The sequence below is a fragment of the Anolis sagrei genome, chromosome 3, assembly GCF_037176765.1.
Source record: "Anolis sagrei isolate rAnoSag1 chromosome 3, rAnoSag1.mat, whole genome shotgun sequence".
Lineage (NCBI taxonomy): Eukaryota > Metazoa > Chordata > Lepidosauria > Squamata > Dactyloidae > Anolis > Anolis sagrei.
Window position 1 is genome coordinate 23282458 of NC_090023.1, and position 72089 is coordinate 23354546.

At 40.1% G+C, this 72089-nt stretch overlaps 2 protein-coding genes across 2 annotated transcripts in view; both read right to left on the reverse strand.

Moving 5' to 3' along the window:
* Positions 1-11410: 11410 nt before the first annotated feature.
* LOC132772201 (collagenase 3-like) lies at positions 11411-15821 on the reverse strand. The gene is made up of 6 exons (XM_060771051.2): positions 15660-15821; positions 14900-15117; positions 14654-14799; positions 14068-14193; positions 13261-13422; positions 11411-11650 (listed from the first exon to the last, which is right to left on the reverse strand). The coding sequence occupies exons 1-6, from the start codon at positions 15765-15767 to the stop codon at positions 11637-11639; spliced, it is 774 nt and encodes a 257-aa protein (XP_060627034.2). The 5' UTR covers positions 15768-15821; the 3' UTR covers positions 11411-11636.
* Positions 15822-48961: 33140 nt separating this feature from the next.
* MMP20 (matrix metallopeptidase 20) overlaps positions 48962-72089 on the reverse strand; it is a 25813-nt gene continuing 2685 nt past the window's right edge. The window contains exons 3-10 of the mRNA XM_060771050.2: positions 65621-65769; positions 62479-62604; positions 60514-60675; positions 57330-57480; positions 54188-54324; positions 52386-52542; positions 51793-51896; positions 48962-49487 (exon numbers count right to left, since the gene is read on the reverse strand). Of these exons, the coding sequence (XP_060627033.2) occupies positions 49387-49487; positions 51793-51896; positions 52386-52542; positions 54188-54324; positions 57330-57480; positions 60514-60675; positions 62479-62604; positions 65621-65769 (1087 nt within the window). The 3' untranslated portion in view covers positions 48962-49386. The remainder of the gene's footprint in view (positions 49488-51792; positions 51897-52385; positions 52543-54187; positions 54325-57329; positions 57481-60513; positions 60676-62478; positions 62605-65620; positions 65770-72089) is intronic.

Below are 72089 nucleotides of genomic sequence, written 5' to 3' on the forward strand. Positions count from 1 at the left end.
ATGCCTCTTCAAATTCTACGGCACAGCTGGTCACAGCTGACCTCCAACTGGAGCGGTCAAGGGCCAGGGCTTCCCAGTTCTCAGTGTCTATGCCAGAGTTTTTAAGGTTGATTTTAGCCTATCTTTAAATCTCTTTTCCTGCCCACCAACATTCCGTTTTCCATTCTTGAGTTCAGAATAGAGCAACTGCTTTGGGAGACGGTGGTCGGGCATCCAGACAATGTGGCCGGTCCAGTGGAGTTGATGGCGGAGGACCATTGCATCAATGCTGGTTTTCTTTGCTTCTTCCAACACGCTGACATTTGTCTGCTTGTCTTTATTTATTTATTTAGTATATTTCTATCCCGCCCTTCTCCCCACAAGGGGGACTCAGGGTGGCCTCACATGAGCATCAGAAGATGCTACCAACATTAATATCATAAAAATTACAATTCACAATAAAATTATTTTAAAACATTGTACAACATCATCAGTAAATTTAACAATAAATTAACGTGCCAGAAAAACCAAACCAAGTTGAGAGAATCCATGTTGCAAATCCCAAATTTCCTTTTCCTATTGCCGCTGGTCTCTAATCAAAAGCTTGGCCACAGAGCCAGGTCTTCAGTTGTCTTCTAAAGGACACGAGGAAGGTGGCCAACCTGATGTCCTTAGAGAGAGAGTTCCACAGACGGGGGGCCACTGCTGAGAAGGCCCTGTCTCTCGTTCCCACCAACCGTGTTTGCGATAGTGGTGGGATCGAGAGCAGGGCCTCTCCTGATGATCTTAAGCTTCATGATGGTTCATAGCAGGAGATATGTTTGGACAGGTAATCTGGGCCAGAACCATTCAGGAATTTGAAGGTTAAAACCAGCACTTTGAATTGTGCCTGGAAGCTGATCAGCAGCCAGTGGAGCTGGTGCAACAGAGGAGAGGTACGCTTCCTGTATGCCACTCCGATTAACAACCTGCTTTGTTGTTAACAACCTCCAATTAACAACCGCCGACGGTAGGACTAATTGGAGCTTCCGAGAAATTTTCAAAGGCAGCCCCACGTAGGGAGTGTTGCAGTAGTCTATTTGGGATGTAACCAGAGCGTGGACCACCGTGGCCAAATCAGACTTCCCAAGGAACGGGCGCAGCTAGCACATAAGTTTTAATTGTGTAAAAGCTCTCCCGGCCACCACTGAGACCTGGGGTTCCAGGCTCAGCTATGAGTCCAGGATCACTCCCAAACTGCAAACCTGTGTCTTCAGGGGGAGTGTAACCCTGTCTAACACAGGCTGTAACCCTATCCCCTGTTCGACCTTTTGACTGACCAGGAGTACCTCTGTCTTGTCTGGATTAAGTTTCAATCTATTTGGCTTCATCCAGGCCGACACAGCAGCCAATCACTGGTTCAGGACCTGCACAGCCTCCTTAGTCACAGGTGGGAAGGAGTGATAGACCTGAACATCATCAGCGTACAGATGACATCTGACCCCAAAACTCCGGATGATCTCTCCCAGCGGCTTCATGTATGGGTTATGGAGCCCTTTGAGCCCTGCTGAAAAATTTGGAATCCTTTCTCAGAAAAATTGCATTTACAAGGAAATAAAATACTTTTAAACAGAGGCTGGATAGCCATCTGTCAGGGGTACGTTGATTTTGGTTTTCCTGTATGGCAGGGACTTGGACTGTTTGGCCCATGTGGTCTCTTCCAACTTTATTATTCTATGAATCTATGAAGTGAATAAATTGAGGAAAACCAAAGGGAGAAAAAGTCTCTTCCCCTTGGTATTAGGTCTCCACCAGAAGCTCATCTACAAATTAAAAACCTATGCTCTAGTGTCTGGATATCAGAGTTTGAGTTCTCACTAAGCCATGAAAACACACTAGGTGATCTTGGACAGGTCACATTCCTCAATCAAACCCAAGAACACCACATGATAGGTTCAAGTTAGGTTCATCACAAGTTGGAAATGACGCAACGGTAAAAGTGTTGATGAAATTAACAGTAATTAACTCTTCCTGTTGATTACAAGGATTTCTTTATGGCCAACTATATTTGAAAAGTGAAACACAACATATTGATCCAATGGTGCAGGTTCTTGCTATAAATTATGATGGTTCTCTAGTCCTAAACACCAGAAGACTGGGGATAAGGATGATTTAGGTGTGGTGTTCATTCTGTCAGCTTTATCCCTCCCCTGACTCAGGTTAATCTTCAGATTTAGATAAATCAAAATGGCAACTGTCTCCTTCTGATGTTTAAATGATCTATGAACCACCTTGTGGGAACCAGACTATGTTATCTACTCACAACCTCCTACAATGCTTGGAAAATCCCTCAATAATGAGGAAGTTCTGGTGACTAAGTGACTTCAAAAAGTAAAACAATGTACCCTTTAGCACCTATTTTTGGAAACCTTAACACTTAAATTGTTCATGACTGTGCTCTTTTATTTATTGATTTGTATGCGGTTGAATCTCTTTAACAATAGCTTGGGTCAATAGTTAGTCATGTTTAGAATAAACCAATTGAAATCAATAGGACTGCTTAGGGATGGATAATATAATTTCCTTTTTATTCATGTGTAGAGATTTTAGCTAGGACAGCAAATAAGAGGGTCTATGCCTGGTGAGCTTCCACTAAACCAGATCAGCCAGGACAGAGAACAAGTGCCCCAGGTTGAAGGCAAGGCTACAGAGGTTTAGTACAATTTGGCCAAATAGGATGCAAGTAAAAGCAATATGCTTCTTCAAAGAGTACATGCACACATTCAAAGAGAAAATCCGTGACATTTTATGCCATTCTGACAGCTGTTTAGACTTTCCACTCCCTCTCTTGACTGGCCAAAAACAGATGTTAGCTAGGTTCCCCTGAATGTCCTCCAGCCTGCAGGAGGACATTCCTATGCCAGGAAGAAAGATAGTTGCTAGTTGGATAGTTTGAAGGTCCAATCTGTTGCAGAGATGCCCCCTGAGGAACTGGAGGAAGTGGTGATGTGGATATGCAGATGAATATTTCATTAACTCAAGTGTCCAGTTCCAAAGGGTGCAAGCCTCATGAGACAAAGGTAATAGTTCCAGGTAATCAGGGGCTTGGCTGCCCATTCAGAAAATTAATGAATTGATGTTTGCTGAGTCCCCTCTTCTGTGGGAGCGGCATACTCTTAGCTTCAAGTTAAATGGACAAACATCCTGAGATCATCTTGGTGACAAAGGGGAACATCTCTTTTGCATGTGTGCGCACACACACAAACGTCCTGATATTATCTGACTTGGGAAATAGCTGGAGGGACCCTGGCTGTGGTCTCTGTTCCCAAGAGATTATGCAAACAGAGGGCACAGGACAGTAGCTGTTTTCAAGATGCATTACAAATTGATACATTATACAAATGATACAAGGTATACACAAAAAATCAAGTTGATACATGTATTAAAGGGTTCGATTTGATAGAGTTTTAGTGGCTTCGACATTCCGAAAATTTGGAGGAATATATATATATATATATATATTATATCATATGTCTTACCTGGAGTCTTTTTAATGACCATAAGGCTTAACACCCTTAGAATCATAGAATCATAGAGTTGGAAGAGACCTCGTGGGCCATCCAGTCCAACCCCTGCCAAGAAGTGCTTTGCATTCATGCATCCCCGACAGATGGCTACCTGCCTCTGCTTAAAAGCTTCCAAAGAAGGAGCCTCCACCAACAGCAGAGAGTTCCACTGCTGAACAACTTTCAGTCAGGAAGTTCTTCCTAATGTGCAGGTGGAATCTCCTTTCCTGTAGTTTGAAGCCATTGATATCCTGAGATACAGGACTGTGTGGAAGGGCCCCGAATCAACAAATTGTGTAACGGGAATCTTACTTACGAAGAGAGACAAAACACACACTGAAATTATCCAACATCTCTTGGGCAGAGTTATATTTTCAAACCAACTCAAAACATGTAAAGTAGATAAGGAGATAAGGAGAGATTTGGCTGAGGAACTCACTTCTGAGGAGGGAATAGACTAGAACAGCTTTATTGTCATTGTACTGTTGCAAAACACAGTGGTCATTGCAGAGCAACAACTGCTAAACAGTGGAAAAACTTCCCTTGGTATAGGGGAGTCATAGTGCACCAACTTGAGCCCCCCCCCCCTCAAAATGACATTAGTGTACTAATTTGTGTGGTATGCATACATTCAGAGGGGGACCCTGGAAAACCAACAAGTCACACTGTGTTTAGATTGCAACAGGGTCATTGCCTCGGGAACAAAGCTCCAATCAAAACCAAATTTCCAGAAAAGAAACTAAACAAACAACAAGAAACAGTGCAAGGAAGTCATTTGAGGTAGGAGCTTTAATTATGTTTAACTTTCCTTCAAATGATAACTCTACTGGCAATATAACAACAACAGGAATATTTATGTTTCATCGATCCAGAAGAGAAGATGATAATGCATTTTAAAAATGGGCTTGTTGTGGAAACAAGGATTGGTGAGACAGCTTCAGTGGAGACACCTTTCCCCATGATTACGCTTTAAGGAGTGAATTTCCCTTCCAAGGGGTAGATTTCTCTCATTTCCTGTTGTCTCATCCCCGTTTGTAACTATGAGGGTTTTTTGTTATTTGGATATTTGTAATTTGGGGACTGCCTTTATATTTTATACGCACCCTCAGGCCCATAGCCAGGATTTCATTTCGGGGGGGGGGGGGCTGAATTTTTTTTCAGGGGGGTTTCGGGGGGGCTGGGTTTTGGGGGGGGCTGAATCTGAGTGAAAGAGGGTCTAGCCTAGCAAACCTTTTGTATCATTTTACCCCAATACCCCCATGCATATGGGATATATTGAGTATGGTGATCAGATCATGATATGAATAAACATAACAGTTTAAATAATGCACCATTAAGGCCTTTTCGCGAACCACCATGAAAATTTCGGGGGGGGGGGGCTGAAGCCCCCCGAGCCCCCCCCCCCCCCCCGGCTACATGCCTGCGCACCCTACACGCATAGCCTGAAGAAACATGTATACATAATACGTATTTTAAATAATTTTGTGCATAAAACAGCAAACCATCAGAAAACAAAAGTGTCGCTATCTCAATCGGGTGAGATATGTGGACAATTTCTGATGTAGGACATTTCAGGATTCTGGGTAAAGTATGCTCAACCTGTGCTGCATCAATGAAATTCCTTGGGATTCAGGTCTGTGACACAGGCAAGGAGAACTGGCATAGAAATATTCCCATTTCGGGTTTATACTTGTAATTTCTTTGGTTAAAAAGTGTGTGCAGAGAACCAGGTTTTATACAGCATTTTCAGTGCCTTTGAACAACAGAGGTGCCTATGATTATGTAACTCATATAACCAATGTTGAAGGAAGCTGGCAATTGAATCTGAATAAGGTCTAGAAGGCCACGTGATTCCCACCTCGTCTATTTTGTTATCTTGGCTTAAAGTCAAACCGATGCTAAGATTACACCAAAGTGTTCCCACGACCCGGGTGCTGTCTGTCTGCTTGACTCAGAGCTGTTAAAAACAGATTTGAAGTGGTTCCCAGCCCAGAGGTATTTCTTGATGTGTCTGTGTCTACAGTGAAAAGTGGAGATTGCCCCTTCCCATTTCCTCTGGGTTGCACTGTGCTATCTTCAGAAGTTCAGCTCTGGATCTTGACCATTAGGAGTTCTATTCTCCAGATTAAGAAGGAAAAAAACAATATTTTTTTTGTCGTATCAGGAGTGACATGAGAAACTGCAAGTCGCTTCTGGTGTGAGAGAATTGGCTATCTGCAAGGACGTTGCCCAGGGGTCGCCCGGATGATTTGATGTTTTTATCATCCTTGTGGGAGGCTTCTCTCATGTCCCCGTATGAGGAGCTGGAGCTGATAGAAGGAGCTCATCCACCTCTCCCCGGATTCGGACATGCGACCTGTCGGTCTTCAGTCCTGCTGGCACAGGGGTGTAACCCAATATCATATTGGTGCTTCAATTTTACAACAGTTTAGCTTTATGCAAAGATATTGGAGAATGGCGGGGAGATTTCTTGAGAAGTCTGTGTTAAAATGTGTACAGTTCTCCCTCCTCAAAGAGCTGCGGTTCCCTGGGTGAAGGGGAATTACTGTATATACCAGCCATGGGCAACTTGGGGGCTGAATGGTGGGCTGGAGCAGGGTGGGTGAGCCAGGAGGGAGGGGTTTGTCCCCAAGTCCCCTCCCTTCCCTTCCCTCCTCTTCCTCTTCTCTTTTGGAGGCAGAAAGTGAAGGAAAGATGGGAAACAATTGGATCCCAAAAGAGTTAGCCTTGATAAGGATGAGATGGTGGACTGGAGAGAAAAAGTGTATCCACTAGACCCCGTATTGCCTACTTCTGATATATAATCCTAGAATCCTAGAGCTGGAAGAGACCCCCAAGGGCAATCTAGTCCAACCCCCTGCCAGGCAAGAAGGCACAATCAAAGCACTCCCAATAGACAGCCTCTGTGGAAAAGCCTCCAGAGAAGGAGAGTCAGTCTATCACACACCAAGGCAGCCTATGCCACTCTCCAACAGCTCTTACTGTTGACGTTCTTCCTAATCTTTTCAGTCAAATCTCTTTCCCTGCCATTTGAAACCATTGCTCTCTTGTGACCTGGTCTCTGGAGAAGTAGAAAGTCAGTTTTCCTCCTCCTCCTCAATGGGACCCCCTTTTAAATCTTGAAACATGGTTCTTATGTTCCTTCTCTACCTTTTCTTCTTTCCACTAAACATCCCCCAGGAGGAAAGGAGGAAAGAAAAAGTGAAAGAAGGAAGGGAGGAAGAGAAGGATGGAAGAAAGGAAAGGTAGAAGGGAAGGAGGGAGGGAGAAAGAGAGAGGGAAGGGAAGGAAGGGGGAAGGAAAGGGAGAAGGAAGGAAGGATAGGATGGTGTGAGAGAGGGCCTGAGAATAGAGCCCAAGGGGCTGCAGCTGGTCCCCAGGCTTGGGTTTGCCCATACCTGGTATATACTCATAAATGTCTAGAAATGTTATTAAAAACAATTGACCCAAAATTCAGGGGTGACTTACCCACAGATTCAGGTAAGCATTGTACCTTAACTCTGGTCAAAAAGGGGAACCATCTCTTTCTCTGAGTAGAGCAGGGGTCCTCAAACTTTTTAAACAGAGGGCCAGGTCACAGTCCCTCAAACTGTTGGAGGGCCGGATTATAGTTTGAAAAAAATATGAATGAATTCCTGTGCATACTGCACATATTTTATTTGTAGTGCAAAAAACACTTTAAACAATACAATAAGTAAAACGAAGACCAATTTTAACAAATATAAAGTTATTAGTGTTTCAGTGGGAAGTGTGGATCTGCTTTTGGCTGATGAGATAGGGTTGTTGTTGTGTGCTTTCAAGTCGTTTCAGACTTAGGTTGACCCTGAGTGAGGGCCAGGTAAATGACCTTGGAGGGCCGCATCTGGCCCCCGGGCCTTAGTTTGAGGACCCCTGGAGTAGAGTGTCAAAAGGCAAGGGCTTAGTCTGTCCTAGGGGAACCTAAAAGATGGACTGATCCCTTCTTCTCTATCTATCATAGTGTTGCTTCTGACCTTTCTGAATGCCTGGGATGATAAATGGTGGCATTGATGGCCAGGGCAGGTGGCCATCCAAGTCAATGCTAGCACTTCCCCATCTACATGGAATGACTCTCGACTTACTTAGAGTCATATCAAAATCCATAATTCTTACCCCAAAAGCTTCCCTGAACTTGTTCATGAGGTCAACATGTACATATGACCTTAAGACCTTTGTTGATAGTCAGCAAGACTAAGGAAACTATAAGCACCAAAGGACTGAAAGAAATAAAACCGGTTTTTGTCTTGATGGCGACTAGCACAGATGCTATCCGTATTTGTTTTATATTACCTATTAATATGTCAATATCACTTTACTGCCTTAATCTCTGATGAAGTTTAAATTGAACTCTTAATTTGTACTCAAAACGTGACAAGGAGTCTTGGTGGATGTCCATTGTTTTGCTTCAAAGTTTATCCAGGAAGTTGAGGTGCAAGAACATAGTGCTTCTCTCTTGCCTGAAGCACTGCAGGCATGAAAGAGACCATTTGTCATCAACCCAGTTTGTGGGATTATAACCTTTTTCTGAATGTTTACTCACATTGCATAATGTGTAGTGATAGTGATGAACCAGTAAAATGAAGAATTGTTGTTGATGTTTTCTTGGAGAGGAAAAGACATCTACAACTAAACTGTTTCAGTAGTTGAGGTAACTTTCTGTTAGATAGCTCTAGTGTTGTCGTTCAAGAGAATACAGATACCGTGCACCCAGTGTAGTATAGATACAGCAATGGAAAATTTTGGAATGAGAATTCTTAGTCTTAGGCCCCATCAAAACTGCTGTAAAATCCAGTTTCTGATCCCAAATTCTGTGCTTCAAACTGGATTATATGACAGTGTAGATTTATATAACCCAGTTCAAAGTAGATAATCTGAAGTCAGATATTAAATTATATGGCAATGTAGATACAGTCTTAATGGGTGTTAGAACACTGCTAAAATAGAATAAATTCAGCCAATCAATGACTTGGGATAAAAAAATCCTTGAGCATACATTTGCTTAATGGCTTGAAAATTCCCTTCCACCCTTTATAATATTTTCAGGGAAAGAGCAAAGGGAATTATATACTTAAGGCATTTCTATATTCAAAGTGCATGGACCTTTAAGTCTTTATATCAGGCATGGGCAATCCATGGTTCTAAATGGTTCTAAAGTACTTACAAAACTAGGGGGCGCTGGTGCTTTGCTTCTAAAGTATTGCTAAAGTTCTGATAGTGAAAATTTCAGAATGCTAACAAAACTTCCAAAATTTCATTATTATTTCATTATTGGTGAATTTTATGACAGAACCAATTAGGAACTGCCATTTATAACAAAATTTTGAAAGTTTTGTTAGAGTTCTGAAATTTTCACCACCAGAACTTTAGCAACACTGTAGAAGCAAAGCACCAGCGTCCCCTAGTTTTGTAAGTACTTTAGAACCATTTAGAACCATGGATTGCTCATGCCTACTTTCTATACAGGGATGTGTTTAATAAATTTGGCAAAAAAAAAAAAAAGACTCATGGGATATTCATGTTTTACAATTGTAACCCCTTGATATCTGAAACTAAAAATCTTAGATTTATGATGAATGGAGCCATTGGAATGTGGTATCAGAATGTGATAATTCTGCAGTGTGGACATTTACTAGGAGATTGACTAGCTATTTACGGTGTATTCTTGTGCCTCCAAGTCACTTGATGATTTATGGTGAGTCCATGAATTTCGTTGGGTTTTATTAAGCAAAGAATACTTAGAGGGGATTTTGAAAATTCCTTCTTCTGAAATAGCCTACAGCACCTGGGATTTATTGATGATCTACCATCAAAGTACTAACCACAGGGTTGATCCTTGGTTAATCAATATCAAAAAGGATATTGACATGCTGGAAGGTGTCCAAAATGGTAAAAAGTTTGGAAACCATGCCCTCTGAGGAGCAGCTTAGAGAGAAGTAGAGTTGGGAAGGCCTTGAGAAAAAAAAGGAAAAATTGGGAAAAAAACTGAAAAATATTGTGCCCCCCTTTTTTTCTGAGGTTTTTTCCCCCGGGCCTTCTTATCTCTAGGGAGAAGAGAAGGTTAAGAGGCGACATATGTTGAAATGTATGAAAGGATGTCATATTGAAGGGGACACTTTGTTTTGTTTATTGTTCCAGGAACTAAAACACAGAGTAATGGACTCAAACTACAGGAAAAGAGATTCTACCTAAATATTAGGAAGAACTTTCTGATGGTAAGAGCTTTTTGAGAGTGCAGTACACTGCCTGGATTGTTATGGAGTTTCTTTCTTTGGGGATTTGGAAAGAGAAATTGGATGGCCATCAGTTGGAAGTGCTTTGATTGTGTTTTCCTGCATGGACTAGATGCCCCTTGTCATCTCTTCCAACTCTATGATTCTTTGACTCCGCTGAGCTTCCAAAATCAGTGATTATTGTATGAGGGGGCAGGTTTTTCTTCCTTTATTTCCATGTTCTCCGCAGCTTTTCTGTAGAATGCTCTTTGATTGCAGGTGAACTATAAATCCCAGCAACTATAACACCCAAATGTTCAGGTCTATTTTCCCCAAACACCACCAATGTTTACATTTATGCGTATTGAGTATTCGTGCCAAGTTTTGTCCAGATCCATCATTGTTTGAGTCCACAGTGCTCTCTGAATGTAGGTGAACTACAACTCCAAAACTCAAGGTCAGTGTGCACTAAGCTCTTCCAGTATTTTCTGTTGGTCATAGGAGTTCTGTGTACCAAGTTTGGTTCAATTTCATCATTGGTAGAGTTGAGAATGCTCTTTGATTGGAGGTTAACTATAAATCCCAGCAACTACAACACCCAAGTGACAAAATAAATCCCCACAACCCCACCAGTATTCAACACATCTGGAACACATCTCACCAGACTAAAACAGTGGATTTGGCTCTTAATGAGACATGCCGCATTATCACGGGGTGTCTGCGCCCTACACCACTGGAGAAATTACACTGTCTAGCCAGTATTGCCAATAGTGAAAGGACCAAGGCAGTGACATCTCCAGCCCATCCTCTGTGTGTTATCAGCCAGCATGTCAATGACTTAAATCAAGAAATAGTTTTCTAAGATCTACAGAGACACTTGCTGGAACATCCCAGCAAGCGAGAGTCCAAAAGTGGCAGGCTCAAACCCAAAACCTTAATCAATGGCTGATACCAAATGAGATACTCCCCCCTGGGCACACAGAAAACTGGATGACTTGGAAGGTGCAGAACAGACTGCGCTCTGGCACCAGAGCCAACCTTTAGAAATGGGGCTACAAAGTGGAATCCTCGACATGCGAGTGTGGAGAAGAGCAGTTTGGGGAGCTCCTTTTAGAGCACTTCAAAAAGTAGATTTTTTGTTCTACATACCCTTTGTTATTATTTTGAGCAGAATTGGTCACCCATTTCTTACATCTAACTCCATTTGCGAGCAAGTTTAAAAACTGTGGTCCTGATATTGATCCTTGGAGGATATCAAGATTTGACTTCTGAGCCTTGGTCATGGTGATATGTGATGGCATTTTGTTGAGTGGTATTTATTTAATATTTGTTTAAGGCTCATCTATTTGTAAAGATAAAGAACATGTTGTTTTTAAGGAAAATGGTAGAGCTTCTGCAGAATTGTTCCTTTTTAATCCCATCTCATCATTCTATCTTGAATTAATTTAGTGGTTCTCAACCTGTAGGTCCCCAGATGTTTTGACCTTCAACTCCCTGAAACAGCTGGTAAACTGGCTGGGATTTCTGGGAGTTATAGGCCAAAACACCTGGGGAACCACAGGTTGAAAACCACTGAATTTAATGGATCCGTAAGGTCCAGTTGACGGAGGCCAAACTCTGGTAAGGACATCCTATGTATGAATAGCCTGGAGCATATACTTGTGTTGTATGCTACCAAGTTAAGCAAATCTATAGCTGTCCCTTATAAGGCTCTGTATGATTACATCAGTAAAGGACACACGGAGAAAAGAATAATTTGAATTTTGCATTTTGATTTATTCTGAAAAATGAAGTTTTCTGCCTTCTAAAATAGATATTACTGCAACAAAATATAAACACATCATAGCTGCTCAGTGACATAATCAGACTCTTCAAAGGTTCTTCTTCATTTTCCCTTTCCTGCAAAAGAAACAGGAGGACATCATTTAGGAGACTGGAGATCAGCATTTTTTCAAGGAACAAAACAAATATATCTACACAAAAAGTCTTCAAGAAAAATTTGCTCCGTAAAATGTTTAGGTTGCTACTATGACAGTAATAGCGTACTTCAACAGGAAGAACAAAGTCTTCTAGCATCTTAATAGTCATGTAGAATCTGATTTAAAATACAGTATACTTATGGTGCCTCTACACCAGACTTGGGCAAACTCTGGCCCTCCGAGTGTTTTAGACTTCAACTCCCACAATTCCTAACAGCCGGTAGGATGTGAGATCCAAAATACCTGGGAGGGCTGAAGTTTGCCCATGCCTGGTGTAGAGGCATCCTAGGTATAATGTATTTTAAATTATGGGAGTCGAAGTCCAAAACACCTGGAGGGCCAAAGTTTGCCCATGCCTGGTGTAGAGGCACTCTAGGTATACTGTATTTTAAATTGTGGGAGTTGAAGTCCAAAACATCTGGAGGGCTGAAGTTTGCCCATGCCTGCTCTACACTGTAGAATTAATGTAGTTTGACACCACCGTAACCACCATCGTTCAATGCCATAGCATTCTGGGAGTTGTCGTTTGTTGAGGAATCAGCACTCTTTGGCAGAGAAGGCTAAAGATCTTGTAAAACTGCAAGTGCCTTTACTCCATAGTTTAGAACCATGCAATTTGATACCACTTTAACTGCATTCATTCTATGAATAGATGTACCTCTAGTTCACATTTCCGTTTTTACAATGACCAAATTGTTTTAATTACTTCTACTTATTTTTCTCCAGCATGATCCTAAAGAGCTGATCTAGATTCATTGGCATGTTTTATGTTCATTTTAAGTAGATCTGTGTTTTAAGTAGCAATGCAATGTGTAAATACTAGGCATTTTATGCTTTCTCATGCATTTATAAGACATGAGCTACTTATGTATACATGATATTGTTTAGATCAGTGGTTCTCAACCTGTGGGTCCCCAGGTGTTTTGTCCTTCAACTCCCAGAAATCCTAACAGTTGGTAAACTGATTGGGATTTCTAGGAGTTGTAGGCCAAAACACCTGGGGAACCACAGGTTGAGAACCACTGGTTTAGATGGTTCCTACATTAATACTCCGTTTCCCCCAAAATAAGCTCTACCCCAAAAATAAGGCCTAGCATGGTTTTTCAGGAGTTTTGAGGATGTTTGAAATATAAGTCCTACTTCAAAAAGAAGCCCAAGTTACAGTTCATGAAAAAAGTCAATTTAAATAGTGTCCAGGCAGCTATGTATAATCCCTAATGCATCTTTTGGAGCAAAAATTAATATAAGACCCTATCTTATTTTGGGGAAACAGGGTATGATAAGTCATGTCTCACAAATGACCAATCCAAGAAAAAAAATCACATGATAAAATAACACTAAGTGTTTTTCTGCTCTTTCCAAAGCAGAAGCAACTTAACTGATGATTGGCAAAGAAGTAAAAAATTACTTGTTTTGGACTGTGGCACCTAGAATAATAGAAGGCTTTTTCAAATTATACTGCTATTCTACTACATATGGAGAACAAACATCACAACTGGGCAACAGTGTCATTACTCTCATTGAAATTACCATATAATCTTTGGATCCGTTGCACATCATCATATGGAAGACGGTAAGTATTTGGGTTTGTGAAGGAATAAGAAGGGAACATTAGGGCCCCACGGACGTTTGAATGTTCTAATCCCAAGGAATGGCCAAATTCATGTGCAGCAACAAGGAACAGGTTGGTATCTAGAACACAGCATGAGAGAGAGAGAGAAAGAGAAAGAGAAAGTCAAATGAATGTTAAAGATGTATGCAGGAAATATGTATCAGTTCTTTTGTGTCATCCAGAAACATCATTGCTCCAATTGCCTACAGATTAGCCTACTACAGAATGGACTTCCTTCTCCCCATCCAAACCGATGCCTAGTTAAGTAGTATTTGTGATCATGGCAATAGTATCACAATCATAACTAAGTAGTGATCATGAATATGAAACAACTGTGAATGGGTAAATCTAGGTAACTGTTTCATATTCATGATATTCGTAATATGCTATGATATTCATAATAGGAATAATGAATTAAACCCTTCTTTAAAGTATAGATATGAAAATGTCTATTCTTCGTTTTTAGGCAAAAAGGGAGACAAGTATTGTGCTGGTAATATCCTTTAAAATCTGACTTTTGTCATTGATTGCAATCTTTAATATTGGTTAAGCTTTTATTGGCACGATTGCTGTTTTATTGAGCATTGCTTAGAGGTTGTATCCTATCCTGATGATCATAAGTAGCTCATGACAATATCTTGGGGTGTCCTTCTGAAATCTGGGGATGTTTGTCTACTCAGTCTCTTTTGAGTATCAATTGAAACAATTCTGAAGGAATGCCTTACCTCTGTTGAATTCTGACCAACGTTCACCTTCATCAAAATGAGCATCTCCTCCAAGGCCTGTTCCAGGAAAGTAAGCATGTGCCAAAACTCCTCCTCTTCCATCAAAAGGGTTGAAGTCTCCATGTTCTAAATGTTGATAAGAAATATGACAGTTGCAAGTGGAAAACTTGGGTAAGATTTCAGTTTGTTCAATAATCCTCAAGGATCATTACAAATTGAGAAATTTTAATCTAAAATTGTGGTCTAACAAATTTGGGTTAATTTATCCACAGGTCAATGTAGAGAATAGATAAAGCCAACTCTTGCTTCAGCCAATTCCTTTGAAATGCCAGAAATATAGCCTAATGGTTTAATGCTAGAGAATGCTGAGCATTTCCATGACCTAGGTAGCTACCTCTACACAAAAGTTGACATTGAGGTGCAATTGAGCTCCAGCAGGTAGAGCAACAAGGACTGGCTGACTGCCTCAGCCTTCCTCCACCTCTTCATCCCAGGTCCTGGGCAAAGAACCTCTCTAGAGACATGTCCTATGTTCTCATGCTGTTGTTTTTTTTCTTACACAGCTGATAAATAAGGAGAGACTTACCACCATGTGCAAATGAGATTTCAATATCAGCAGGTCTTCTTGTGCTCCTGAACTGCAACGGTGTTACGTCACTCCATACCTTGAAAGCTTTTGCGATCACCTCACGTACTTTAGCGGGGTCCATATCTGGGGTATAGTTATTAATCCTTTGAGCAAAAGAAATATATATATATATATTCAGGAACTAGGACTTTTGATATTTCACAAACCAACAAGTAAGCCGCAAAAAGATATAATATAACCAACCTGTAAGTCAGTACATTTTTTCCCCATCTTACTGCACCTTTCCGGAATTCCGAGACATCTGGTAACCCACACCGAGGTTTATTCATGACCTCCATTGTTCCGTCATCCATTTTCCCCGTGACTCTCAAATGGAAGTACTTTTGCATTTCTCTCAGTCGTTCTTCAATACTTCTGTGGGAAGTTTTATGAGCTGATGGAAAAAACTTGTCAAGGTAAGCCTGGATCAGGAACAAAAAAAAGTTTTAAGCGTTTTCCCAGTTTCTTACAAGGGAAGTTTCAATGATGCAGAAATTGAGAATAGGCCTAGAATATTGTTCTTATTAATATTAATCTATTCTTATTTAATTTACTGCATATACCACCTCAAGGGGCCTCACAACCACCGAGGATGCCTACCATAGATGTGGGTGAAACATCAGGAGAGAATGCTTCTGGAACATGGCCATATAGCCCGGAAAACTCACAGCAACCCAATATTAAACAATTGTTATTTAATTTACTGTATATACCACCCAAAGGAACCTAAAGCAGCTCACATGATATTTATTTTATAGTGATATTATTTTAACTATGCAGAAAGCTGCAGCAGGTTCCTAGAAATGGTATATCAATTAAATAAACAAATGAGCGTATTATTTTAAATTTTATAATTAATAATAACCCATGAATTATTAAAATGCCACTCATTTAAAATAGTACAAATGAGAGCAAAAAGATAGCTGTTATATGTTTTACAGTTAAAAGTATTGATATTACTTACCTCCACCAACTTCAGGCGCTCAGTACTTGGTTCTGAATAATAGGGAGTTATTGGGAGAGCAAAGCTGTAAGGCAGGAGAAGTGTCATGCAAGTTAGGAGGTACTTCATCGTGGGTCTTCTTGAAGAGTTCCTTCTGTATTAACTAATGAAGGAGAAATTCTTCTACCTCTAAATCTACTGAACAAACTGGGCAAATTTATATAGAGGCATCTAGCATTAATGGTAACGCCCCTCATGACTCATTTTCCCACATTGTTTGTGTGCGGTTTTGGAAATTTGTGTAATATTTCAAGTATTATGATTCTGCAATTTTTGGGGGGAGAAATATGAAGTGGTGGATTTTCAAAGAATCATTAACGTCACTGAGGAAGTAACCTGTTTTCTTCCTCCTCAATGCCACAAAGTAAAGCCACAGAGTATTGAGAAGTCAACTTCCTTAAATTCAATTGCACATCATTCATTTGTTAGGGCGAATGGATGATCTTTTCTTAATGAGACGGATGGAAATGGGAATTGCAGTGAAGGCAGAGATGATGATTGCTGTTGTGTGCCTTTAAGTAATTTCTGATTTATGATAGCCTCATTAGAATGTATAACTTGCATAAATTCACAAACATGGATTTCTATGCACTTTTTAATCATTTCTGCAGGAGGACCTTTCAGTAAAAAATTCATTTGCTCAAGATACTTTTCATACAAATGCTCACACGTTTTGTGCAGAATGGGTTTTTTTTTTTTGCAAAAAAAGTTGTCTTAAAATAGCTGGCCATTATGTTGATTGGACGCCACAATATGTTGATATACTCTTTCTTGTCAGTGATAAGAACATATGTGTGTTGAACACTCACATACAAAATTACAAGGAGAGACAGATGGAATAAGTGTGCTTGTGAATGTTTGTGTGTGTGCTGTATAGAGTTCAGCTTGCTTTGAACCAGAATTAAATTCAATCTACAAATTTTTCATTTGAAAAAAATTACCAAAATTTGAAAATTTCTCATATTTTTCATTGGGAATAACTTGGGATTTTAAGAAATTGATTGTGAAAGAAACTTAAACTAAAAGTACAATGATTGTACTTTTACTGCTATGGTGATATCCCATGAGTTCTGCAGATTGTCAGTTTTAGAAAGGGACACCGAGAAATCTCAGTGATATCAGTGTAGTGCCTTACCAAACTACAAAACCCAGGATTCCATAGGATACTGCAATCACAATTAATATAGCTCTATATTTATACAAAGTGAATAGATTCCAGATGCCAACCCCAATGTATTCAGTCAGTTATTTGCATGGCCAATTAAGGCTGGTTCTACACTGCCATATAATTAAGTATCTGACCCCAGGATATCTGAATTGAACTGGATTATATGAGTCTACACTACCATATAATCTAGTTCAAAGCAGATAATCTGGGATGAAAATTGGATTATAAATTAGTGTATATCCACCCCCAGACATGTAGCCGGGGGGGGGGGGGGGGGCTCGGGGGGCTTCAGCCCCCCCCCCCGAAATTTTCATGGTGGTTCGCGAAAAGGCCTTACTGGTGCATTATTTAAACTGTTATGTTTATTCATATCATGATCTGATCACCATACTCAATATATCCCATATGCATGGGGGTATTGGGGTAATGATACAAAAGGTTTGCTAGGCTAGACCCTCTTTCACTCAGACTCAGCCCCCCCCCGAAACTCAGCCCCCCCGAAACTCAGCCCCCCCGAAACCCCCCCTGAAAAAATTCAGCCCCCCCTGAAACGAAATCCTGGCTACGGGCCTGTCCACCCCCTTTTTCTGTGGAACTCCTAATGATTAACACCTATAGTGTAGGAAGACCTTTTCCAAATTGAGAACAGCTGTACTAGCTGTTGTTTGAATTCATTGTTTAGTCAAGTTTACCAAAATTGTCCAGTTCTTCAGGCTCAAGCCTTCAGGTTGAGGTTTAATCCATCTGAATGTAGAAGAAACCAAAAGCAATATATTTAACTATGATTTAAGTGTTGGACTACAACTCTGGACACCATGATTTGAATCCTAGTTTGACGATGAAAATCCACTTGGTGATCTTGGGCAAATCACACTTTCTTCAGCCCCGAAAAACTCAGTGATAGGTTTACCTTAGGGTTGCCATGAGTAAAAAAATGGCTCGCAGGCACACAATAACAATAGTTTATTGAGTTTAAATTAGATCAGGCCTGGGAAAAGTGTGATCCTTGGGCTGCACCTTTGTGAGCCTTTTAATACAATCCCACCGCCAATCTGTCAAAGCCCTTTACTTGACAAAAAGTTTGGATGGTTTTGGACTGCAAGCCACATAAAAAAGTGCAAAAAGAAATATTTTGAAAGGAACTCTGTAGAAGAGCAGAAGCATTTTCGTCTTCTGGGTTATGTATAGCGTGCAGGGAGCATGGGGTAGTGGCGGCCCCTTTCCCTCTAAATAGGTCAATTGAAATCAGCAAAGAACTAAAATTAACAAAAACTAATAAATTATTGCCTTGTAGGACAATCTTTTATAAATGTCCACTTTTGCTCATTTTAAAAGGTTTTGCTGATTTTAAAAGCTGGAAACCTATTGATGAAATTACAAATATGTAATTACTGTTGTTAAGGTGCTACACAGTGAAATCTATCCCGATACCTACTTTTTTTGGGGGGGGGGGGTCTATTCCCCTGTCAACCAGGAATCAGTTTCTCCCATGAGTGATCGCTAGTATGACAGGCAGAAGCAGGACCCTGAATGCAATTTCCCTTCATTACATGGGTTGTTCCTGTGAGGTAGTGGTTCTCAACCTGTGGGTCCCTAGATGTTTTGGCCTTCAACTCCCAGAAATCCTAAAAGCTGGTAATCTGACTGGGATTTCTGGGAGTTGTAGGCCAAAACACCTGGGGACCCACAGGTTGAGAACCACTGCTGTAAGGGTTGTGGCTACTGAAATGATGTGGTTGCTGAAATCTGTATCCATACATTTTGCACCCACAATTCTACCATCCATGGCTTGAAAATGTTTGTTTAAAAAATCCAAAAGACATACCTTGATTTTTCTATTTTATATAATACTATTTTACCACAGTATTATATATAATATGACTTAATCATTCATGGATTTTGGTATCCCCATGGGGTCCTGGAACAAAACCCCAGCAGATACCAACATTCCACTCTGTATCAGAAAAAATGACTGGTATTTTGTACCATAGGCCAGTGGCAAACTGCTCTTTAAAAATGCTTTTAAAAAAGTAATTAAAAGTAACTGTCTTGGTTGCGTCTAAGGAACATGAAATAAATGATTTACCTAGAATGTTGTGGAGTTTCCTTCTTTGGAGGTTTGAGAACTGCAACTACAGAAGAGTCTCACTTATCCAACCTTTGCTCATCCAATGTTCTATATTATCCAATGCAGTCTGCCTCCTGTCCTGATCTACAGCTTTTTCAATATGTGATGTTTTGGTGCTAAATTCGTAAATACAGTAATTACTACATAACATTGCCATGCATTGAATTGCTTTTTCTTTCAATTTGTTGTAAAACATTATGTTTTTGGTGCTTAATTTGTAAAATCATAACGTAATTTGACATTTAATAGGCTATTCCTTAATCCTTCCTTATTATCCAACATTTTCATTTATCTAACGTTCTGCCGGCCCATTTATGTTGGATAAGCGAGACTCTCCTGTATCTTAGAATGAGAAAAAATAGTTTCCTAAACCTTATTCCTCTTCCACACCCAAGTCTAGCAACTGCATGTGTAAAGTCCAATTAGAAGACTAACAATGAGAATGTCTGTGAGAGCCATTACAATTGCATTCCATTTAAAATCAAAGGAGTGTCTGGATCTGCAGACACAATCAAGATTCGGTAGACGGGAAGCATGGATGGTGATCAGGTTACTGTAAGCATATCATTGTCACACGTAGATTGATTGCAAAACTTTGGAAGAAGCAGAAGTTGCCATCTAAGGAAGACCAGACAAGGAAATTGTAGCAAAGAATGTGAATGACTAAACATACTTGATTTTAAAAGACAATAGGAAAAAAAATAAAGAAATAGGGATGGGTTGGGGGAAAACCATACCTTTTTTTTGTTTTGAGAAAACAGAAACCATCACATTTTATAGGGTATGAATAAGGAGAACTTGGGCACACTTTTCCTTTCTCACATTTGTCACCAAGTGAAATGGAGAGGATGGACTTGTTGGCATTAATTCTTAATTAATTCTCAATTCTGTTAATTGTATATTGTTAGGCACTGAATTGTGGCCTGGTTGTAAGCCACCTTGAATCACCTTCGCGTTCAAGAAAGGCGGGATAGAAATATAATAAATAAATTCCTGTTTGATTTGCAATTTTTGAAAGCTGCCTTGGCTCCCACGCTAGGAGAAAGGTGGCATATAAAATAAATAAACTTTGCTCTGAGAATACAAATTTGAGACTTTATTGACATTTTTGGTCATAATTGTAACCATGTAGAACCAAAATAGGCTTTAAAAAATAAACACACATGCACTTTGTTCTTAGCCCTACCCATTAAATAATGTAACGTTCTCAAAATTTACTTCCAGTTTACCTCAATTGACTCTAATATTCAGTGGGAGGCTGAAAGATCAGGAGATAATTATTTGCCCCTACAACAGCAGCTGCCGCTAGTCCAGGCATGGGCAAACTTTGGCCTTTCAGGTGTTTTGGACTTCAACTCCTACAATTCCTAACCGGCTGTTAGGAATTGTGGGAGTTGAAGTCCTAAAAACCTGGAGGGCCGGTTTGCCCATGCCTGCCCTAGTCTATCATCATCCATCATCATCATCATCGACTTGGCTGGGTATGGTTGTCTTCCAGGAGTAGAGTCTATAGTTTTTTTGTCTGTGCCTCTGTTTGGAAGATTTCACCTCACTTTCTGTCCCTATGATAATTGGATTTTGGTAAATTAGGCTTGCTGTGGAAACAAGGATTGGTGGGAATCTTCGGTGGAGCCATTTTCCCATTATAACTCGGCTGGCAGATTTTTCTCACTTCCTGTCTTCTCACCTCTGTTTTTAACGGAGTCATTTGTAAATTCAATGTTTGTAACTTGGGGACTGCCTGTATGTACATAATTAGATATCTTGGAGATGGGCCCCAAGCCTATACACGAAATTTATTTATGTTTCATATACACCTTACACACATTAAATAATTGTAATAATTTTGAGCATGAAACCAATTTGATGTGCAATGAACCATCAAAAAGTAGAGCTGTCACTTTCTCACCCACATATTTAGAATTTAGGAGTATTTCAGAATTCTGGATGCTGGATAAAGAATGCTCAACCTGTGCCATTGAGTTCAATGTGTCTTATCCATTAAGTATAGAATTCAAACCTTGGAAAAATCCCCAAACGTGTACTTTTCTGATCTTTAGGATGACAAAATGTAACATGTGCAAATTCTTCACAGAGTGGACCAGGATTTATTGTGAGGCATTTCTTGTGAACCTCTAAAGAAAAGTGTGCAGATATTGTCAAGAACACTTCATACACACTTCATACACACAAGAACACACTTGAAATGTAGATCCAAAGGCATCACAGTGACTAAACCTTCAACTTTTCATGTGTGGAATGCTGGGCAGTTACACCTAACTCTTGGCCATGAGCCAGGAAAAAAAATCCTTTGTTCTGTTAAGTGAGAACCTCTATTTATTTTATTACACCTCTCCTCATATTCTTTCAACTGTTCTCATTACTTGCAGTTTCATGATTCTAACTATATAGTAACTGAGAACAAGGAAACAAAAGAAAAAATGGAACATACTTTAAAGTTTAATATTTTTCAAAGCAAAATCTCATCTTAACAAAAGTTTTGCTGTCAAACAGGCCCGTAGCCAGGATTTCAATTGGGGGGGGGGGCTGAATTTTTTTCAGGGGGGGTTTTGGGGAGGCTGAGTTTCGGGGGGGGGGGGGCTGAGTCTGAGTGAAAGAGGGTCTATCCTAGCAAACCTTTTGTATCTGGATCCGGCACAGTCTGGTTTCAGACCGGGACATGGTACCGAGACGGTCTTGGTCGCCTTAGTGGATGATCTGCGCCGGGAGCTAGACAGGGGGAGTGTGTCCCTGTTGGTGCTCCTGGACCTCTCAGCGGCCTTCAATACCGTCGACCACGGTATCCTTCTGGGGCGCCTTGCGGAAATGGGTCTTGGGGGCACTGCTTTGCGGTGGCTCCAGTCATTTCTGGAGGGTCGTACCCAGAAGGTGTTATTGGGGGACTCCTGTTCAACCCCACAGCCTTTGACCTGTGGGGTTCCACAGGGCTCTATATTGTCCCCCATGCTGTTTAATATCTACATGAAGCCACTGGGTGAGATCATCCGGAGTTTCGGGGTGCGGTGTCATCTGTACGCAGATGATGTCCAGCTCTGTCACTCCTTTCCACCTGCTACTAAGGAGGCTGTCGAAGTCCTGAACCGGTGCCTGGCTGCTGTAATGGTCTGGATGAGGGCGAACAAACTGAAATTAAATCCAGACAAGACAGAGGTACTCCTGGTCAGTCGCAAGGCCGAGCAGGGTATAGGGTTACAGCCTGTGCTGGACGGGGTCGCACTCCCCTTGAAGGCGCAGGTTCGCAGCTTGGGTGTGATCCTGGATTCATCGTTGAGCCTGGATCCCCAGGTTTCAGCGGTGACCAGGGGAGCATTTGCACAGCTTCGGCTTGTGCGCCAGCTGCGCCCGTACCTTGGGAAGTCTGACTTGGCCACGGTGGTACACGCTCTGGTCACATCCCGTCTTGACTACTGCAACGCTCTCTACGTGGGGCTGCCCTTAAAGACGGCCCGGAAGCTTCAGCTCGTCCAGCGCGCGGCAGCCATGTTGTTAACAGGAGCAGGACGCAGGGAGCACACAACGCCCTTGTTGTTCCAGCTCCACTGGCTGCCGATTTGCTACCGGGCCCAATTTAAGGTGCTGGTGTTATCCTACAAAGCCCTAAACGGTTCCGGCCCAAAATACCTTACGGACCGCATCTCGGCCTACGAGCCCATGAGGACCTTGAGATCATCTGGGGAGGCCCTTCTCTCGATCCCGCCTGCCTCACAGGCACGTCTGGCGGGGACGAGAGAGAGGGCCTTCTCGGTGGTGGCCCCCCGGCTGTGGAACTCCCTCCCTGCTGACATCAGACAGGCGCCCTCCCTCATGGCCTTTCGTAAGGGCCTGAAGACGTGGCTCTTCGAGCAGGCTTTCAACTGAGTGCTATGTTACTGGAAATGACAACCGGAATGAATTTACGACTACGAGATTGATTATGATTCCATAATATGACGCAGCGGATTTTTAGTGTAATTTAAATGTTGTGTATTAGTGATGTTAGTTTGTTGTCCTGATTGCTTTGTAAAGTGTCTTTTTTGTATTGTACACCGCCACGAGTCGCCCTAGGGCTGAGAGCGGCGGTTAATAAATGCAAGAAATAAATAAATAAAAATAAATAAATAAATAAATATCATTACCCCAATACCCACATGTATATGGGATATATTGAGTATGGTGATCAGATCATGATATGAATAAACATAAAAGTTTAAATAATGCACCAGTAAGGCCTTTTCGTGAACCACCATGAGAATTTCAGGGGGGGCTGAAGCCCCTCAAGCCCCCCCCCCCCCCCCCGGCTACATGCCTGCTGTCAAAGATATTCAAATGTAGAAGGGACGATTGGAATGAATGAAGCAAAGGTTCTTTCCATGCACCAAAATATGATATGGGTTTGGCCCTCCACAACTGCAGGTTTATGTTTTGTAGTTTTCATTATTCACAAATTTAATTAATGCAGTATGATCTCGCTAGGGATTTCAAGATGATTTTGTAGTCATTTTGTGGCAGATGTTGACCATAGAGTCATGCTGAAAGACCTAGAGAGATGGTCTCATATTTTAAAATATTTTTGTCATTTTCCCACTCTCATAGGGTTCCAGTGAAACTAACCCCCATGAGAATCCATGATGTTCTGTATTAGGCTGGATCCAGGTTGCTTGATGCTGAACCCACCTCCTCGAAAATGCTACATAGAGTGGATCAGGAGCTCTGATGAATGAGGGAAATTATCATGTTGTTGGGAAATTATGTCATTTAAATCATGTGCTTGCCACTAGATCACAGCTTGGTAATAGTACTTTCTACAGCAGCGTTTCTCAACTTGGGGGTTGGGACACCTGGGGGGGGGTTGTGAGGGGGGTGTCAGAGGGGTCACCAAAGACCATCGGAAAATGCAGTGTTTTCTGTTGGTCATGGAGATTCTGTGTGGGAAGTTTGGCACAATTTTATTGTTGGTGGGGTCAGAATGCTCTATGATTGTATATGAACTATAAATCCCAGCAACTACAACTCCCAAATGTCAAGGTCTATTTTCCCTAAACTCCACCAGTGTTCACATTTGGGCATACTGAGTATTCATGCCAAGTTTGTCCAGATCCCTCATTGTTTGAGTCCACAGTGCTCTCTGGATGTAGGTGAACTACAACTCCAAAACTCAAGGATACTGCCCACCAAACTCTTCCCGTATTTTCTGTTAGTCATGGGAGTTCTGTGTACCAATTTCGGTTCAGTTCCATCACTGGTGGAGTGCTCTTTGATTGTAGGTGAAGTATAAATATCAGCAACGACAACTCCCAAATGACAAAATCAATCCCCCCAATCCCAACAGTATTCATATTTGGGTATTTGTGCCAAATTTGGTACAGTGAATGAAAATACATCCTGCATACCAGATATTTACATTACAATTCATAACAGCAGCAAACCTACAGTGATGAAGTAGCAATGAAAATAATTTGATGGATGTGGGTCCCTCCTCCTGATATCACGTCAACACTGGCTTGCTGACACAGAAGCATAATGGTCCCATTGCACAACTGGAAACATTATGGGATCGATGGCTATTGATAAGTTCTGCCTATCAATACTGGGAGATAAGTTAATTTTAGAGAATTTAGTGCTTTCCTCGTGTGATAAAGTTTTGTTCTATCATTCTTAGAATCTGCATACTGGATGTGTGAGTGTATTGGGAACAAAATCCAAAATTCTACAGCTGGGGTATTTTGCGGTATTCTGGGACACGTAATCAAAGGACTTCAGCCCATGCAGACTTCTCTCCATCTTCTCTCTGTTTCTCTGTGCTGCCAAAATGGAATCCCACAGAGACCATCACATGATGCAAGTTCACTTCTGATGGTTATCCATGGGACTCCGTTGAGGCAGTGCAGAGAAATAAAGGGAAGACTGCATTTCCAGGAGTTGGAAGAGAAGAATGATAGAGGTGGGGAAAGGACAGGGGGTGGCTGCCATCCCTGGAGACAGAAAGTCATGGGACCTCAGCAGAAGGAAATGAAAGAAAATGTCTCTCTCCACTTTCTCCCACTTTCCTTCATTTTCCCTGTTTTTATGTAATGATGACCTAAATGGAACTGAGGAAAAGTTCTTTTTTAAAAAATGCTGTCATCTGGAAACCCAGATATGGTTATGTTGTCAAGAAGATTGTGGGAGCTCTGCTTTGACAAGTCACTATTTTCCATGTGTAAAGCACCTGCCAATGGCAGAATGAAGTGATAGCCTCAAGTACCTGTTGATGGGGAGTGGCTGCAAGATATTAGAAAGGAAGGTTCTGTTCCATTATCTGGGCAGAAGCCACAAGGGGGCAATAGAGAGAGAAGGATAGTTCATTTTAACAGCGGAGGGAGTTAAAGGAAGAAAATCATTTCTCCCATTTTAGCTGGTTATTTCCTCTCCCCCCTTCCCATAAAAGAGGGTTGTTTCCACGACGGGGACATGGGTGGGGGAAACAACAGGAAAACAGGGGGAAATGGTTTTCCTCCTTTAACCTACCCTTCACCCTTGTGAAATACACTGTCCTTCTCTCTCCAATGCCCTCTTATGACATCCACCTGGATAATGGAACAGTACGGAAAGGAATTTGGTTTGCCCTTGCATTACTTCTCTGTTCCTCTTCAAGTGTAGTAGATTATGTTCACCCATCTTTGGTGTTAGAGAAATGTACAGATGGCAGTTTGCTTTGAATGTAGGGATATTACTCCCCATTATCAGCAAAATTTCTTGAACTAGCACATGTTCTGACTCCCCTGTTGTCTAAGAAATGTTATCATCATTTGGATCTATAATACTCAAATCAGGCTTGCAATTGCTTCTAGAATAAAGCAAACCATTTTCAGTTTTTTTTATTTGCCTGAGTTGGGGAACTTCTTTCTGTATCACTCCAAAGGACACAATTCTGCATTACATAAATGACATTTGGCCTTTGGAATTAGGATGTTATGAAAGGTTGGTTTCTGTATATTTGTTTTATAAATTGTCTGTTGTGTTTCTCCTCCCAGCAACTCAGTGTTATAGCATAATACACTTAAGGGAGAGAAGATGGAAGATGAAATTGAAGATGTACATGTATGAGAGAAACACTGTTTATTTTGGATTGCTGTGAGTTTTCCGGTCTGTATGGACATGGTCCAGAAGTGAAATGTCAGGAGAGGATGCTTCTGGAACATGGCCATACAGCCCAGAAAACTCACAGCAAGCCAGTCATTCTGGCCATGAAAGCTTTCAACAACACACAGTTTATTTCCTTTTTTTCAAAAAATTATGAAATTAAATTCTTATCATGCAGTCAAGTGTTAACAAAGAAAGAAGTGGGAAAATAACATTCAAGAAGAAGTTAAATAAATAATATATCTAAGGCATTTTGAAATATCAAGCATGTTTATTTTTTTGTTCAGTGAGGCTGGTCTGTCATTCAAGTACTAGAATCATTCAGGAAATTGGCATTCATACTTGTTAATGCATTTATAATCAGCCTGAAGCAAAGAGAATTTTCCTTTATCCATTCACATTTATATATAAGGACAAACAGAGGATAGACCACTGTGAGGGATATACACAAGTGCGTAAACGTACCTTACATGCATGAGTATCCCTTTTCAGGCACTGTTGGGATTGGCATTTCCACCCCTCCCTCTGCAGTGTCCATAAACAGTTACTATAAGAGCTCATGAAGCTGCACTGTGCAACCACATAGAGAGAGATTTATTTTTATATAATTTTTATTAATTACACAGTAAACAAATCTATATGCAAACAATCCATACACTATCAATATAAACACATCAAATACAGTAAATCATGACTTATATTCTTCAAACCCCTTCAGCTTAATCTCAGTTCTAATCATCTTCATTGTCTACTCATATTTTTCCTAACCGCAGATACCTGAATTAGTTGTGGCATAAAATGAGCAAACAACATTAAATACGACAATTACATATGTGATTTTTTATATGTAAGATATGAATTGAGAAATTTGATGGAACTACATTTTTTATTGGTTAACGTGGGGCATAGTCTGGAAGCAGTAGTATAAATTTTGTATATGAGAAAATATAGGATTTTAAGGTAAATATGTGATCATTTGATAGAACATACAGATATTTATACTACACTGAGAAAAGGCTGGATTGCAACCCATGACATTGCAACCCATTTTATTCCTGACTAGACCAACTGAGTCCAAGGAATTTACTTGTATATCAATTCACCATGAAAAAACTGAGGGAATGGGTTAAGACTGATCAGCAAGAGCCTAGCCCCCCCCTATATATATATATATATATATATATATATATATATATATATATGTTAGGGCTGGGTAACCACGGAAAAATTTGTTTCTAAACTCGATTCGTTTCCAGGGGGCGCTAGCGTTTCCAAATTCTAAATACTTCCGAAATTTTGAGATTTCAAAATTTCGTTATTTACAAAATTTTGTTAATTTCGAAATGATTCGTTAATGGCGGATGCGATTGCGCAATATGCTAAAAAAACCTCCAAATGGGACAGGGGGAACTTCTGAAGCTTCCCTCTCCCTCTGTTGTTGACTGTTGGTGTGATAATTTATTTTTTATCACTGATAAAACAAACAACAACTATAAAACTTGCACCAGACATACGGAAATAATTATGAAACAATTATGAAACAGTTTCGAAACAATACTGAACCAATTACGAAACAATACTAAATAAATTGGAAAAATTGTTTCGATTTTTAATTACTCCTCACACTATTCCTGCATGGCTCAATATCGGATCGTAAGCTAATTTAAATACGAATTAATAACGAATTACGAAATTAACGAACGAAACCGCCCAGCCCTAATATATATATATATATATATATATATATATATATATATATATATATATATGGTGTTGAAGGTGAAGTGTGAATTTTAACCTGAAGTTATGTATAATTATAGATGGATGTTTAAAAGGGCAAGTATTTAAAGTTGCATAACTGGGGGCGATGGTTGCCATCTCAGCTCACTTTGAGCTGGGTTGCTATGGAAAAGGGGCGGAGCCAACTGCCACTTGGCAGGGCAGTCATTTTAAAACAGTTAGTCTGTAGTCTGTGAACTGCAGGAGAGGCTGGTTCTGTTATGTACTGAGAACCAGGAAGGTAATCTGTAGTTTAAGAACTACAGGGAAAGGCTGATTCTTCTGTGTTAAGAATCAGGAAGGTTATGGCTTTTAGCCTGGGTAGTTTAGATAAGTTGAGTTGACTTGTTTATATTAGTAGTTAGTTTATGAGTAAAAAGGGTGAGAGAAACCCAGTGAAAATCTTTATTGCAACAGAAATATCACAAAGAAAGAATAAGCTTGTACCTGAAGTAATCTGTCAAAGAAAAAAACACAGTTTGAAGAAAAATAAGTTTGAAACCTGTTTAGTGGAAGGAATAGTCCTCCTAAGAGTTGTTTATGAAATGTTATAAATGTAACCTCTGAAGATATGTGCCGCTAAGAGTAAGAAACATTGAAATCATCAAGCTTCTTCTATACTTCAATAAATTTGTTACAGTTTCTTCTAAAGCCAGGTCTCTTTTACAAATCCTTTCTAAGTTAAGTAATGCTACACATTGAAGAAATACCAAATCAACATTACAAGCTATTAGCTACGTTATCAATTTAATAACCCGTTACATGGTGGCTTCTTCACAAATTGGTGGCCTCTTTACACACACACACACACACACACCCATTGTTGTGTGTGTGTGCCAGTGTTTAGCATTGAACAAAAAAGTAGAGGCAGCCCTAGGTAGTATGGTGAAATTGACTTCAAGATCTCCCAAGGTTGTCTACCCTTAACTTCTAGTTTCAGGGGAAAGTGAGCTGCATGAAACTCAAAACCAGAGAGCCAGCATGATGTGGTAGTTTGAACATTGGACTATGAGTCTTGAGCAAGTCACAATGACTCTCTCCCTTAGAGGAAAGAGGCAAACTCTGTTTGAACAAATCTTACCAAGAATATCCCATGATTGATTCATCTTAGGGCTACAATAAGTATGAAATCACTTGAAGGCACACACTAGAGAAACTCTCAAGGTCATAAGTACACAGCATATCAAATATAAGTACATAATTTTGACATCCCTACTCTGGCTCTGCAGAAGACCCATACAGGCAAACCACTTAATAATAATAATAATAATAATAATAATAATAATAACAATAACAACAACTATTATTATTATTATTATTATTATTATTATTATTATTATTATTCTTACTCACCTGTCCTTGTGGCTCGAGGTGGGTTACAACGTCGCTAAAATGCATAATCATCTAAAACATTATTTAAAATACAGATATTAAAGCATATTTCTACAAAATATATATTATATAGATCAAAGATTAAACATAAGATGCAAGTTTAAAATTGGTGATTAAAACTGACTGGGTGGGCCTGCAGAAATTATAGGTCTTCAAATGTGTTTTAAATTCTGACAGTTGTTGGAACTCTTCCTGCAGGTTGTTCCATAGTCTTGGGATGGCCAATGAAAAGGTCCTCTGGGTGACAGTCGCCAACTGGATAACCTGACCCAGACCATGTAGGGCTTTGAAACCAATAGTTTGTACTTTGACCAGAAACTAATTAGCAGTCAATGGAGTGACTTTCGTATGTGTGTAATATGTTCACTCCTGATTGTTCCTGTAACCAATCTGGCTGCTGTATTTTGAACCAACTGGACTTTCTGAACTTGGTACAAAAGTAGCCCAATGGAAAATGTATTTCAGAACACTGATTCTGCAATACATTTTCTAGGATTGGTGCAGTTGGTATATCAGCTGAAGGTGATAATAAGCACTCCTGACCATCACATCTACCTGGGCTGACATTAGGTAGCTGCAAACACAGTCTTTCAGAGGAAGTGTAACCCGGTCCAGAACTGATTGACATATCTCTACATCTCCAGATTAGGACTCCTGATGGCATGTACTACTGCTTTGTCTGGATTCAGTCTCAGTTTATTTTTCCTCATTCAACCCATTCCCTCCTTCAAGCATTCATTCAGAGGATATGCTATCCTTAGCTGAGGCATGGAGAAATATATTTGGGTGTCATCAGCATACTGATAACACCCCGCTACATGCCTCTAGATCTGTGGTTCTCAACCTGTGAGTCCCCAGATGTTTTGACCTTCAACTCCCAGAAATCCTAACAGCTCGTTAGCTGGCTTGGATTTCTGGGAGGTGCAGGCCAAAACACCTGAGGACCCACAGACAGGTTGAGAATCACTGCTCTAGAAGAACTCTCCCAGCAGTTTCATGTAAATATTAAAAAGCATTTAGGATAAAATGGCACCTTTTTGAGGAACAGCTATCCCCAATAACCACCATCTGGAACCTGTCTGAGAGGTATGACTGGAACAACTGCAACACAGTACCTCCAATTTCCAAATCCCTTAGACTTCCAGATGGATACCATGGTTGATGGTATCAAAAGTTGCTGAGAAGTCTTGAAGCACCAACAGGGACACACATCCTTTGTCAGTGTTAAAACAGAGACCATCAACTAAGGTGACAATTGCAGCTTCAACTGGTTGGAAATGGTTCGAGGAAGTGTGTGTCATCCAAGACTGCCTGGAGTTGAAGGGCAACTGCCTTCTTGATCACCTTACCCCCAAAAAGGTTAGAGACTGGTCTGTAATTATTAAGGTCTAGGGGTGGAAAGCAAAGGATCACCGCCTTGTCGGGGCGCTGGAGCTTGAGCACCTCAATGATGTCATGAGCGAAACCGTGAAGGGCCACCCAAGACGGGACGGTCGTGGCAGAGAGGTCAGACCAAGCGTGATCCCTGGGGAAGGCAACGGCAAACCACCCCAGTATCCTTGCCAAGAAAACTAAATGGACCAGTACAACCAGAGATATGTCGGTATGCCATTGGAAGATGGGACTCCCAGGTCGGAAGATGGCCAAAATGCTACTGGGGAGGAGCAGAGGATAAGTTCAACTAGCCCCAGATGTGATGACGCAGCTAGCTCAAAGCCGAAAGGAAGGCTAGCGGCCGACGGTACTGGAGGTGAACGACGAATCCGATGCTCTAAAGATCAACACACCATAGGAACCTGGAATGTAAGATCTATGTGCCAGGGCAAGTTGGATGTTGTTATTGGTGAGATGTCAAGACTAAAGATAGACATTCTGGGGGTCAGCGAACTGAAATGGACTGGAATGGGCCACTTCACATCAGATGACCACCAGATCTACTACTGCGGACAAGAGGAACATCGAAGAAATGGAGTAGCCTTCATAATTAATAAGAAATTCGCTAAAGCGGTGCTTGGATACAACCCAAAAAATGACAGAATGATCTCAATTCGAGTGCAAGGAAAGCCTTTCAACATTACAGTGATCCAAATCTACGCCCCAACCACAGCTGCTGAAGAAGCAGAAGTAGATCAGTTCTATGAGGATCTGCAGGACCTACTGGATAACACACCAAAAAGAGACATTATTTTCATTACAGGAGACTGGAATGCCAAGGTGGGAAGTCAAATGACAACTGGGATCACAGGCAAGCATGGTCTGGGAGAACAAAATGAAGCGGGACGCAGGCTGATAGAATTTTGCCAGGAAAACTCGCTGTGTATAACAAACACTCTCTTCCAACAACCTAAAAGACGGCTTTATACATGGACCTCACCAGATGGTCAGCACCGAAATCAGATTGACTACATCCTTTGCAGCCAAAGGTGGTGGACATCCATCCAGTCGGTGAAAACAAGACCTGGGGCTGACTGTAGCTCAGATCACGAACTTCTTATTGCCCAATTTAGAATAAAACTAAAGAGATCAGGGAAAATACACAGACCAGTTAGATATGATCTCACTAACATTCCTAGCGAATATACAGTGGAAGTGAAGAACAGATTTGAAGGACTAGATTTAGTAAACAGAGTCCCAGAAGAACTATGGACAGAAGTCCGAGACATTGTTCAGGAGACGGCAACAAAGTACATTCCAAAGAAAAAGAAAACCAAGAAGGCAAAATGGTTGTCTGCTGAGACACTGGAAGTAGCCCAAGAAAGGAGGAAAGCAAAAGGAAACAGGGATAAGGGGAGATATGCCCAGTTAAATGCGCAATTCCAGAGGTTAGCCAGAAGAGATAAGGAACTATTTTTAAATAAGCAATGCATGGAAGTGGAAGAAGACAACAGAATAGGAAGGACAAGAGACCTCTTCCAGAAAATTAGAAACATTGGGGGTAAATTTCAGGCAAAAGTTGGTATGATAAGAAACAAAGATGGCAGGGACGTAACAGAAGCTGAAGAGATCAAGAGAAGGTGGCGAGACTATACAGAAGATCTGTATAGAAAGGATAATAATATTGAGGATAGTTTTAACGGTGTGGTGAATGAATTAGAACCAGACATCCTGAGGAGTGAGGTTGAATGGGCCTTAAGAAGCATTGCTAACAACAAGGCAGCAGGAGACGACGGGATCCCAGCTGAACTGTTTAAAATCTTAAAAGATGATGCTGTCAAGGTGATGCATGCCATATGCCAGCAAATATGGAAAACACAGGAATGGCCATCAGACTGGAAAAAATCAACTTATATCCCCATACCAAAAAAGGGAAATGCGAAAGACTGCTCAAACTTCCGTACAGTGGCCCTTATTTCTCATGCCAGTAAGGTAATGCTCAAGATCCTGCAAGGAAGACTCCAGCAATACATGGAGCGAGAGTTGCCAGATGTTCAAGCTGGGTTTAGAAAAGGTAGAGGAACGAGAGACCAGATTGCCAATATCCGCTGGATAATGGAGAAATGCAGGGAGTTTCAGAAAAACATCTACTTCTGCTTCATTGACTATTCTAAAGCCTTTGACTGTGTGGATCATAATAAATTGTGGCAAGTTCTTGGTGGGATGGGCATCCCAAGCCACCTTGTCTCTCTCCTGAGGAATCTGTATAAGGACCAAGTAGCAACAGTCAGAACTGACCACGGAACAACAGACTGGTTCAAGATTGGGAAAGGCGTACGGCAAGGCTGCATCCTCTCACCCAACCTTTTTAACGTGTATGCAGAACACATCATGCGATGTGCGGGGCTGGATGAATGCAAAGCTGGGGTGAAAATTGCTGGAAGAAACATTAACAACCTCAGATATGCAGATGACACCACTCTGATGGCCGAAAGCGAGGAGGAGCTGAGGAGCCTTCTAATCAAGGTGAAAGAAGAAAGCGCAAAAGCCGGGTTGCAGCTAAATGTCAAAAAAACCAAGATTATGGCAACAAGAATGATAGACAACTGGAAAATAGAGGGAGAAACCGTGGAGGCCGTGACAGACTTTGTATTTCTAGGTGCAAAGATTACTGCAGATGCAGACTGTAGCCAGGAAATCAGAAGACGCTTACTTCTTGGGAGGAGAGCAATGTCCAGTCTCGATAAAATAGTAAAGAGTAGAGACATCAGACTGGCAACAAAGATCCGCCTAGTCAAAGCCATGGTATTCCCTGTAGTCACCTACGGATGTGAGAGCTGGACCTTAGGGAAGGCTGAGCGAAGGAAGATCGATGCTTTTGAGCTGTGGTGTTGGAGGAAAGTTCTGAGAGTGCCTTGGACTGCGAGAAGATCCAACCAGTCCATCCTCCAGGAAATAAAGCCCGGCTGCTCACTGGAGGGAAAGATACTAGAGACAAAGTTGAAGTACTTTGGCCACATCATGAGGAGACAGGAAAGCCTAGAGAAGACAATTATGCTGGGGAAAGTGGAAGGCAAAAGGAAGAGGGGTCGACCAAGGGCAAGATGGATGGATGGCATCCTTGAAGTGACTGGACTGACCTTGAGGGAGCTGAGGGTGGTAACGGCCGACAGGGAGCTCTGGCGTGGGCTGGTCCATGAGGTCACGAAGAGTCGGAGACGACTAAACGAATGAACAACAGGGGTGGAAAATTCCTTTCATGCATGGTTCTGCTGAAAAAAGTCAAACTTGATCTTCCATTCCCTGGGATGGCATGTGCTTGTTAGCTTGCCTCTTAAAGAGGCAGAAAAACAGCACAATTTTTTTTGTCTGCTCACCCTCAACAAGATGACTTAAGACTAGGAAATTGGAAAACACTGTGTTCAGCACAGCCATATTAAGTCAACAGAACTCCACCAGCTACCTGTAAAGCTAAGTACCAAGAAGGAACTTGACTCCAGGCGTCATGCTGTTTCGCATGCAGCAAACTGTTTTGCTTTGACTGCTGTATGACTCAGCCGCCTTTTCAGAAGCAATCGGTAATGTTCCCTCCTTGCTCAATAAACCAGGAATCAGACGAAGATGAAGAAAGCCCTTTTCTTGCAGTCACACACTCACTAGTATACAACTGTAGGGCAGGAAAATGGGGCTTTGAAATGTGGCCCCCAAAATCACAGCAACTATCTTTTATCACAAAAATGAAGAATAGTAGTCTGATTCCTATCGGCTTCTTGCTGAAGCTTGTCTGAAACTCAGAGAAATGCGAAAAACAATGAGGTCACTAGACATTTTCTTATGGTTCCGCCGGGTAAATTGATGTTTATATGTCTGCGTTTGAAATATACCCCAGTGAACCTGATGGTTTTTTCTGGAGCTATGTCAGTGAGGAGAGTTCAAGTTCAAACATAAACAATCACAGAGCCAGCTTTTAATACCTGGGTTGAAAGACCAAACTGAGAGGGATCTTTATCTGTATAAAGAGCATTTTAATACTTGCATGTGGGTAACCTTGTGAGTGAGCATCCCCTCCCTTCTGGAATTTACATGTGCGCTGCAATCAAGTGGTGTCTGAAACCCACAAATGGTTGGAAACATCTCATTTCTCCCCCTGCATTCAATCAAAACAGTGCATACTTGAGAACTACATTTTTGGTTGAATATGATCCAGCGCAGACAAATTAAAACACTGAGGCAAGCATTTGGTTATGGATGTTTTACTTCTACCTGGAAGAAAACTGTCTTTCATAAATGATTCTCCTTTCCTTCCACTTCTTTCATTCTTTCCTTCCAACTAAATGGTAAATGGTTCTGCGTGACTACCATCTATGTCAGTGGTTCACAACCTGTGGTCAGTGGACCACCAGTGGTGCACAAGAATTCAAATATGGTCTGCAAAACATTTTAAATTTTAAACCTTTATTCATTTTAATGAATTTGTTGCTATGTGGACAGTGCCTGCGTAGGGTGACTGCAGGAGGCAGGGGAGGGCAAGCGATCAATGTCATGTGTCACGTACTCATGGCACCCAGCATCAGTCAGCCGCACTCATTCTTTTGTATTGCTTGGCTGTGTCAGTGGCTCTGTTTTGCTGTTTAGTGATTCGACAGCTCCAGTAGTTTTACTAATCACGAGTCCTCAATATTTATATTAATTTTTAACTTATTTAATGATGATTGAAATGAATTTCAATTGTTATGAAAAAGACAATATACCTATTGTTTGTTATGCTTATACTCAATTGCAGTTTTGTTTTATTTTCAGAAAATTGCACCTAAGAGAACATACAAAACTAGTTACATTAAATCAGGATTTACTTCCAATGAAATTATTGGGGAAATAAAATCACAGTGTATTTTATGCACAACCATTATTGCGAACGATGCCTTGAAGCCAGAAAAATTAAAATGCCACTTAGAAAGAGTCTACTCTAATTTCCCTGACTGAAGTTTATTATCCTTGAACCTTGTGGTCCCTGCTAACAACAACAACAAAAAAAAATCAAAGTAGTTCCTGGTAAAAAAAAGTTGAAAATCACTGATTTATACCTATGTTTTACCAAGAGGTCAAAGCTCAGCATCCAAATTCATTGAATTTTGTGATAGAATCATAAAATGCTAGAGTTGGAAGAGATCTCATGGGCCATCCAGTCCAACCCCCTGCCAAGAAGCAGGAAAATCACATTCAAAACATCTCCGACAGATGGCCACCCAGCCTCTGTTTAAAAGCCTCCAAAGAAGGAGCCTCCCTCACACTACAGAGAATTCCACTGCTGAACAGCTCTCACCATTAGAAAGTTCTTCCTCACGCTCAAGTGGAATCTCCTTTCCTGTAGTTTGAAGCCATTGCTTCGCAACCTAGTCTCCAGGGCAGCAGAAAAGAAGCCTGCTCCCTCCTCCCTATGACTTCCCCTCACATATTTATACATGGCTATCATGTCTTTTCTGCAGGCTAAACATGCCCAGCTCTTTAAGGTGCTCCTCATAGGGCTTGTTCTCTAGACCCTTGATCATTTTAGTTGCCCTCCTCTGGACACATTCCAGTCTGTCAATATCTCCCTTAAATTGCAGTGCCCAGAATTGGACACAGTATTCCAGGTGTGGTCTGACCAAGGCAGAACGGAGGGGTAGCATGACTTCCCTGGATCTATTCTCCTATTTATGCAGCCCAAAATCCCATTGGCTTTTTAAGCTGCTGCATGACATTGTTGGCTCATGTTTAAGTTGTTATCCATGAGGATTTGATGTGTAGAAATAATGCCATTGGGGGCTTCCAATCTGCAGCTCAGAGTCTGCATGTGCTTTCCCAGAGCCTGTAGTGTGCCTTCCAAGCCTTTGATGCTTTCTAATTCCCCTTGGGCAACCACGACTTATGCTTCCGCATTGCAACCCTGTTCAACACCACCAATTAAGAAAGAAGATTTAGCTTCTGCCTCACTAAGCAAACCTGAAGCACTTCCACCATTACCAACAATCTTTAACAGGATAATTAGATGGGAGAGTGATAACATGCAAACATGCAAACATATGCATATCTTTTTGTAGGGAGACATGGCCACTGGCCTACATAAAAAGCATAAGAGATGAAAAATGTGTTGTTTTCTCTTGCTTTTAGAACAACAGATTTGATATGATCTCATAAGTACTTGGGAAATTGTTCCTCTCAAAATACACCTTCCCAACATCCTTGCTGGTAGCATGAGGTTGAATACTAATTATTTGAGGCAGATACTGTCCCAATTTGGCAGTCTCAACTGTCCCAATTTGGCAGTCTCAATCTTCTGTATGCCTACTTTTGTAGTTGTTTTTAAAAATATCCCAGCAGCGTTTGGGAAATAATACTGAATTTGAAATATTTCTCCCTTAAATTCTAGTAATTGATAAATGCAGCTTTAAACCCTTAGGTTGAGATCAAACCAGGATATCTACTTGAATGCAGTGCAACTGAATGGTTTTGCCTGAGAAGGCTTAGAATAGCATCTGTAGGTTTCCAGGGTGTATGATGAACAATTTGTCCAAGTTGTCTCAATGTACATTCCAAATTTGAATGTACTGTATTAGATAAAGTCTCCTTTTTCAGTTGTGATCATTGTAGTTGTACATTTGAATTTATTACATGGTGCTTCCTTTTACATCTGTAGGACTATGGAATTGCGGAATTTGCAGTTTAGAGAGGAATATTTGGAATCCCCAGAAAAAGAATTCTAATGCCTCTCCAAACTACAAATCCCACATTTCCTTAGGATGAAGCCATGACAGTTAAAGAAGAACCATAGTTTTATAACTGTATAGTATGTAAGAACCCAAAGTGACTTTTGTCTTCATGGACTAGTGTCAGAATAGACACTAAATTCAATTGTCAGAGCAGATTCTTTGAATATCTATATGCGACCACTTGCCCAGCTGGTGCGAAGCTTTGGGCCTGAGTGCTATCAGTATGCTGATGACACTCAACTCATCCTGAGGATGGAAGGCCAGCCAGACTCAATACCTGATAACTTCCATCAATGCCTTGAGGCTGTTACTGGATGGTTGCGTGCCAGTAGGCTGAGGGTGAATCCAATGAAGACGGAGATCCTCTGGTTGGACCGCCCGGACGGAGGGGTGATCCGGTTGCCCACCCTGGATAGTGTGACATTATGCCCATCATCCTTGGTAAAGAGTCTGGGAGTCCTTTTAGACCCTCTGCTGACGATGGAGGCCCAGGCCTCCTCTGCGAGCAGTCGCATTTTTTCCATTTGTGTCAGGCTAGGCGGCTGGCTCCCTATCTGTCCAGGGATGACATGTCCACGGTGATCCAGGCTATAGTTATCTCAAGGTTGGACTATTGTAATGCTCTTTACATAGGCCTGCCTTTATTGGTGATCCGGAAACTTAAACTAATGCAAAATGCTGCTGCCCGGCTTCTCGCAGGGGTTCCAGCAAGGCGCCACATCACTCCAATCTTGCAGCAACTGCACTGGTTGCCGATTGAGCATCGGATTACCTTCAAAGTGCTGATTCTTACTTTTAAGGCCTTATACAGCCTGGGGCCGGAGTACTTGAGGGACCGCCTCACCCCCTACTAATCCCTGAGATCATTTCACTCAGATGATCAGAATCTCCTTGAAGTTCCCAACTTTAGGACCATTCACCTGATGTCTACTAGGTGTAGAGCTTTCACGGTGGTGGCTCCTTATGTATGGAATGCTTTGCCAGTGGAACATGAGCTCGCCGAGATTTACTTGCTTTTCGTAGAGCTTGTAAAACTTATTTATTTAGGGTGGCATTTGAATTTTGTTGATCAAAGTTTTTCTTGATCTTATATGTAATGTATCACATGTGCATATTGTAAACCGCTCCGAGTCTTCGGGGAGTGGCCGTATATAAAATTCATTAATTATTATATAATAATAATTATTAATAACAAGTATTTATATACATCCCATCAACTCAATGGATTTACTCCAGTTGTATTTGAATATACACACACACACACACATATATGGTCAATGACCAGCACCAAAAAATGTAGAATAAGAACATATACATTTAGGCATTAAAAAACAATGCCAAACACAATGTGAAAACCCAGCATTGAATGTGATAGTTACTCCAGTTGAACAAAACATTGGATTTAGGCAACTGTTCTTATCTGCTGATAGTCTTTCATGCCTATTGCCACCAGATTACAGTTCATATTCATTAAATTGGGACTTACATCATAGGGATAGACAGCACTGAATGAGTGAATGAAAGAATGAAATAACTTGCTGCTATGCTGAGTCACTTTCACAAATAAGAGATAAGTTTATAATTATTTCAAACAGAAAATAGATGGACTAACATTTCCTTCAGAGAGTCTATCTAAACATTAGAAAAAAAATAGAATAGACTGTCTCAGCAGGTAGTGGATTTTCCTTCGTTGGATGTCTTTAAATTAGGTTGATTGGCCATCTCTAAGGAGTGTTTAGTAATGTGTTCCTGCATAGCATGGGATTACATTAGATCAGTGCTTCAGACAAACTTTGGTCATCCAGGCGTTTTAAACTTCAACTCCCAGAAGCACTACCTGATTTGGCCAACAAATGTGGATTCTGGGAGATGAAGTCTAAAACATCTGTATTTATTTATTATTTATTTACTTCACTTGTATACCGCTTTTCTCACCCCAGTGGGGGGCTCAAAGCGGTTTCCAATATAATTAAGATTTTATGAGTCTAGTTATGGAGAATATGGAATTTGGGGAAGTGCATTGTAGTCTGGGAGAAATTAGCTGATTTTTTTGTTTTTGTTTTTGTTTTACTTGTTCCTGGTAAAATGAAACCACACGTTGTTCTGTGTTTTTACCTACATTTCACAATGGAAAACAATGAAACAAAAAAATCCCCAAGATCATGACAAAATGGAGAAATGTACCCAACTACACTTCACATACCCAAATGACAATTTATCTCTCTGATTGTATCTCACAGCTTTTATTGGGGTTGATGTCTTGTTCCCAGAGGTGATTCATGTGGCTTTTCAAAAGTGTTGAAAGCCATTTATGATCAGGGAGCTATTAGGGAAATGACAAAATGATTGCAAAGAGGATCAAAAGCTTTTGAAAGAAGGAAATGGCAAGTAACCTCAAAAGACCTTCCTACAACCTGAAAGGATGATCCAAACTTCTTCTAAAACAAATGGAAAACAGACAAAGAAAGTTCTTACAGTTTTAAGTCAGCACATGGCAAACTTTCACTTCATATGGCACTTTCAAATAACAATAAATTTGGTTATGTATTATGAGTTCTTGTTGCTTCTAACTGTCATCACATTGGCTTTGACTTGTGGCTCATGTATGAATGAGAGACTTCCAAGTCACCCTATAAATGCTCCTACTCAGATCTTGCAGATTTCTGTTGTTGTTGTTTATTCATTCAGTCACTTCCGACTCTTTGCAACCTAATGGACCAGACCACACCAGAGCTCCCTGTTGGCTGTGGTCACCCCCAGCTCCTTCAAGGTCAAGCAAGCCACTTCAAGGTTACCATCCATGCATCTTGCCCTTGGTCGGTCCCTCTTCCTTTTTCCCTCTATTTTTCCCCATCATCACTATCTTTTCCAATCTTTCCTGTTTTCTCATTATGTGGCCAAAGTACTTCATCTTTGCCTTAAATATTCTTCCCTCCAATGAACAGTCGGGCTTTATTTCCTGGAGTATGGACTGAGGTTTGATCTTCTTGTGGTCCAAGGCACTCTCAGAATTTTCCTCCAACACCACAGTTCAAAAGCATCTATCTTCCTTTCCTCAGGCTTCCTAATGATCCAGCTCTTGCTTCTTTTACTTAATCTCTATCTGGTTTACAGTATTCCTCTTTTCCTACTGCCTTCTATCTTTCCAAGTATTCTTGTCATTTATAGTGACTCATGTGTTCTCATGATATGTCCGTAATATGATTGAAGTCTCCTCCAGCACCACATTTCAAATAAGTCATTTTTTAAAATTAGTCATTTCTCTACATAGCTTCCAAAACCATACATAAACACTGGAAATACAATGTCCTGGGCAATCCTGACTTTGGTACTCATTGATGGTATTCTTTGAAATTATGAGTTATTATTTTGGGAAAAAAGGCTTAATGAAAGTACATTTAAAAAACAACGTATCCATTCGGAACAGAAGCAACCAGTGACTCCCATGACATTTGAACAATTAATCTGTTCTGGTTTTCAGTTTAAACTTTAATTGAGCTATCTGAAGTGCTGAATCTTATTCCTAAAACATGCTGGACAGCTTTTTAAGAGTTTGGTCTAAAACCTGCAGATTTACTACCAAATGGATTACAACTAGTAACAACCAACACTCTCCAGTTAGTTTTTACAGTATTCTCAAGGTTAAAAGGTAAAGGTTGTCCCCTGATATTAAGTCCAGTCATGTCTGACTCTGGGGTGTGGTGCTCATTTCCATTTCTGAGCTGAAGAGCCGGCGTTGTCCGTAGACACCTCCAAGATCATATGGCCGGTATGACTGCATGGAGCACTGTTACCTTCCTGCCGAAGTGGTATCTATTGATCTACTCACATTTGAATGTTTTCAAACTGCTAAGTTGGCAGAAGCTAGGGCTGACAGCAGAAGCTCATGCCACTCCCCGGAATCGAACCTGCGACCTTTTGGTCAACAAGCTGCGCAGCTCAGCGCTTTAACCCACTGCGCTACTGGGGGCTCCATTCTCAAGGTTACTTCTAACATTACTTTTAAAAAGGATAGCCCCCTTTTTTGGAAATAGTTATGGTAATCTGGGACAACTCACACTCAGCCTCAGAAGAAGGCAATAACAACCCTCCTCTGAGCAAATCTTGCCAAGAAAATCCCATGATAGGTTCATCTGAGGTCTCCATAAGATGGAAATGACTTGAAGGAATATAGCAACAAGTGAGAATGGGAAATAGAGGCCAGGAATTAGATCAAGAGTGACGAAATAAAGCTGAAGGGGGTTTCTGGAATTCTTAGCAGTACTTTTTCTATCCAGCAAGATTATGAAGAAAGCCCATGTATATGCCACTGGCCGGGAACTGGGAAGCATAATTTATTTATTTATTTATTTACGACATTTATATGCCACCCTTCTCACCCCGAAGGGGACTCGGAGTGGCTTACTATATATATATATATATACACACACACACACACACACACACAATATATTATATTATTAGCATAATACAATATCAGTATTATTACTATATTGTACTGTACCATTATATTGTAATATTATTAGTAATATTACATGTAATATAAAATATATAATTATATCATATTATTATTAGTAGTATTATATTGTATTACATTATAATATTATAACTATTGTATGTATATACAATATATAATATTATATTAACTCCCTCTTAACTTGATAGTAACCTCAAAATCATTAACACGACAGTAACCTCAAAATCACCGTCTTTTAATCTGCATATCAGCATGCACTGAGGTCCTTGACTGATAAAACATTTCACAACACAAAAAGTCTCACTAAGTAATAAGATACTTATTTTGAATATCTCAAAAGTGAGTTGTATAATCAGGAAATACTTTAAAAAATCCTACCCTTTCTCTAGATAGTGACTACTGGTTCATTATGAAATGTACTTCTGTGACCACAAAGACTTAAAAATGGTTAGGCAACTGAAAAACACCCCTTAAGGTTGCAAAAAGATCCATTATATACTTTGCAGAGCTCAGTGCAACTATTTTATAGTAAACATACAAAGCCTCAGTGCCTTCCAATATGTTTTTTTTTAAAAAATATGTTGGCTTATACACTAGAGAATGTATGCATTTCTCTGAGTTGAGTAGCGCTCTCATGCGCTGTGCTGTGGTTTTCCTTCTTCAAGTTTTTTACTGTTTGTCAGGCTTGCTCAATTTTTTTTTTTGCTGCTGAAACAACATGGTAGTCAAGGCTGCAGTCATTGAGAAAATGATGTGGTAATGCTTCTTAGAATTATTATTTCAAATAAGCCTGTATTGTGAGCATAACTTCCTACTTCTCAGTATACATATTGGAAAGTCTAGGAGACTAAATTGCTTTAATAGCCCACAAACCTATACAAACAACCCAGGAATCTAGCACTGTATCATTTTATTCTATTTAATATAACTTTGCTCAACTGTCTCCCATGCTGTTTTACATTTACATGACCGCTGGGAGATCATACGGAGTTCGGAGTTCAGTGTCAAATTTATGCAGATGACACCCAACTCTATCACTCCTTTCCACCTAATGCCAAGGATGCCATCCTGGTCCTAAACTGGTGCATGTCATCAATGATGGACTGGATGAGGGCAAACAAGTTGAAATTAAATCCAGCCAAGACAGAGGTACTCCTGGTCAGTCGGAAGGTGGATCAGAATTACCTCCTGTGTTAGACGGGATTGTACTCCCCCTGAAGATGCAGGTCCGCAGTCTGGAAGTGATCCTGGATTCATAGTTGACTCTGAAACCTCAGGTGTCGGCGGTGGCCAGGAGCACCTTTGCACAATTGAAACTTGTGGGCTAGCTGCACCCATACCTTGAGACAGCAGACTTGGCCATGGTCACCCACCCTTTAGTCATAATCTTCCTGGATTATTCCAACCTCTCTATGTGGGGCTGCCTTTGAAGATAGTTTGGAAGCTTCAATTGGTTCAGGGATCGGCAGCCAGATTCACCTAGACACTGTGATCAACCGGGAGGGGGGGTGGGGGTGGCTCCTCTTGGTCCTACCCATCTCAAGTGTGGCTGATGGGAATAAGAGAAGGGTCCTCCTCCTTGGCCATCCCTTCCCTCTGGGACTCCCTCCCTAAAAATCAGAACAGCTCATTCTCTCATCTCCTTCTGAAAACAGCTAAACACCTACTTTTGTTCACTAGCTTATGGAGAAAAAGATGATTCACTTTACCTCTGATTCTAACTCGTCTGACAATGCTGGCAACAAATGTCTTAACTTATTGAAGAACTACACACACACACACTTACCTAGCCAACATATGTGTGTGTGTGTGTGTGTGTTATATTCTTATATTTTTATATCTTACACATATTTTAATAGCTTGATTGATTAAGGTGTTAATTATAAGGCCTGACTGAATTCTAGGTTATATGTTTTAGCCAAGGTCAATTGTTTTATTTTTCACTGTTGTTAACTGTTTGCTTTAATTGTTTTAATTTGTAATTTGTACATGGAATTGAATGTTTGCCATTTTTCATTTTTGAAAGCTGCCCAAATCCCTCCAGGGAGAGAGGGCAGGTTAAAATAATTTATTATTGAAATTGATTGGATGATTTTTTTAAAAAATGCACTTCAGTCCTAAATGCCAATTTGAGAATACTTTTATCTAATCCAGCTCTATTATTCCCACTATTCTCATTTTGGTTCAAAGTTTGGAAACATTGTCATTTGGATGACAATTCCAGAAATGCAAGGCAGCATGGGCAGTGGCCAAGCTGGTGGTGGGATTCTGGATGTGGTAGTCAAAAAGCAATTTTCTAAAACTTTGGTATTATTGGACTGTCTAGTTACCTCTAATGTCAAGAAATGTCAGCTGTGGCTGGCCCCACATTAATGGACTGCAAATGACACCAGGCTGAGACAACAAAACTGATCTGGAGAGATGGTGGAACTGGAAACCCAACATTCTTTGGAGGATCATGGTGGCCTACTCCTGCACTACAACTTCCAAATAGGAGCCAAGTATTTATTTTTTAATTCAGACAGTGTGTCTGAGATCAAGGGCATCTTCTGAAAACAGCCAGAGATCCTGATTTTTCTCCCATTAGAGGCATTTGTGGTAAGTAGATTTCTCCTGTTAGCAAGCAATTCCTATTGTTCCTTCATTGATTCTCCTTGCCACTTACTCCCTCTTTTTTTCAGAAAGGTAAAGGTCCTCAAAAACCATGCAGGAAAGTTGCTACTTGATCTTAGTCCTGTATAAATGGAAAGAGACTGTCTCTTTAAGAAAGCCTACTTGAAATGTGAGTGTTCATTTCTTGCTGTAAAAGAAGAGTGTCTCAGAACACATACGTAATATCTTTCTTTAAATAGGCAACAACAGAAGAAATTAGTGTGGGAACAGAGTGGCTTCAAATGGACGGCAGTTGTATAGGTCAACTTGGAAAGATTAAATTAGTCATAGGCTGGTTGTCAGCACACAAGTGATAGTTTGCCTGAAGGCTCAGTAGTCTCTAGAATAAAAGAAATGTCTGTGATCTTGTCATAGCTGAATGGCCTCATATTTTGGCTCAAAACACTTCAATTGAAGTTTGCCATATTTCAAATTTAAATTTTTGATACTTATATTTGGAAGAAAATATAGCAGAAATAGTATGGTATATGAAATAGGTGGAGATAATTTCCATAGTTGTTTAGGACTATTCAATGGAGAGTAGATTCTCAGATGACACAAATTCAACCATAGCTTGATAAAATTATTCATTTGGGCTTTATGACATTTTTTCCTTGCTTTGCCTGGAGAGTCAGCTTTACTGAACATGGCTATTCCCCAGTGGAGATTCCTTTTCCTTACTTGAGGTGGAAAGTAATAACATTCTTGATAAGTATATCATGAATGTTATTTTATGGTATTTTATGACCCATGAAATCCATGAATTTTATTGGAGTGTCTTTGAATAGGAGTAATTCTGGACTCACCTCCTCATGAAAATATTATTTGTTGCTCTTTTAGTGACCTAGCCAACAAGCAGGGTACTTGGATGGTAAAGCCATTCTTGATTTTAGTCTGAACCTTAAAACAGCTATCCAAGAGGCCATGAACACCTTCTTTATTCATTAACTTTATTTGTGGTATACGTATACTGCCTTTTGATAACAATAACAAATGTTTCCAAGAGGATTAGCAGGCTTAATAATATCTCCAAACAAAAACATATAAAATGAGGTGAAATGAAACTGTTCACAAAAAGAATTCAGAATACTTGTCAAAAATGTGTTTTTTATTAACCCCTTAAAGGCTTCTGACATAAGTCTATTTATCTTTCTGGCCACCTTTTTATGTGCTTGTCTGTCTATCTAAAAAAAAAGAGCAGAAAGTCAAGTGGAATTTCATAAAGAAGAGAAACTCACAGATCTTAGGGCATATGAAGAAGGCTCTGCTCTTCTAAATGATCAATCTTTGTTATAGGAATAAGATAAGTAGTTAAAACGGGACTATTTCAAAACCGAACATTTCAAGGTATTAATAGACACATTCAAAATGTAAATTACCCTGCTTAGAAAAAGGTCTGCCTCAACCTTCCAAATAGATAAGAAAAACCCTACCCATATTTTATTTATTTCTCTGGCTTTGCAAGGAACACTTTTCAGAACTTGGTAATTCTATTTTTATTAAAAAGTGTAATGTTTCCAGACTCCAGACTCATATGGCCCTTCTAGACAGGCACTATATCTAAGGATCTGATCCCAGGTTTTCTGCTTTAAACTTGATAATATAAGTTTCCACTGCCAGATAATCTCAGATAAACAGAAAACCTGGCATCAGATTCTCAGATAAAGGGCCTGTCTGGAATGTTCCTTACTCATCCAAATTGTTGTAGCCTGGCAAGCATTGGATAAGCTTTCTGGGTTCTCAGAGGATGAGGAAGGGGATGATGGGTTGCACCCTGTAATGTCTGAGGAGTCTGTGGAAGATGTGTAAATCACTTTGAGTCCCCCTAGGGGTGAGAAAAGTGATATAGAAATACTGTAAATAATAGCAGGGATCTGAAGGGAGATGTTTTGGAATCTCCAGTTCCCAGGCAATGGGAGAAAGTGATCCCAATTCCCAGGAGAATAGGCCAGAGTGGCCTTCGGAGGAGAATGTAGGAGATGAAGGTTTTTCCAGATCAAACTTCCTTAAAATTAGGAGGCACAATGTAAAACAAAGACAAACTCATTTTTCTCAGAGGCTTAGAGATAAGGAGAGAAAAAAGCAGGTGTGTGCAAAGTGATGTCATGGGAGAGATTGAGGCCTTTAAAATGGTTTCTGGGCTCTCAAGCCTTTCGTGGGAACAACACTGTAAAGAGGGGAAACAGCTTTCGGTTTCTAGTCCTAAATTCCTGGTTCCTGTATTTAAAGATTATTGGTTTGATTCCTGTTTATGACTTCATGTTTCTGGAGGTTTTGCCTTTCTTGCATTCTTATTTTTATGTTTAAGGATATAACTTTTGAACAATTTCCTGCTGGAGGATTCTTTTGCTGTGTGTTAACTCAAGTCTCTTTTGATTGCTCTTTGACGACTTGGTTCAAAAGCTGATGAACTCTTCATCTCATTGGGAATTACTTTTTGTACTTTTGTTGCTTCTGTTTTTACTTGACTTTGTCCTTTTATACTTATTCATTAATAAGTATTGGGTGGTGTTAGGTGAAAAGGTGTTGGGTGGTGTTGGGTGAAAAGGTGTTCCAGGGTACAGTGCAGCACAAATACCTTTTTGCTTGGAAAGGGGAAGAGCCAAACATTCTTGGCTCCATAAGTAAGATGTCATGCTAACCTAGGAATGATACTTCCATCGAAGATGCTCACATTTCAGATAGCTAGCAGTCTTCTTGAGGGAAGTATTTTACACTTTCATAACTACCAGTAATGCCAATGGTGCAATTAGTATAAATGCTTAAGGGTTTGGATTGTACAGCTGCAGCCCCATAGATTCGTTGTTGTTGTTGTTAATTGCATCATGTCAACTTTAACTAATGGTATCCCTATGAATCAAAGATCTTCAAGTCACATATCTTAATTAACCCTCTCAGACTATACAAATTCAGTGCCATGGCTTTATTGATTGTGTCTATAATCTGGAATGTGTTTTTTTTTTCATTGTATACTGACCTCCATTTTAACAAGCATTACTGTCTTTTCTAGTGAGTCATGTCTTCTCACGACATAGAAAATGTACAACAGTCTCAATTTAATCATCTTGGTTTCTAGAGAGAGTTCAGGCTTGATTTGATAAAACGAAGCAATTTTTTCTTTCTTTTTTAGCAGTCTATGGTATATGTAGAAATCTGCTCCAGATAATTTCACATTTCAAAACTGTACTAATTTTGTTTTCATGTAAATTTGAAAAAAATACTACTACTTCATAGTGAGTAATAATGTGGAGGATAAATATATTGTCTTATGTTTATCCCTGAGTTACAAATGATTCAAAGTTAAGAATGGGGCCGAGACAACAGAAAGTGAGAGAAATCAGATTCAATCCTGAAAAAGTTATCATGGGGAATAGGTGTCTCCACTGAAGCTTTATCCCCAATCGTTTCGACAACAAGCCACATTTTTTGAAATCCAGTTATCACAGGGACAGAAAGTGAGGTAAAATCTTTTGAATAGGGACACAGACAACAAAACAAATACCACAGAGGTATTAACTTCAGTTGATACACTTTTTCTCCATGATAACTCTTTCATGAGTGAATTTCTCTTGCTAGGGATAGATTTCTCTCACTTCCTGTTGCATTGACCCCATTCTTAACTTTGAATCATGTGCATGTTGGATGTTTGTAACTCAAGGACTGCCTGTATTTAAATCTTTTCCTGAGAACAAGCATACTGAAAAATCTCCATGGTCTATGTGGGTTGATCCAAAGAAATAGAAACACTCACCTGTGATCTGAAACTAGGTGAAATAGCCTTTACAGATTTAATGGAAAACATTTTGGAGATTTTGAGGAGGAGGGGTCATTTGTCTTTTAGAATTTATTTATTTTGTGTCAAATAAATAAGTAAATATTTTAGAATTGGGAGTAGGGACTTACTGAGTCATACGGGCAGTAGATGTCATTCTTATTTTAGTTCCTGCCGCCTGAATTAATGATGGTAATGTTTCTATCGGTAGATATTTCTGTTGGCCATGGCCATCATTCCTACCCTTGCCCTAACATGTCTCCTCAAAGCAATGCTGTGCCAACTATTTAGCATTGCTCTAGGTGTAAAGTGGAGCATCAGGCAACATAATGAATAATCATTCTTCCAAAGAGGCATGGTGGTAGGAAACTGCATGGGTTGAGATGAGGACTTTCTTTGGGTGGATGGAGGGACACCCTCCCTTTCCATGGTCATTTCCAGTTTCAGCATTGGCAAGCAGATTGTTATTAAGTATCCCTACTTCCAAATACTTACAGGTGGAGTCCAAATTACTTTCCCTATTATTATTCAAACATCTGAAGACTGTGCCAAGTGCAAAGTCTACTCAGAAATGCTCTTCATATGTTCTGCGTAGCTTCCTCCCAAGTAAACGTTGCTATAGGATAGACTGTAGAGAGTCCCAGAGAGGGTTGAATTGCAAAAATATTTTGGTGCTCAATCATTTAGCACACTTTTGGTTGATAATGCTTGAGGAAGCTCAACTACATAGAAGTCTTGGTGATCCGCTTTCCATAGCTTAGTCTTGTGGGTCTTGATTCCCCTTGTTCTATGGCCCATGTCTCTCTCTATCTCTGAGCCGATAGGGCAGACCTTTAAAGAGTTACATAACATGGACATATCCATAACAAGTATGGACGGAGGCATTTATTAAACTATCCAAAATGTAATCAGGATGTTGATGTGAATGTGTTTTTCTCTTTTTGTTTCTGGGCTTTTCGTCATTGTTTGATTATGATGATGATGACAATATCAAAAGAAATGCAAGTCTTTGGATCTTGGTGACATGAACAACTTTTCTTCTAGTTCACTGTGATCATCCAATGTCTGCTTTAGCTCAGCAACCCACCCAGGAACCAGATTTTACAATGTGAACCACATCTTCTTTTTCCCGGTCATATTTATAGGCTTTAGGCCCAGAAAAGAAGTAAATGAATCCTACAGAAAGAGGGAGGGGAAAAGAAAGACAAAAAATGAAAAAGAAGGACTGTTATTTTTCTGGTCTGGGACATGTCTAACTCCATTTACAAACTCTACTCATACATTCAATTTACATTTTGCATCTGTTTTCTATAAAAATATCAAGGAATAATACAATAATAAATAGGAACAATAACAGAAGTTATCATTTGAAGAGAAGATAGCATAAGAGCCTCATCATTAAGCAATACAAAACAGCATAGGCCACATAATAATAGCCAATGATACCTGAATTCTACAAAATTGTGAAAAGAACCAGGGTACTTAAAACAATGAAAACACACTTTAACAAGTCTGCAAAAGACTTTCCACAATTTTGAGCCACTATTTAAAAGACAGATTCTTGATGGCCATAGAATGGACCTTTCACTTAAGAAGTGAAAGAACTCTACAGAGAACTTCTGAGGCTTTTAAGGGAGATGTTTTCTGTAATTGGTATAAATAATAACAGTTATATGCAGGGATAAACAGTTCTTTGCACATAAGGGTCAAGGTTTTTGGTTTGCTATTTTTAATTGAAGTTAAGGGTGACTTAGAAATAGGAATGTAATTCTTTGCTAATTTCATTCTCAAAGGACGCAACAAATAATGTAAGCATTTTCCTCTTCTGCTACAAAGTCTTTGAAAATTGTGCAATTTTGGATGGTGTTCACAGTTTAAGAATCATTCTGTGTAAAGCTCACATGTGATGATTTTGTACAGAAAACTATTTTCTGCACAGGAAATGGCCTTTTCTCTGCAAAAAAAAATTTTTTGCCACCCTACTATCTTGCTCAGCTAGTTAGTATCCAGCTGCATTAAATCACTACTGACTGAGAGGTCATGAGTTCAAAGTCAGCCCGGGTCGGAGTGAGCTCCCGACCATTAATAGTCTAGCTTCCTGTCACCCTATGCAGCCTGAAAGACAGTTGCATCTGACAAGTAGGAAATTTAGGTACTGCTTTATGCAGGGAGGCTAATTTAACTAATTTACAATGCCATAAAACCTTTGAGCAGCGTGTGTAAGAATGAAGAAGTACTCCATCAAGGACTCGGTGTCGCAAGTGGACAGTGAAGTGGCAGCTCCTCCTGTGGCTGGAATCAAACATACCCTCATGAAGCCGGAAAGCTGGAATGCTAAATTGTCTCTGTGTCTATATATGTTGTATGTCTAATGGCACTGAATGTTTGCCATGCATATGTGCATTGTAATCCACCCTGAGTCCCCTGCGCGGTGAGGAGGGTTGGATATAAATACTGTAAATAAATAAATCAATTCTGTGCTAAAACCGCTTCAATTAGGAATTTATTCTGTGAAAAACCCACACATTTCTGCGCAGAAAATTACATTTGCTGCGCAAGAAACAGTATTTTTGTGCAGAATATAAGTATGTGTCTTTCTCCAAAGAAAATGCTGTTTTATGTTCAAAACAACCACGTGAAAATTGTGTTAAGAATAGGAATTGAAATGCAATGACTCTTGTCAAAATAGACCACTTTGCTGGTAAAATAACAACACTCATCTACTCAAAATATGGACATTCTCAGATTGCTGCAGACATACATCCATTTATGAAGATTTGTATATTTTTACATGTATTTTGATCTGTATTTGTTTTATTTTTTGTTAAGAAACCTTGAGAATTCTAATGTTGGGTTGAAAGTGGAATATTAATGAATTTATAATAATAATAATAATAATAATAATAATAATAATAATAATAACAACTACATTATTGCTATTAATGCTGCCATGGGAAGGTGCCTATTCTGCAATGGCACAGACTCTCAGAGGATGCCTTTTTAATGATTGACTCTGAGGAAGGATCTGTAAAAAGTAGCAGAAACTGCTCTGGCAAAACAAGACTGTTGTTGTTGTTGTTGTTGTTGTTGTTGTTATGTTTATGTATACTGTGCTTTTTCTCACCACAAAGGAGACTCAAAGTGATATTGGGTGGAACTAGTGTGATTGCTTCATACTTAGGCATTCAAGAGCTAAAACTTATACATTCAAGAGTTTTAACTATGGAATATGATGTCATGCTTTGTTTAGGCCTAATTTAGAAAGAATTGTAGTGTCAGCATGCTGATGGTCTGAAATGCAGAAATAGCCATGGCAAAGTCAGCCTTCCTGTCCTAGGAAGGTTATCAGGTTCTCAGCATTAGAAGCAAGGGAATCAGTCATGTGATGTGTTGAATATTGTGGGTTGCAGTGAGAACTAATACCACTTCCTTGATGTAAAAATGAAAATGATTTAACTTTTGTGATATGGAATAGACTTACCATTCACCTCCACAGCTGCATCTATTCTGCCATTGATTCCTGAGAACTCATCTTCAATGCTCTTTGGGAAATCATTCTCCATTTTCCTCTTTACTTCATCAAAGCTGTAAAGAGAGAGAGGAGAATCAGTCAGGGAGTCGATAGGTCTATCTGTCTGTCTGTCTGTCTATCTGTCTGTCTATCTATCTATCTATCTATCTATCTATCTATCTATCTATCTATCTATCTATTGCTGGTCATTTATTTATGCAAAATGTTCCTGAAATATTAATCCACTGTAATTATTGTTATAGGGTTCCAATCTTGGTTTCAAAATGACTTTCAAGCATATGGAAGCATTGATGTATTGTGTTACACCAACTTCATCATCTAGTTATTACTTTATGTTTACCTTTTCATAAGAAAATAAGAAATGCCTTCTTGAAAAAGGCTAAAGACCTTGTCATACAGGGCTGAAATCAGTGGCATGTGCTGATCTAGTCCTGGTCACTCATGGAGCCAGCTGGCTCCCATCAGACGATGTTGTGCTGGCTCCGTGGGTGAAGGAGGGAAAACACCAATGTATTTTTATGAGAAGGCAATGATACAGGAACCTGTAATATTCATCTCCTATAAAGAAGAGTGTCTTCTTTTCATCTTTTAGGTGGACAGCTGCATCAATGTGGAGCACATTCCTAGGAAACCCAAAGTCTGCAATGGTTCGGGGAGGACCCAGAAATTGGAAACCACGAGTTGTCCAGTAATGAGGGCCTGGGGAACAAAAAATAAACATGACATTAGGTGTGTATGTGTGTGTGCAAAGACATCAATGGATAAAAATAACAAAGCAAGGTGTCATTATAAGAACTCCATAAAAGCTAGCAAGCTCTCCTATGGTATTATGCTAACACTGGACTGAGATAAATTCACTTTTAGTAGAAGTCAGAGAATAAGGGGAAAATTGAGAAGAGATGGAAAGATCTCAAAGAATATTGGTGTACATCTCAGAAGAGTTAAGATAGGTGGATAAGAGTTGAGGAGACTATGGGTTCCTGGAAAGGTTGTTGTTGTGTGCCTTCAGTAGCTTTCTCTATGGTTACCTTAAGATGATTCTATGATTTCTTTTTTGAGGCCAACTGTATGTGAATTACCCAAAAGTCACCTTGTAGGTTTTATGGCTGAATGAAAATTCAAACCCTGTTCTCCAGATGGCAGTCCAATGTTCAAACCACTATGTCATACTGGCTGCTACTGGAAACTACTTAATGTTATTATTGCTGCCCTCCTCAAGACATAAAATTCTTTAAGGGCTGAATACTATTGTATTTTCAATTAAACACCATGGCACTTTCCTTTCAGGCACATTTGTAGCTTGAATTTTCTGATATCTAACACTGGGATAGTCAAGGAAAAGGTTTAGGAATGAAGGATTCTTGGCAAACTTGCTTTTGCTTCTGGCATGAAATTTAATGTACAGGAGGGCTGTCTGCACTTGGGGGACCAGAAAACATGGATCATGGGCTCTGTCTAATGGGCTCCTGATTTTAGCAGACTTCCATTCATGATGTTGTGATTAATCACTACACGTTTCAAATATCTGGCAATGACATATGTTGTGGTATCTGATGCTGCTCATAAGAGCAGTGTAACAAACTGATGAATGAAAAAGTGGTAGAATGAACTAGACCACTTTTCACTTCAGATGAAGTACTGACATTTTTTTAAAAAAAATCTTAGAAATACAAGTTAGAATCCTATTGGTTTACTATGTTGGTGTAGTGGCAGAGACAAGCATAAATCATGAAAGAAAAAAAGGCACTATGGAGGCATAGGTCACTCATAGCCACCAGATTGTCTTATTTATTTATTTATTTACTTACTTAGTATCTCTATATACTGTCTCTGTCAGCCCGCAGGCGACTCGGGTCAGTCTTACTTTCTCTCATGCATGAAAAAAGTGGAAGAGCACCAAGCATCTTCCCTCTCTAGACTTCTGTCACTTCCTCCTATTATAGGCTGAATATCCCTTATCTGAATTGCTTGAGATCAGCTTTCTTTGGATGTTGAAATACCTATGTACATGTATATTTCTGCATAGACATTTGAACCAAGACTCCAGTCTTAGTCCAACACAGTAACCACTATATCACATAGATGTATGTTATCAATATAAAATAATAATGATAATAATAATAATTTTTATTTATACCCCGCCACCATCTCCCCAACGGGGACTCAGAGCAGCTTACATGGGGCCAAGCCTGGACAACATATTACAGCAAAAATAAAACCAAAACATAAGCAACAAACAACAGCATCAAATGAAGAATAATCCTTGGTATTCCTGGGCTTTTTTTCTTTTAAAAAAACACACACACTCCAAAATGAGTTCACCAATGTTTTCAAGGTGACTAACCCTTGAAGAAATAAGCAACTCCTCTATTGGGCACTTCATAGGCAGCATCTACATTGGACATGAGCTGAGGGAAGGAGCTTCCAATGGAGAGTGGCTGGACGCTTGCTTTGAGTTGAGTCTCCCTTCTCCAGAAGAGCCTGTAGAAAGTGAAGGAAAAAAGTCAGACTTGGCCACGGTGGTCCACGCTCTCATTAAATCTAGGATAGACTATTGCAACACGTTCTATGTGGGGTTGCCTTTGAAGACTGTTCAGAAGCTTCAAATAGTCAAATGAGAGACAGCCAGGTTAATAACTGGGGCAGCATACAGGGAGCTCGCAACACCCATGTTGCCTCAGCTCCACTGGTTGCCAGTTTGCTACCTGCCCTGGCCCAATCTACCTGTCTGAACACATCTCCCTCTATGAACCACATGAAGATTAAGATCTTCAGGGGAGGTCCTGATCTTGGTCCTGTCATCGTCATTTGTGTGATTGGCAGGGATGAGAGAGAGGGCCTTCTCAGTGATTGCCCCTCAGCTATGAAACTCCCTTCCTGGTGAGATTAGATCAGCCCCCTCCTTCATGTCCTTCAGAAAGATGGTAAAAAACTGGCTGTGAGACCAAGCTTTGGTGTCCCAATAAGGTAACAATAGGAAACTTTACCCTGCTGACCAGATTCTATTTGAATGATCTGAGATGGTTTAAAGCAATTGATTTTAAAGTGGAGATAACTGATTTTAGTGTTTATGTGTATAGTTTATTTTATGTTCTGGCATTGAATGTTTGCTGTATATAATGTTATGTTCCACCCTGAGTCTCCTTTGGGACGAGAAAGGCAGAATATAAATGCTTTAAATAAATAAATAAATAAATAAATAAATAAATAAATATGAAATGGGGAAAAAGCTTATTTCTATTGTTGCTTTGAAATGATAAAATTACTCACTTTGTTTCCAGGGGGAGAAATTCCAAATCATATAGGCTGTGATTCGATATCAGTTTGGTGGAATGAGAGGCTCCTTACTCTTTCCTGACTGCAGAATGGGTATGGGGCTGCACATGTGTGTTTGTAAATGAGGACCATAGCTATGCCAGAAGGTATTGGATACTTTCTTATGCAATGACCTTAACAATATAGAAGTTTATATCAGTAAGTATTAGGGCTTAAATATCCCAGAAGCACCAGTTCCTTTCTCATAACCTCATAAAGGGTTCATGTGGCATTAAGATATAACATAGATGTGCTATACTGTCTCCTGGAGTGCACAGTTGCACTGCCAATTGGGCAACTTGCACCAAAAGAATGTGCATTTCTATTGCACAACAGCAGACTGGCTCTAAATTCAAGCACTGTGAAAAGTGGCTCTCCTGGCAGAAGCAATTGTGCTTTGAGAAGATCCTAAAGACTGCAATTGCCAGTGTAAGGGCACTGAAGTTGGTGTATGTCATTGACAGGATTCTAGCCTCAATCCCTTGGCTACTGTCCATGGTGGCTGGGAGATTCAGAAAACTGTAACCCTAAAAAGTCATGTTTCCAAGTTCCTGTTATATTGGCAGAACGGCACATGAATGCGAAATATAGATTTTTAATATTGATCCATAGCTGCAGATCTGTAAATGATTCCTTGAAAAATACTGTGTAAACAGTGACGAAGCAAAAAAAGGAACTATTGGCCTTTTCTATTAGACATGAGCTAACTAACTTTCAATCTGTCAAGAAAGCCAAGTCATTCCAATACAGGAAGAACATAAAAGGAACACCTCAGTGAATCATGTTCTTCGGAACCAAAACGCCATGTGAAGCAATAAGCTTAGATCACAAGGATACGGAGTCTGAATTAAATTCCCATGTTTGGTTAGCAAATCCAGAAACTATTTTTAAACAAATCAGCAGACAAAGGTTCTATACATGCGTGACCGCATTTCTGTGTATGAACCCACGCAATCTCTTCGATCATCTGGAGAGACCCTGCTCTCGCTCCCGCCCCTTTCGCAGGTGCAATTGGTGGGGATGAGGGAGAGGGCCTTCTCTATGGTGGCCCCCCGACTCTGGAACTCACTTCCTTAGGATATCAGGCAAGCCCCTACATTGGCAGTCTTTAGGAGGAGCCTGAAAACGTGGCTGTTCCAGTGTGCCTTCCCTAAATAAGGAAATAATCCCCAGCAAAATGTCCTCAGAAGGACTTAACTACTCATTGGGTTGCTCTCCCTTCATTTCTTTAAAAACCCTCCTACCAGATACATCCTTCCTCTGTTCATGCCCAGCGTTTATTTTTTAAATTTCAAATTATTACATTTGGCCCGGCCATAGGTTTTTAAATCCTTGTGCATTACTGTTTACATGTGAGTTATATTAATTGTATTGTTTTTGTTTATTGTTTTTTGTTTTATTGATGTGTTGTCGGGCTTGGCCTCATGTAAGCCGCTCCGAGTCCCCTTGGGGAGATGGTGGCGGGGTATAAATAAAGTTTTATTATTTATTTATTTTCCTGGATCTTGCATGAATATGCAATAACATGGATAACAGTGAGCCCTCTTGCAGTGAAGATCTTCTGGTTCAATGAACATCATAGTTATAATTGAGGATCTAGAATATGCCTAAATACTGTATGACATATTTTGTTATATATCAGTCGTTCTCAGCCTGTGTGTCCCCAGGTATTTTGGCCTACAACTCCCAGAAATCCCAGCCAGTTTACTAGATGTTAAGATTTCTGGGAGTTGAAGGCCAAAACATCTGGGGACCCACAGGTTGAGAACCAAGATTGTTTTCTGCTGTCTTGGAGACTAGGATGTGGAGCAATGACTTCAAACTACAGGAAAGGAGATTCTACCTGAACATTAGGGTGAACTTTCTGACTGTGAGAGTTGTTCAGCAGTGGAACTCTCTGCCTTGGAGGGTAGCGGAGGCTCCTTCTATGGAGGCTTTTAAACAGAGGCTGGATGGCCATCTGCTGGGGGTGCTTTGAATGCAATTTTCCTGCTTTTTGGCAGGGGGTTCGACTGGATGGCCCATGAGGTCTCTTCCAATTCTATAATTCTATGATTCTATATATGGATAAATGAAACTGGGTTTCTGTCAATGGATATCGGGGTCATACTATACCTTTCAGAAATTGAAACTACTAACAATTGGCAGATTTCACAAATTGGAGATCTTACCTATCTTTGAAGAAAAGAAGTTCCTTGCCCAGCATGGTGACAGCATCAAATGAAAATCTGGAGTCACAGTGGTCCGGAATAGTTGGTGCTGGTGGTTTGGGCACAGGCACATGTGGTACTTGGGGTACTCTAGAGCTAGTTAGCCGTGACCCTGAAATACCACATGCAAAAATATTTGACCAGGAAGTGAAATTTAAGGCAACACTGATGAGCAATTTAGGTGAGATCAACACAGCACGTTTCTAAGACTGGAAACATTTAAAAACTTAATATGTTTTTAAAAAAAAAAAAGGAAAGTGGCCAGACATCAACATCCTATTTTAATTTTTGGAGTTGTAAGTCTTTGGGCAATAGCTCAGGGTAATCTGTTTTACAAAGAAACCACCTTTTTCCCCTAAATAATTCTGAGCATGGCTGCCCTGCACAGGCCTGGGCTGAAATAATAGCCCTGGAGTCTATAGCTTTGTGCAATACTAATTGGGCATAAAGTCACTGAAGACAATGGGACATGTGTATAATAAAATACACACAGGGTATATTTTATTATACACCTAGTTCAGCAATTGATTCTGAACCTGAGTTTCACACAATGAAGCTTATTTGAGATACTTCGAGGCATTTACAGAACTGTGTAGAACCAGCTTTGTATTGTGGTTCATGATCTAGGACTTTGAGAAGATTGGTTTTGCAGCTATAGAAACCCACTTGGTGACCTTGGGCAAGTCATGCTATTCTTGGAGGGAGCCAATGGCAGACCTTCTCCAGAAAAACCCTTGAATAGAGTCATTACATATTGGTGACCACATAGCAGTAAAAATAATAAAATAAGGGCTTTCTTAAGAAATCGAATGCATTTGTGTTGGTTCCATTTTTTGTTTGTTTTTGCAAACAAGGAGGAATGACAGCTACTTTAAATAATTGCTCCACTTTATGTGAACATATATCGTCTGGATTTGCATATTTGGGTGTTTTGAAATATTCTTGATTTTGTACCCATGGACATTTATATACTCAGCAATATACCCCAGATTAAAACATTGTATTTTCCAGAATTGTGCAGGAGCAAACTGGGCAATAGGGAAACAGGAACCTGCTCTTTAGAACTCTAATGTGATAGCGTTCAAAATGAATGGGATGACATCACCACACTCTGAAGCTATGAAAATAGTCTAGTCATATGATGGTGTCACTGAAAGCAAATGTGAGTAAGAACACTGGAACCAATACAACACAGGCATGCTTCCATGTTGGAAAAATGCTTCCACCCCACTTGTGAGTGGGGCCTCCACTGGAAGTCCAGCAATGTTGTGGGATGGGTAGCATGCCCATCCATCACTGGACTGGTGGGGAAGCATCTAGATGCTTCCTGAGCCCCTTCTGATGAGGTGGTGAATATTAAACACTTCAAATGATAAGTTCATCAGAATATTAATTTTACAGAAGTACTGTTCTTTTTTCTCCTGGGTCTGATGAATAATGCAAATAATATTTCTAAATGGTGCAAAAATGAAATATTGCAAAATTCAGCCAATTTCCAATTAGTATCTAAATTGAAAATCTAAATCTAAACATGCCCTTTCAAAAATGATGGACATTCTCAGGTCTTATCATCTATGTATCAGAGTATGCACATTTTAAATAATATTTTGTTTAAATTAAAGCTGTGAAAACCAGATGAAGGAGCATCAACAACTTAAAATCTGCAGATAACACCCTTATGAGTAGCAGAAAATAACAAAGACTTGTAATGGCTATTGAAAAATGTCTAGGAAGAAAGTGCAAATGAAACAATACAGTTGAGCATTAACAAAATAATTATAATAACCATAGATGATTTACATAATTTTGAAGTAGATAATGAAGTCAATGAAGTCGTCAGAGATTTTCTAAACCTTGGCTCAGTCACTAATCAAAATTGAGATTGTAGTAATGAAATCAGATGAAGACCAGGACTTAGAAAGGAAACCATGAAGGAACTAGACAAGATCCTGAAGTATATATAGATACATCAGGATTGCCTGTGTCATCTTATTTTTTATATCTATTGAAAGCACATTGAAGAAAGTTGATAGGGAGAGAATACATTCATTTGAAATGTGGCTGCTGGAGAAGACTTCTGCAAACACCATTAACTGCCAAAAAGTCAAACAAATTGATCTTCCTAGAAGGTAAGATGACTAAGATTGGGCACATCATAAATATATAATATGGCTCGTTAGGAAAGACAGTTATGCTTGGCAGGGTAAAAGGTACCAAGAAAAAAAGGCTGCATTCCAGATGGATAGGCTCAATCAAGAAAGCCATTGCCATGAATCTGCAAGAACTGAGCAGGGCTTATGATAATAGGTAACTTAGAGGTCTCTCATTCCTAGGATTGCGGTAGGCTGAAGTTGACTTGATTGCCGTTAACAACAACATAGCAATTGCTAAAATTTAATGAACTGATATCTAAATATTCACAAATTTAGATGCTATGAGAGAAAGATGGGGTATACATCCAATTTTTTTCATGTCAGGAGCAACTTGAGAAACTGCAGGTCACTTCTGGCCATCTGCAAGGACATTGTCCAGAGGATGCCCAGATGTTTTGATGTTTTACCATCCTTGTGGAAGGCTTCTCCCATGTCCCCAGAGGGAGCTCATCCATGCTCTTCCTGAATTTGAACCTCTGACCTATCAATCTTCAGTCCTGCTGTCACAAGTGTTTAACCCATTGCACCAGCGGGAGATAAATGCAATTGATAAATATCAATATTCCGAGATTTTTGAAGGATCATGGTATTAACAAACCGATGCCGAGGAACCCTACAAAATATTGTATAGAATAAGTTTAATTCATGCATGCATACCTATCAGCATCCAGTCAAAATTTGCATGTATGGATTAATGTCCATTATTGCCCATAGGTTACGCATGACAAGCAGAACTTTCATATCACCAAATACAGCCCAACTTCTAAAATAAAGGCCGTTCACATATTAAACACACATTATATACGGCGCAATTAAGTGATGAAAGTATCCATATTTCATATTTATTTATGACTTTTGTATAGTGTCCAGCTAGAAAATGTTGTCAGGAAAAGTAACATTTATGAAGAAAAAAAAAACCCCAACAAACCAGTAACATTGGATTTTGCGACCAAATTAAATAAACAGGCAAGCTATTATTTTAATAGTCTTACCATATAGTGCCTGGATTCCTTTCACATCGTCTTTGGGGAGTTGGAAGCCAAATGGATGTTGATATTTGTATGTTGGATACATCAAAGCTGATGGATCAGCAGAATGAGCAAGACCCAGCGCATGACCGAATTCATGAGCAGCAACAGTGAACAAATTAAATCCTGTGCAATACAAAGCAATGTTGGTACTACAAGAAGATGCTTCTGGACAAAACATAAACACAACATGCAATTCATGTGATGTTTGTGTCATGTTGTCAACATTAATAGTTTCCATAGACATTGTGCCACCATGGTATGAAATGACTGTTGAATATCTGATAGATTGCTCTACAAATAAATAGTTATTTTCTTTATGAGTGCTAATGATCAATAGATGTTTTTGTAATGACTCAGAATGTAGTACCACTTAGGCTGGGGCTGAAAACAATGTTCTGCAAGATATATGTGTGCCAAGATGCAATTTAGTATCCAATGAATGTTTATGCTAGCTCAGAGTGTGCACGGTGACATCTGCCAATCCTTCGAAATTGCATAACCCTCAATTTTCTAAAAAGATTGGCACGTTTCTGGCATTTTTCGCTCTGTAACCACACAAAAAACCCCACAAACACATGGAAGCAAACAAAACTACCTCAACTCACTGATATCAATTCGTAAATCCTGTCCAAAGCTTTGCAGAATTACTTCTGTCCACCATTTTGAGAGGGACTTTGAAAAAAATTGAGATATTGCAGGAGGCATTGTGACCAATGCAGAAAAGTGAAATCTTGCACTTTACTCAATTGTATACTTCCTCAGGCATGTAGCCGGGGGGGGGGGGGGGCTCGAGGGGCTTCAGCCCCCCCCCCCCGAAATTCTCATGGTGGTTCGCGAAAAGGCCTTACTGGTGCATTATTTAAACTGTTATGTTTATTCATATCATGATCTGATCACCATACTCAATATATCCCATATGCATGGGGGTATTGGGGTAATGATACAAAAGGTTTGCTAGGCTAGACCCTCTTTCACTCAGACTCAGCCCCCCCCCCAACCCCCCCTGAAAAAAATTCAGCCCCCCCCCCCCCCGAAACGAAATCCTGGCTACGGGCCTGTACTTCCTGCAGTGGTGTTTTAATTGAGTACTATCCTTACTAACCTGTCCAAACGGATTTTCCCCTAAGAACCATCTCAAAGTTTAAGGTTGTCCTGGGAGGCCCTGCTCTCGGTTCTGCTTTCTTCGTAGACACAACTGGCGGGGACGAGAGACAGGGCCTTCTCAGTGGTGGCCCCTTGGCTGTGGAATTCCCTCTCCGGGGATATTAGATCAGCCCCCTCCCTCCTGACCTTCTAAAAAAGAGTGAAAACATGACTGTTTGATCAAGCCTTTGCAGAACCTATGCAATAGACAAATACAGAATTATGTGCAAGGACAAATGGAACGGCCCAGATTATGAATATGAATAGCGTGGTTTAACAGTGATGCTTTTAAAATGTTTTGATGTATTTTATAATCCTATTTAAATGTTCATTTTAATTTTACATTGTTTTTAATGGCATCGACTAGCTGGCTATGTTATAAACCCACCTTGAGTCCCCTCTGGGGTTGAGAAAGGCGGGGTAGAAATGTTGTAAATAAATAAATAATACAGTTTAACTTATTTTTATAGTCTGCTTTCAAATAAAATTTACATGGTTTTAATTCTACAGATTACCTAATTGTTTATCATAGGCTTAAAATAGCACTGGTTTTCACATTTTAAGCCCTTTGTGGGCGAGACAACGACCCAAATATAATGCATTTTGCTATTTCTCAATGCTGAAGGCTCAAGAGTTTGAGTAATGGTTTCTTCAGAAATATGACATGTCCCTTTTATATTCATGTTGAACTATATCTTAGTTATTTTTGTCATGCCTGATTAGTTTGGTACACGCTGTGCCTTCTGGACATTTTTTGCGGTCATTACATGGCTTTACTCATACCATTCATCCCCATTGTCCATTTCTCTGCGTTGTCAAAATGAGTGTCTCCACCCAGTCCTTCCCCAGGTGCAAAAGCATGTGCGAGAGTCCCACGAGGCCCATCAAATGGGTAGGAATCTCCATGATCTAACAGAGAAGAACATAATGCCATGTTACAATCAGAATCATAGAATCATAGAGTTGGAAGAGACCTCATGGGTCATCCAGTTCAATCCCCTGCCAAGGAGCAGGAAAATCACATTCAAAGCACCCCTGACAGATGGCCACTCAACCTCTGCTTAAAAGCCTCCAAAGAAGGACCTCCACCACACCCTGGGATATGTTCAGGTGGAATCACCTTTCCTGTAGTTTGAAGCCATTGTTCCACATCCTAGTCTCCAGGGCAGCAGAAAACAAGCTTTCGCCCTCCTCCCTGTGACTTCCCCTCACATATTTATACATGGGCCTCATCATGTCTCCTCTCAGCCTTCTCTTCTGAAGAGAAGCTCTTTAGGCCGCTCCTCATAGGGCTTGTTCTCCAGACCCCTGATCATTTTAGTCGCCCTCTTCTGGATGCATTCCAGCTTGTCAACATCTCCCTTCAATTGTGGTGCCCAGAATTGGACACTGTGTGATTTCAGGTGTGGTCTGACCAATGCAGAATAGAGGGGTAGCATGACTTCCCTGGATCTGGACACTATACTCCTATTTATGCAGGCCAAAATCCCATTGGCTTTTTTAGCCGCCACATGACATCGTTGGCTCATGTTTAACTTGTTGTCCATGAGGACTCCAAGATCTTTTTCACACGTACTGCTGTCGAGCCAAGCTTCCCCCATTCTGTATCTTTGCATTTTATTTTTTCTGCCTAATTGAGTATCTTGCATTTGTCCCTGTTGAACTTCATCTTGTTAGTTTTGGCCCATCTTTATAATCTGTTAGGATCATTTTGAGTTCTGCTCCTGTCTTCTGGAGTATTAGTTATCCCTCCCAATTTGGTGTCATCTGCAATCTTGATGATCATGCCTTCTAACCCTTCATCTAAGTCATTAACAAACCTAGCACATATATAGTAGCCAAAATATAAATTGCATGATTTGCACAACTGTGAGTTTTGGACCCCTCAAGGTCACAAGATGTGCGTATTCAAGGCTTTGAAAAGTTGCTGCTTTCGGAGCTAACTGGGTGGCTCTAGAAATGGTTGGCCAGAAGATTATCCTTTCAAACTGCTGGTTGTTGTCATGAAAATTGATAATTATTATAGCCCTCTCTTCCAAATGTGTCTTTCATCAGATTTTTTAAAAAAATACTATAACTGAGATCTTAACCCAAGGACTATGACGGTGGAGCTGCATCCCTGACAGGATATGCAACCATGTCAGAGCATTGTGATGCTGTCCAATGGGCAAGATGTTTCATTGTGCCAGGCTCATTCAAAAATAATGATTTTTTTCTCAGTATATATTTATTCAAAATGGGACTCCTGTTTGTAAAGAGGCACCCTGGAGAATGTTCCATTATACCGCAGGGGCTTTCATTGAAAAATTGGCAACTAAAAAGGAGGAACATTTTAATGGCTAGACCCAAGGCATCCATCTACTGTTGTTAGTTTTGGATTACCAATGACCTCAGTCTCTAATGGGGTCCATAGCCTCCTTTTTTTCTTGCATTGCCATTTCACAAGGACAGCCTGTCCTGCAAAGTGCTGTGCCACACTGCTCATTCTACTTGTCCTGCTATTATGGCTCCATAATGCTCCTCTCTAGGAAATATGTCTTTTGTGCATAGTTGCAATTCTATGAATTGGCTTACTATTTGTAAATTCACAGCAGGATGCTAGCCAATGTTATATTCTCTTGTTTACTTTTGGCTTGTTAACTGCTCATAACTCTGCCTTTTTTGGAAAGCTCTGTAGTTTCTGAAGCTATGTATTATTCTGTCTTGTGCTATCCCATCTTTTAAAGCTATGTAACTTTTATATAGCCTCTTCCCCAGTGGTGCAGTGGGTTAAACTGCTGAGCTGCAGAACTTGCTGGTCGAAAGGTTGACGGTTCAAATCCGGGGAGAGGGGTGTGCTCCTGCGGTTAGTCCCAGTTTCTGCCAACCTAGCAGTTTGAAAACATGCAAATGTGAGTAGCTCGATAGGTAGCGCCTTGGCGAGAAGGTAACGGCACTCCATGCAATTATGTTGATCCTATGACTTTGGAGGTGTCTATGGACAACACTGACTCTTCGGCTTAGAAAAGGAGGTGAACACCTTCCCCCAGAATCAAACATGACTAGACATAATATCAGCGGAAACCTTTATGTTTACTTAAACTTTATATTTGTACAACATTCAGGAGTTTGTGTGTGTGTGTGTGTGAGGGTTTTTTTTTTTGGAGAGCTCTGTAGCTTTCATGGGAAAACTACAATTTCCAGAAAGCTATGCTGTTTTTAAGAAAGTTCTGCAGCTTTCTACAGAAAGGTATGCTGTTTCCTGTCATTGTGCAGGAAAAATTCTAAAGTGTTTCAACACTTCAGAGGGAAAACTGTATTATCATCTGTCATCTCCAGGGAATGGAAAAATCTAGAATTTCCATCCCTAAGTTGAACAGGACCAGAAACAGAAGCAAAATTCTGTAAATAATGTCTTACATTCCTGATAGTTTTTTCTTTTGATCTCATCACACTCACCTAAAAGTGTCCTAGGAAGCTTTCACCCTGTCTTCCAGATGGAGCCCCACGCTGGCTATCACACAACATAATGTGACTTCTGGCGGTGACCCCACCTCAACCAGGGTGCAGTGAGAACCAGAAATAATTATTATTGGAGGTTTTCCCCACAACAGGGGAGGTTTCCTATGTTGTGTTGGCTCCAATGGAGCTAGCACAGGTCCTCCACAGAAGGGCGATGCTTCCCTTGTGTGATAGGGAAAGTATTGCCAATAGGGAGCTGCATGCAGGGTGACACATTCACCCTGCTGCCCCCCTCTTTACCTGGCCTTTGTGATGAGGACCTTTCAAGTTTAGCAATGAATACCTATTTAGTATAAACACCATGCTTTATATGAATGTCATTGTTTTACCCAGTTAATCTCGACAGATACATGATCTTACCCTAATAACTATAATGCCAAAGCATTTAGCATCAAATATGGTAGGCTTCCATTAAAGCAATTACCTCCATTTTCAAATGAAATCATAATATCTGCTTCCCCTGTCGTTGTCTTTACGAAGTTCAAAGGGGCAGCAGCGCTCCATGCTTTCAAACCCATCTCCACAGCCTTGTCCACTTCCGCATGACTTAAACTGGGAGTATATTTTTTCACTCTAGAGAGAGAAAAGACACATTTCATGATCTCCATATCCAAGATTTCACTTTTTCACTTAGGGTCTCCTGGATCCTCCTGATACTTCCATTATTTGAAAATAATAGGATTTGCTATTATCTACAGTTTCACAGATATACACAAAGTCCAGAAATATATTTCCCATGGATATCGGGTATGATTTATCATGTCAGGAGCAAACCAAACGGTTGTATTGCATTTTTTAACAAACAAACCCCAAAGTTTGCAAGCTTGGTAGTTGATGATGCAAAATGCAATAACGACTGAATGGTAACCCAACTAGAGACCCTTCCAGACAGGGCCTATATCCCAGGTTTTCTGCTTTAAACTGAATTATATAGTCCACATTGCCAGATAATCTGAGATAAACAGAAAACCTGGGATCAGATCCTGGGATACAGGGCCTGTCTGGAAGGACTCTTGGTAGGCAGAAGTCTTTCTACTAAATTCAAAAGAAGAAGAAAAAAAAATATTGTATTTTCTCCATACTTATGAGCATCCATTAAAAATAATGTTTGGATGACCGTGGAATGATGATGCAAATATCCCCTAGAATGCTTTTTTTGTGACAGGTAATCTCTTTTTCAAGTTGTTTTTAATAGACACTCATTTCAAGTTAATGAACAAATGACCACAGTTTGTAGGATCAGTGAAACAGCCAGAAGTAACTCTGAAGAATGTGGGCTACTATAATATAGGGAGGAAATGTCTTCCTTGTCCTGTATGAATAGCACTACTGTTGGTACCGACACATCATATTCCACTTCTCATCTCAATCTCCACCTTATCACATTGAGAAATTTTCCAGTCGTAGGACAGTTCACCTTCTTTTCAAGCATGGAAAGGCAGTGAGCTCATCACATGAGTTATATTATTTATTGCCATCATGCCTAGCCCTCCATGGTTGAAAAGAGGCTGAGGTGTACTGAAAGGAAGGAACTTGAACAATCTGACCTCATCACATTGAGAAATGTATCCCTCGTAGGACACTTCAGCCTTTTTTATCATCACATGTTCCAGGGTTGAAAAGGGGCAGACGTATCCTGAAAGGAGGGAACTCTGAACAGGGGTCAGTAATTTCTGTTCAGAGCTCCTACCTCTTATCACATTTTACTCCCATCTTTACAACTGAAAAACAGGTGGGAATTTTATTGTTTATTTATTTCCTATATTTATACCCTGCCCTTTTCACCCCCGAGGGGAACTCACGCCTATTGATTAACACACGCCTATTAAAATCAGAGTCTAAAATCCAGTCTGGGTCAAATCATTGCCATAAGTGTTAAAATCTTCTTTTACTTGCTGCTCACTGATCGAACGCTTGGTGTTATGCACGCTTCCTAATCCGCAGCAATGGAGCATCCACATCTCCTCGGAAAATACTGATCATCTTCACTGGAGGAGGCCTGTGTGTGAGAGAGTATGTGTGAATATATGTGTGCACGAGAGCTCTCTCTTGATGTGATTCTGATATGATTCGGTGGTGATTGTATTTCAATAAATGTTACATGAATAGTGTTAAAACCAAATTTGGTCTCTAAAGTGTCTCATTGATCTAAACTACCTTACTATTCCTTGAACACTCTGCACAAAAGAACAAGAACATCTTTGGGTTCATAACATTGGTCCCAAAGCCAGGTCTTGATTTTTCTTCTAAAAGACAGAAGGGAACGGGAACCATCTAAAGTTTTCCCATCCTGTTTCATTGCCCAACCATCAGCAGTTTCTTGTATCCTATGGGGTTTGATGCAGAACAATACAAATGCCATGAAAAGCAATGATTTTAACCTGGATTGCTGTCTCTTGCATCCTCTGGAGTCCCATGCAGATAAGTAGGAGTGCGTGAGAAGCTGTCTTGTCTGTTCTTAAGATGAAAAGATGAAAAGCACATGTCTGTGTTTTAGATGGATTAGGAATCAGCTGGTTTTCCTTGTAATAGGCAGTAAGAGCACCTAGAGCTTTGGAGAGTTTCTGCTTGACCATTTCAAAGCTCCCTGCTTGAGTGGCGATGGCACGATTATCAGTATAGATTAAACCCACTGTCCCTTCTGGCAATGGCTGGTCATTTACATAAATGCTGAACATTGATGGAGTAAGCATGCTCCCCTGAGGCAGGCTGTTCTTCTGTTTTCACCATCTGCTTCTCTGGCCATGGAATTCAACAAAAAAGCTCCTGTTTGTAGCAGATTTCCTATGAAGCAGGTGAGGTGGTAGTCCTTTGTGATATTATAAGTCTTTCTCAGGAGAAGGGGATGATTTACAGTGTCATAGGCTGCTGACAGGTCTATGAAGACAACTCCTGTGATCTGCTGCCTTTCAAAACCATCTTCTATATGCTGGGTCAGGTTCAACACTTGCGATGTGCAGCGTTCTCCTTTCCTGAAGCCAGCTTGCTGTGGAATCAGACATGGGTCTATTTTTCTATAATTCTATGCAAAATAAACCTCTTCAGAACTTTGTAAAGGTGGCATAACAAGGAGATTGGTCTATAGCTTTTTGGATCATTACGGTCTTTGCCTGGTTTCAAGATGACTATGACTCTTGCTTTCCTCCAGATTTTGTGGATCTGACAGGATGCAGTGCAGTTGTTCATCACCTTCAGCAGCCACCACCTTGCTTTTGGACCAAAGTTCTTAATTTGTTCCATCCGTAGATCATCCAGGCCAGCTGCTTTGCCATTTTTACATTTATTGAGAGCCATGTCTAATTCAGTAGATGAATTGGGAGTGGAAGTAAGGGTCCCAAGAATCTATAGTGAAACTAGTTCTTTTCCAATTGTTAAAAAGTTCTATAAGTAGTGAGCAGGGATATGGCTGCATTTTTGATAAAAAGTCAGAAGAAAAATGAATTGTGATAAATTTTGAAAGGATCTCTTTCAAGTTGGGGAATTGGCATTGGAATGGCAAAGACTGATCAATGCAAGCAGGTTAAAGGGGCTCAGGATAGGTCAAAACATCCAAATGTCAGTTGTACAGTCATATAATGTGTTAATACTGACTGACCAAGAAACTGTTCTTATGATTGTGAAAGACAGATTGAGAAAAATGTTGAAGGAGTGTGCACATACTTAAGAAAAATCAAATTCCACATTGGACATAACTGGAGTGTGGTGATCTTGAGTTACAGATAATTTAATTATATCTAGAGATCTGGGAGTGAGGAGGTCAAAAGGATGTAACTGAGACACATTTCAAAACTAAGATAATGAAAGGTAACAAAACTACTTTGGCTGGAAACCTGTTGGTTATATTCAGAGATTTTGGCTAGTACCCTGTTCAGTAATTATGATGTTGCAAGCCTAAATTGTAATTATGCTAATTTATGTTTACAGTTATTCCATTACCACAGTGTAGAAAATATTACCCATAACCTACTTTTTGCGGGTTAAGCCCCCCTCAATTCAGGGTGTGAGTGATATGTCCAGTTCTCTTTCTATCAGGTTGCTATGTGCCCTGTTAGGAGAAGACTGGATGTGTCATTGTTCACTGATGTGTTCTCCAGCAAATTGGAGATTCTCCCAGGCCATACCATCACTCAAAATGCCCTAATGTCTAGCTTTTCATGATGTATACTTATCATATTCAATATTCCTATAATATGTGGCTGAGCAGTTTCAAACTCTCGTTTCATCTCTGATCATGTGAACAGCTGAACACCTTTATGGCTTGAGTCCAGTTGAGTCACAAGCCACAGAGCTACTCAAACATTTCCTCTGCCCATCCCAAACAGAAAAAAGTGTCTGAGATGAAATGTAGCCTGGGCATTCACCAGAAACACTTATATCCTGATTGCAGGCTTTCTAGAGGTATATGGGTATGCAAATCCACAACCAGCCTTTGATCATATTCAACATGGCTTTTCTTAATCCACTGCCCAATACAATGGCAAATCTACTCTTCATTTTAGAGCTGCTTATCTTTCAGGTGTTTCAAGTTTTATGGTAGCCTTCTTGAAGCCTGCCATTTCAAGATTCAGCACCAGATGAATTCCTGTATTACTCAGAAAAGCTGCAGGAGAAGCAGTCATTAAATCAAGAATGGATTTGCTGCCCCATGACAATGGATGTGCTTGTCAGCCAGCACATCCATTGTTCTGGTAGGGCATAGAGGTAGAAGGAAAACAATATAAAGATCCACGTGGAGAGTGGGCCTGGCATTATTGAAGTGATCCCACATGACTTCAATAATGCCAAAGACCTAATTCATAAACAACCTGTTAGTGGCTTACACATGCATAAGTACAGCTTTTTGGACAGACTGCAGATGGCTAGTCTCTTGCCCTTATATTCTATCCTAAGTCTTTTCATTAGCCTGGTAGCCATCAAGCCTCAAGAGGGATGCTGGTGATCCTTCTTAATAGAGGAAGGAAAAAGATAGGATTCAGACCATGAAGATCCAACTGCCTTGTGTTCCTTGAAGAAGGAAAAAAGAAGGAATGAGTGGGTGCACTCCATTTGAGAGTGCACCTCCATTTCCCCCCACAACTGAGCTAAGAATAGCTGCTTCTCTATGATGATGATATCTAATCACCTCCTCTGTTTTTCCTTTCCTATTGGTAAGAGCAGTTGGAGGCTCTCCTGGGCCTTGGCAGTTGTCGAGCAGTGGGAGAACACAAAACTGTGTGTGCAGAACTATGTGCACACAGAGGATTTCTTCTGCAGTTGACACATACATCTATATGTATATGGGTCATATGGATAATTGTGTATGATGTGATGCAACTCTACTACATTTCAATTCTAAGACATGCTTCTCCCTCCCATATAAACATATCTAAAAACAGGATACACCAAAGATTTGAGGGTGTTTTTTATACATAAATGAAGCTGGGTTTTTTTTCCCGTTGGTGGTACTGAAATTAACGTGTGTCTTACAATCTTGTGTTTTCTTGGAGAGGCTGCTCCCCCAAGTGGTGAATGAAGTCTCATTTTAAAAGCATGCCATTTCCCAAACTCATTTCAGCCATTTGATTTTGCAGTGCCACATCTCAACTTCTTACTAGAGACAAACCACAGAGCATCCAACTTACTGTCATGCACTCCCCTTGCATGCATACAGTGTGCTGCAAAATACATTGCCAGATGCCTGCAAAATGCCTCTCAACATCGTCTATCTTTTCTTTCCAAAACAAAATTTTCCAAATTGGATAAGGAACTGTTTGACTTGCCCAATGTTTGGGGAAAGTGACATTATGAGGGATGTTGAATAGGATTGTGGGATAGAAAGCATGCTTCCTTTCAAACATTTCCTCAAATATGATGCTTTGGATAATAAACAGTCAACACTACATCATTACAGCCATTTCTAGTTATCAAAAGGAAAGATTAATCTGTCTCATTTATCTGCAGACATCTTCCAATTTTTGCTGTGCATTCTCTCCTTGCCTCTCATGAATTTAACACCATTGGAATTAGGTGATTTCAAATGAAACTGACTCCTGAATGCCAGAGACATCTTACTTGGCTATAGAAATAATGCAGTGTTAGAGCACACAATCTTACTAAGTATCCTCTACTTGTTTAGCTTTCAGTATCCTAGATATTTCCTAGATATTTCCTTCCACCACTTTATCTCATGGATTGTACCGTTATAATATGAATGAGAGGAAAAATCCTTCTTCCATTTAACCCCCCTACCATATTCTCAATATCTTGGCAAATAAATCTTTTTCTTTCTTTTTCTCACAAAGAGGCACACGCAGGACATACAAAATACATGTATAGTAAAACCCTCATATCCACAGGGGATACATTCCAAGACCCCCACATGGATACTTTTAATGATTGATAATAAAAATGTTTTGAGTATACTTGGGCCAGAAACATATCATAGGATAGCACCAGAGTGTCTAGCGAGGCCCACAAACACTTCCAGAACAGAGAGGGAATATTCTTTGGAGCATGGACATGTGAAACCATAAGTATAGAATAGCCAGAAAATAATTTTCAACATTAAAAAGTGAATAGAGAGGAACAAACAGGCAAAATACTGACTGGGATACTTGGGGGACTAATAAAAAATGTATGTTTTTTTCTGGAAAACTAAGCAAAGGTTTCATTTGCATGTGTGGCTGTAATATTTCTAAAGCACTTCAGATTAAGATTTCTAAAGCGTTTCTGTTACTGATGGAAATGTGCTCAGGTGCTAGTCACTAGCCTAATAGCAATATATTTTATTGGGTTTTATTATGATTTGTTTTATGACAGAATGCTTACATTGCTCATTTATTGTTCAATTTATTGCTTATTATTAGTTTTGAGGTATCGAATGGTTGCCTTCATGTTGTAAGCCGCCCTGAGTC

Excerpts from the sequence above, each read along its gene's own strand:
- LOC132772201 (XM_060771051.2), bottom strand. The coding sequence starts at position 15,767 with ATGAAGTACCTCCTAACTTGCATGACACTTCTCCTGCCTTACAGCTTT. Across the intron at positions 15,118-15,659 it reads AGCGCCTGAAGTTGGTGGAG|GCTTACCTTGACAAGTTTTT; the intron begins GTAAGTAATATC and ends TTCCTGATCCAG. Across the intron at positions 14,194-14,653 it reads AATCTCATTTGCACATGGTG|AACATGGAGACTTCAACCCT; the intron begins GTAAGTCTCTCC and ends ATCAACATTTAG.